Source organism: Canis lupus, chromosome 13, assembly GCF_003254725.2.
Source record: "Canis lupus dingo isolate Sandy chromosome 13, ASM325472v2, whole genome shotgun sequence".
Classification (NCBI taxonomy): domain Eukaryota; kingdom Metazoa; phylum Chordata; class Mammalia; order Carnivora; family Canidae; genus Canis; species Canis lupus.
In genome coordinates, this window is record NC_064255.1 from 14,142,101 (window position 1) to 14,214,189 (window position 72,089).

At 33.3% G+C, this 72,089-nt stretch overlaps 1 long non-coding RNA gene across 2 annotated transcripts; it reads right to left on the reverse strand.

Moving 5' to 3' along the window:
- Positions 1-36,954: 36,954 nt before the first annotated feature.
- LOC112662030 (uncharacterized) lies at positions 36,955-54,768 on the reverse strand. Of its 2 annotated transcripts, none has more exons than XR_004814942.2 (4): positions 54,698-54,768; positions 54,009-54,198; positions 40,769-40,901; positions 36,955-37,071 (listed from the first exon to the last, which is right to left on the reverse strand). It is a non-coding gene; the product is annotated as an uncharacterized LOC112662030 (long non-coding RNA). The 2 variants fall into 2 exon arrangements; XR_003138178.3 differs by lacking the exon at positions 36,955-37,071 and adding an exon at positions 39,010-39,174.
- Between the last annotated feature and the right edge of the window lie 17,321 nt (positions 54,769-72,089).

The window sequence follows — 72,089 nt, forward strand, 5'->3', positions numbered from 1 at the left end:
ACAGAAGCCTCTCTTTTTTTCTTTTTTGAATCATGAACAATTATGATCTTTGATACATTTTTACTAAAAAAAAAAGTAAAAAAAGTGTGTTTCTTTTTGGAAGTAAATTAATTTACTGTGAAAATAAAGGAGTAAATAGGACTTGATTATCACTTACAGGACAGAAAGTCAGAGTAAATTCAGCTTTAACTAGTTGCTGTTTGTATATTTAAAGAAATTTTAAGCACAATTGACTGGGGAAAAAAAGAAAACTATTACCTAGTGAAGCAAACCTACAATTAAGCCTACTAAAGTATTTAAAGTGAAATGAAATAGAAAATTACATATAAATTCATAGTGTGGTAGTTGTACTGATGCACTTTTTATGCAAAATATGGGAGTTTATAAAACTACTTATTAGCATTACAACATTGTTTTGTTGTACACATCAGATTTTTTCCTACTACTAAAGAAATAAACTATTTACTTTAGATTCCATTCCATCTTGGTGACTATATTTTAGTTTTGAAAAGAATAAGAATATGTATCCCTTGGTATCCATCCAAAATAGCTTTATTTTTCATATATTCACATTTTTTATCTTTCTTTCTATATCTTTCAACCAAGGCATTTATTCACTTCTAGTAGTAATTTTAGTTAAGGAGAAAATATCCATAAGGTATTTTTTTAAAACCATTTGCCTTTAGCTTCTATGATTCTTGTTAATATTTCTACAATACAGAAGGTTCATATTAATATCTGTAGTTGCTTTTACATTGCATATACGTAACTAAAACATGTATACCAACTAAATTAAAACTATATATAGATGTATCTACATCTACACACAGCATTAAATATTTTATTTAAATAAGAGTAAGTTTTGAAAAAAAAAGAGTAAGTTCTGTGATCTGACACAGTACAAAATTCTCTCAAGAGGCTCTTCACTGTTCTTGGCTTTGTCTCAGAAAATGTATCTTGAGAATAATAGTAAAATGGCAAAAAGCTAGACCTTTCCCTGCCCCATCCCCCCCCAAAATAAATCAGAGTGGTACAGAGCTAGAGATAAAAATGCATTTTTTATTTTGATTTTTTATTTGAATATAGTTGACACACAATATTAGATTAGTTTCAAGCATACATCATGCTTCACTGTCTATACATGTTACGCTATGCTCACCACAAGTGTACCTACCATCTGTCACTATACAGTGATATTACAATATTTTTAATTTTATAAATAATGCCCTCTAAAGTAGTGCATGAATCTCCATCGAATGAGTTTTTTTTAAAATGAAAATTCATATTTCCTAGAATTTTTGAAAGACCTTATACTGAAATTTCTCTTATTACGGAATGGTGGTCCCACGTAAAAAGTTTATATGAAATGCCATAAGAAAATGCTAAACACTTGTTCTTTATACAGAAAATGAGAACCAGGTAAACTTAAGAGTGCAAAACACTACTTGTCATTACATGATTTCACCTAGTAATAGAACAGACTACAGGAAGTAGCCTTCCAATGGCTATGCAGACTCAGAGAAAAGTAGTATTGCCCTGGAATTCCTATATCTGCCCATGCTTGTACTTATTGATTCACTCTTTCACTCAGTACACTTTAAATATTTGTGTATACTGGGCATTGTTTTGGTTGCTTTAAAAATGTAGATGTTTGTCCTGCTTCTGATATCTGAGAAACTATTGGGGCTTTGACTGTTTGCCATTTATAAACACATATGGAAAGATATCTAAGAGTAAAAGAAATCTTGGGAATGATGTTGACAAAATTCTGAAAGGCAAATAAGAGTTTACTGGAGCCAGTTATGCCTAAAACAAATGGCAAGAGACAGTGCATAGAAATCAGATTCACAGAAAGGAAAAGGAAAGATCCAGATCATAGGGTTTTGCAACCTCAGCACATTGACATTTGAGCCAATTATTTCTTTGGTGTGTGGGTCTTCTCATATATCCCCAGACATTGATAAATGGCCCCTGGGGGTGGAATTGCCAGATTTAGCAAACAAAGATAAATACTGGAGCAAATAAATATGAGACACCAGCTAAATTTGCATTTTGGACAAAAGATATATGTATATATTTTATATTTATATATGTATATTTAATATATATATATTTTAGTTTAAATATGTCCCATATTATGTATTGTTTATCTGAAATTCAAATTTAATTGGGCATCCTGTATTTTATTTGGCAACCTTAACTGCCTTAAATTGCCAGTGGTTGAAAATCTGAGTTAAACGATAGCATGATCAAATTTTAGATTTTATCCATCATTTGTGGGAGTTCATCAATTGTGTATGTGAGACAATGAGTTAGCTAGGCTTCTGTGTAACTTTTTAAATAGATGTGGATGTCCTCTGTGCCTTGGACTGTTCTAGGTAGTGGGAATAGGGTACAGATAGAAAATCAAAAAAGAAAACTCTTTGTATGATGAAGTTTATGTCATGGTGAGAAGACACCTAGTAAATATATAGCTGAGAAAAAGATAAGATCCATCAGTCAGGAGAGACTAGGCTTTGCTGCTGTGGTATCAGCCAACCCCCAAAATCTCTGTAACTAAAAATGGTAAAACTTTTTTTTCCCTGTGTTTTTTCCCTGTGTCTGTCACAGTTGGCTTCAGCTGTGCTTCAAATGACCTTTCCTCTATCACCCAAACTAATGGAGATGCCTCTATCCGCAACATTTCTGCTTTCCTACTTGAGGGAATTGAGAGTGTGGCAAAACATATGCTGACTCTGAAGATTTTTTTAACCAAAGAAACCACAGTTTTCTAAGTTAAGTAGGGTGGGAATGTATAAAACTCTTACTGGTATGTTGTAAAAGCTATAAAACTTTAAAGAAGCCAGTAGAAAATTGAAGATCATGATATCTCAGGTTGGTTTCCTGTAAAAATGGAACCTGAGATGAGGACTTGTTTACAGGCGATTCATGTAGAGTATTACTCTAGAAAGCTAGAACAAAGCAGAGGAGAGACTGAGTCAGGGAAGGAGGAAAAGCTGAGGTGAAAGTGTCCCTTAGAGGATTCTGCTCTGGGCTATAGGGATTTGCAATGCTTCTGCTGGCATATCTGAGAAGCACCAGAATATCTATTGGAGTTATTTATTTGGAAGAACAAGATGCTAGAGCATAGTTTTACTGGCTCCTTTTGGTGGTAAGCGACATCAAACACAGGCAAACATTAATACATTCTACTATATGGGTGACATCAGGCATAAAAAAAGGAAAGGGAAGAAAAAGAAAAGGAAAGCAGGAGAATACATAAGTAATGAAGCAAGTAAAAAGTCAATTTTTATAATATTGGTAAGATGGCTAGGAAAGGGGACATTTGAACAAAGGTCTAAAGGCAACAGGAGATATCTTCATGAATATCCAGTTAAAAAAAAAGAGGTCCAGCCAGAGGAATAATAACTACAAAACATCTGTCATAGCATACCTAGTGCATTCAGGGAGCTGGGGCTGCAATGATGCCAGTGAAGACAGTTGTAAAATATAAAGTGAGCAATGTAATAGAGATCAAAAGATAATGCAGATCCACGTAGGCCATTGTAAAGATTTAGGATTTACTCCCAAGTGAATTTGGGAGTCATTGGAGAATATAATGCAGAGGGTTGATATTATCTGATTAAATGCTTTAACAGATTACTCTTATTGCCATATTAAATAGACTATCAGGGGTCAAAATTAGAAAGACTGAGTTAAGGCTATTTCCATAAGAGAAGTGAGTAAATACAAACATCTACACAAGACGGTAGTAATAGATATAGTGAGAAGTGTTGAAAATCTTGATATACTATGAGAGTGTAACATTTGGTTTGGCTAATGAATCAATTTGTGACATAAGAGAAAGAAAATAATCAACCTGGGATGGCTGGATGGCTCAGTTGTCTGCCTGTTGATTTCAGCTCAGGTCATGATCTCAGGGCCATGAGATTGAGCCCCATTTTGGACTCCACACTCTATACCCACACTGGGCATAGAACTTGCTTCAGATTTCTCTCTGTCTCTCTCTGTCTCTGTCTGTGTGTGTGTGTGTCTCTCTCTTTCAAAAAGAAGAAAAAAGAAAGGAAAGAAGGCAAAGGAAAAATATAATTAACTAAGCATCTATAAGATGGAGTTACCATTAACTGAGTTTGATATGATGACAGTTTAGGGGTTGAGAAGAGTTACTTTCATGGTTGTGCTAGGTTTGAGACATTTAATAGGTGTATAAATGCAGCCATTCAATAAGCAGTTGGAAATAGAGATTCAGGCATGGAATATAAAATGAGAATTATTGGTGTATACATTAGGGTTTAAATTACTAGTTTCAATGTAGTGGTAAAGGAATTAAGATAAACAAAGTTTAAATAATTAATTCTCTTTTTATTTACTAGGAGAATCAAACATCAAAATCCAGAATGAGGGATAAAACCTAAAGATCCACTTTATCTTTGCTATTATATGTTCTAAAAAAGACTAAAAGAACTGTTTCTATAAATATAAAAAAATTGATCAGTGCTTAAACTACCACATTTTTTTTGTCATAGTCATTGCTTCAGAGGAGGATAAGAAAAGTTAACCTGTGTGAATTATATCAAAGATGAGAAGTTTATTCACAGAAATCACAATTGGTGGTAAAAATTGTTCATTTAGCTCAAATCTAGAATCCCAGTTTATACTGAGGGGTGACAGTTTTCCATAGATTCTTGAAATTTTTTCACATTTTTTGACCAAAGCATCTTTGTTTTAGTCTATCTTTTTGAGTATGGGTATATAGCAAATCTTGGAATGTAGATATACTACCTCCTTCCTGAGTAAGGGGCAGACATGCTCACTGCCCATTATAAAAGATTCAGGTTCTCTAAGCTCCGAGCTCCTCTGCTACAATGCAGTCTACTCTAGCAGGTTACCTAGGGCTCCTTTTGCATTGCTCTGTATAATTTAGGGCTCAGAAACCTGTTAAAAGAAAATGCTAATACATTGACCATTGCTGTTGCTGAGTAATGAGGTTCTTTGATCCAGAATACTTGTATTTTTTTGGTAGCATTCATGAAACTAGCAAAATATATAAGTGTATGAAATGCAGGAGGAACAAATACCATGTGATGACAGAGGCAGAGATTGCAAAAATGACTCTACAATTCAAGGAAACCTAGGAATTCCTGGTCACCACCAGAAGCCAGGAGAGACAGGGAACAGATTTCCCCTCAGATCTCCTGAGAGATACCAGGTGAGAGAACCCTGTTGATACCTTGAGTTCAAAGCTTTGGCCTCCTGAACTATGGAGAGAATATACATCCTTATTTTAAGCCACTCAGTTTTTAGTACTTTGTTTGAACAGCCCTAGAAAATGAATTCTCAACTTAGAATTGGCATTTTGGGGAAAAAATAATTCTAGTTGACACATTGACACACATTCTAATTAGTAAGCATTCTACACAAAAATTTGGGTTTTCAAATCTAGGTAGAATCCTATACAATTGTATTTTTTATTAGTTAAATGTTGATCATTAAGGAAGAGTCAGTTCTCTTTGAGTTTCCCATTCACTTTTCTTTGTCATCATTATCACTGTCATCACTGTTAGCATTGTCATTATATCCATTATCATCATCTTCAGCAACACTATAAACAAATATCAAACTATTTAAGCACTTAATTTAGCTTAGCATAATTTTAGATGTATCATCCCTGACATAAAGGACATAAAGAACAACCAAATAATGAACAAGCACATAAATAATTAAGAGTGCACTTCCTTCCCTTAAACCCATTTGTAGCAAACATCATTACAAAGAAATGTTCTTTTTAACCAAGTTATTTTGACCATGGGCGGATGGCCAATCCTGAGTGAACTGCAATAATGTGATTGAATTGAACCCTCTATGATTAATCATATTATACTGGATGATTCCTATGGTCTCTAACTAACTCACCAACAGCCATTTTCAAAACCAAAATAAGTGCAATTTGCATTACCAGAATGAGTCAGGTGGGTCCAAGCTCAGAAAAGTTGAGACAAAAGAAGTTGAAGCAAATACTTCATTAAATCTTTCTTAATCCTCCATGAATTTATATACAGCTGAATGTCACATATTTCCATTTATTTCCCCAAACATAAAGAGCATTCACACTTAATGTTCAGGATCTTACCAAAAGACAAAGGGAGAGAAAGCAATAAGAGAAGAGCAGGGGAATTAAGACAAGATGGAAAGGGAATTAGAGGGAACCTGTGGCAGAAAGAGAATTCTCTTTCCAGTGCACTGCATAGAGATGACAAGAACCTTTTCCCTTTTTCCTCTGCTGAGTTCAAAGCTGTTTTTCCATTTTAATGAATTAGAGAAACTGGGCATCAATTCAAATTTTACTCTAATTCTGCTGACTGGAAATTTGATATCAAATAAAAGATTCATTATAAGATAAGCCTATAACAACAAAACAGTGTCGAAGTACTACATTTCATCATAATGGAATTTTGCCTCTATAAGCTTTCTCAACATATTAATGAACTGTAGAATAGAAGTTCAAGTATTTGAAATTCTGAGAGAACTTTTGTTTAAAAATTATGAGCAATAATTACATATTCGGATCAGACTGTGGGCACTAGTTTTATTCATTAAATAAATAAACAACGTTACCATTATATATAATGCAATTTCCATAAATTATTTTTTAATGTGAAACATACATTCAGTAGTCTAATGTGAGATAATTAATGCCATTAGTGTTTGAAGCAATGGTCATAACTTTCTTTCAAGATAGGAAATTAGAAATGTTTAGAAAACCTGCAGTTTGAAAAACCATTTAAAAGATAACTTTCCCTGACTTTTACACTAAATAATATTGTACAAAATTTATATATTTTTTTATTTATTTATGATAGTCACAGAGAGTGAGAGAGAGAGAGAGAGAGAGAGAGAGAGAGGCAGAGACACAGGCAGAGGGAGAAGCAGGCTCCATGCACCGGGAGCCCGACGTGGGATTCGACCCGAGTCTCCAGGATCAAGCCCTGGGCCAAAGGCAGGCGCCAAACCACTGCGCCATCCAAGGATCCCACAAAATTTATATTTTATCAGGATTTTCAAAATTCTTTTTTTTTAAAGATTTATTTATTTATTTATTTATTTATTTATTTATTTATTATAGACACAGAGAGAGAGGCAGAGACACAGGAGGAGGGAGAAACAGGCTCATGCTGGGAGCCCGATGTGGGACTCCATCCCGGGTCTCCAGGATCGTGCCCTGGGCCAAAGGCAGGCGCTAAACCGCTGAACCACCCAGGGATCCCCAGGATTTTCAAAATTCTTGAGTTCTTTTTTTCCCTCTATAGGTATCTGAGCAGGTCTAAATCACTCACATATTTTCAGATCTAGAGTTTTCCTGATACCTTGATACTTCTTGCAGAAGGGAAGGGAATTTTAGACTTCCTATAAACTCTGCTAAAGCAGGGGTGATGAGAAATTAGGTCCAATTACAGTTCTGTCTCATATTATGTGGGTTAATTAGTATAATCTTTTCTGTTATTGTCAGACAAAGAGAGGCCTTTCATAGGCACTTTGAAAAATTTTACTTGTCCTGTTTCTTACAAAAAATGTATAGTTCATTTTCCTGAAAGTGATGTCCAAGGATCTTGATATAACTCATGAAAATAACAATAAAAATTCATGATTTATTATTTATTTGTTTATCTGAAAAAAGGGGGCATACATAATACAAATGAGAGGAAGGTTCAGACCTAAAAAGAAAAATTTGATCGTGTTTACTATACCATTTAGAACACTCTACCTTAGCCCTGACCTAAGAAGACGCAGTAGTAATAAAAACTAAAAAATAATAATAATAACAAAAATAACAATAATCTTTAATTATGTGCTTTAGAGTTTACAATGACTTTTCAAATCTATTATTTTGTTTCATAAGTATAGCACCAGTATTGAAGTAGGTATTGTAATCCATATTCTACTTGTGAGAAAATTAGCTCAAGGTCTGGTATAAAAGTAAATAGTTCATTGCTTGGATTTAGGAATTCTCAGTCAAAAAAAAAAAAAAAAGGAATTCTCAATCCAATTCTCAGTTCCGTATAAAAATATTAAACGTAGAAAAGCTTACAGCACTAATATGAACCATCTGTCCTACTCCAGAGCCTGAGAAGGCCACTTTAAATATTGAACGTTAAAAAATGGCCTGACACAGCACAGGAAATATAGTCAGTGATATTGTTAATAGCATTGTATGTTGACAGATGGTGGCTATATTTATGGTGAGTATAATGTAACATAGAGAAGCTGGATGTTATGCTGTGCACCTGAAACTAATGTAGCATTGTTTGTCAACTATACCTCCATTGCAATGGGATTTTAAAGAAAAAAATTTTTATAGATTTTTATTCTTCCTCCAAATTGGGGGAAAAAAACAAAAAGAAAACAAAAACAAAAACAAACAAACAAAAACCCAACCACTAATCTTGCAATTGCTTGGAGATTTAGAAGCCATGCCATTAATGTGAAACCTTGCGTTTATATAAAGTTTTTTTGGACAAACCTTTCCTCAGAATTTTATTTCCTCTCCTTTCATTCCCTAGTACATATTACCTTTGCCAATCAGATGAACCCTGATTATAGAGTCTATTTTATTATTCTTAAATATTTACATTAATACATAGATTGACAAAACTGTTTAAGAAATCCCCTGTGAACAGTATGGGGACTTTTTCCAAGGAATTGTTCCCTCTTTGTCATAATCTGCTCAGGCTGCTCTAACAAAATACTATAGACTGGATCATTTCAACAATGGTCATTGATTTTCTCACAGTTCTGGAAGCTGGGAAGTCTAGATCCAGGTATTAGCTGATTTTGTTCCCAATGAGGCCACTCTTTATGCCTTGCAGATTTTTATTTTTTTTCTGCGTCTTCACATTGCAGATATATAGAGGAAGCTCTGGTCTTTCTTCCTCTTCTTATAAGGGAACTAATACCATCACAGAGGCCTCATCCTTATGAACTCTTCTAAATCTAATTACTTCCCAAAGACCCTACCACTAAGCATCATCACCTTGGCAATTAAGAATTCAAAACATAAATTTTCACAAACATTCATTCTGTAATGCCATTTTATCTGTGTCCCATGTTTGGAGCAATAAAACATAATAATTTTATGCACAAAATTTTGGTAATGGCTTCTTGGACAATGACCAGGGATTCCTAAGATTAAATCTCTATCTGGTATAGAATAGTCATTGACAATGAAGAAAGGGATTTTTTTTCTTTTCTTTTCTTTTTTTTTTACTGAGCACTTCCAGAAATGTGATAAACATGTCACAGTTTTTCATCTTGTTTAATCCTCATGGCAATTCTGTAAAGTATATTTTCTTACCTTGATTATGTATATGAGGGTATCAGTGTTCATTAAGTTTCAGTAGATCTTTGAAATTGCCTTTTAAGTAGCAGAAACCACACAAGAAACCTTTTTTTTTTTACTTGCAATAACTGCTTTTACTTATTGTAATATAGTATTTAAAGTGGACCTCAATCTATGGGTTTCTGGCTTCCATGTGTATACAGTTTTGGGGTCATATCAATTTCTTTAAAGTGGCCATTTCTCTGTAGCAAGGAATTTGCACAAGGATGGGACAGATATGGAATTGATGAGTTACCAGAGAAGGCTCTCTAAAGAAGGCTGACTCTGAAATGACAATTAAGGTAAGAGTGATTCCATGGAGTAAACAATAGTGGGACCTTTGATCCAGATGGAGGGAATACTGTGTGTAAAGGCACAGAACTTTCAAGTGTGCAGAGTAACAAAGCAAAACAATACAAACAAATTTTTCATTGTAGTGGTGGTGATGTTTCAAAAATAAACAAAAAAACAAACAAAAAACAAACAAAGAAACCCCAACCATTTCAGAAAATCACTAAGGTCCAGTGAGTACACTTCTGTTGCAAAAGGGAGAATGTATATCCCAAGAGGAGATGAGGAAAAAAACCTTTATATAAAGACACGAAGCAAAGCCTGGAGATACAGCCATGCACTGGTGTGAGGCTAGTGACTTAGAAGTGATGTAACTGGAAGATGCAATAATCAAGGAAAGGTGTTTTTACATTTTTTTTAAGTAAAAGGAATATATTATTAACATTTAAAATGATTACCTACTAAGAGTTACTAGAGGTTTTAGAAATATTTCTCTGAATTTTGTAAATTTAAATACAAGTTTAACAACCACACAGAAATAGATTTTTGCTCTTTGTAATTTAGAAACAAAGGTTTAAAACACATAAAGGTATAGAAAATATACTCAGTTGGTCATCTTAGATTCCTTTTTTTAATAAAGGAAAAAATATGACAGAGAAACTCATTGTTATTTTCTTCTATCTTCCATATGATTTCTCCTCAGTCCTGAGAGATAGCTCTCAAACTAGTATGTATGGGATTTTTTAGTCTTTCTTTTTCTTTCTTTCTTTCTTTCTTTCTTTCTTTCTTTCTTTCTTTCTTTCTTTCTTTCTTTCTTTCTTTCTTTTCTTTCCTTCTTTCTTTCTTCTTTCTTTCTTTCTTTCTTTCTTTCTTTCTTTCTTTCTTTCTTCTTTCTTTTCTTCATAATCTTACTACATGCATGCATTAATAAAAGTATATATTATTGCTAAAAATCTATTACTGCTGATAAACACTGGAAACTTACTTTCTGTCCCTTCCATCTATCATTTTTCCTATCCAAAACCCTAAGACCATAACCTATCCTTTGACTCATTTTTGGAATAAGAGGAGAAAATGAAAGTCAAGGAGATTTTCTAGCAGCAATGAAACTTAGCAACCTACCTTAGTGAAGGACCAGGAACAAAATATTTCAGAATGACATTGTTGAAGGAAAAGAATCTTGTATTTTAATGACTTGGTCAAAAATATTCGGATGACCAACCAACCATATGTAAGTAAGGTAAAGACCAAATGATAAGAAACTCAAGATGAGGTAGGGTGAAGCTGAAGAATAATGAATAGAGCAAGGCCAAAATGAGAAAACTCTTTTAAAAGTCTAATCAGGAAATAAATTTATTCAAGTATATTAACAAGCACTTTATGAACACCCAAGTCACAATGTTTTGAATTTAGAAAAAGCTCATATTTTAGTGAAGTGGCACACGCTACAGTTAATAAGAGGCTATAAAATTGAGAAACGTCTTTATAACCTGTCTGGGACCTTCTCAAGGAGAATATTCCCTTGTTGAAAACAAGGCATTTAATTTCTTTGTTGCTCCATCAAAATAGTTCTATATGGTTGTATCAACCCCACAGTAAATAACAGTTTGAGAAGAATTAAAAGGGTACATAAAATTTTCGGTGCTTTCGATAGCTGAGTTAGCAAGTCAGAGATGCAATTCGGTAAATTTTGTGTAGATACACATTTGTCTTGACATAATTGAAACAGCAACATTAATTAATTAATTAATTAATTAATTAAATTTTCAATTAACAAAGAATTATTGATGAACAACCATGAAGTGTAGCTTATGGTATGTTTTTTTAGGGCTAATATCTATGGAATTAATTTACATCACCAATATTTATTGAGTGTTGCCCTGAATATTGGACACCACTCAAGGCATCAGTGATACCACAGAAAGTAATAAAGGTAACAAAACAATGATAATATATATTTTGATCCTTGTAGAGTTCAAATATTGCATCATATATTTTCAATCTCAAACATTCCTTCTTTCCATAACAATTAATGCATTTATTTGAATTTTACCTAACCAACATATGATGTTGAATGATTGGAAGAGCAGTATATCCACCATGTGTACAGAACTAAGAGGTATATAAATATAAGGATAAATTATTGTCATTAAGATATCATTAAAATATAATAAATTGTATTATAGTATTTCCCATTATGTTTTTTTTTTCTGAAATGCTATTTTTGTTAAATGCTTCTCCAAAAATTTTTCTCAAGAAAATACTGCTCACAATGTCACTCTTCAGGAAGGTTATAAATGCAAAATAGCAGATTAAGTCCTTATAGGCATCATGCTGCAAAGATGTATATTATATTTTTTACGTTAATATTTCCCAAATATTTTACCATGAGATCCTTTACCCATGTGTCAGCAATTAATTTTCCACGAAACCACTACCCAACAATATTTTCAGTGTTCTTTCTCCAACTAAACCAAACTATAGGATCACTATAGCTGTAATGAAAATTAGTATTCTCATGGATACTACTAATGTCAACAGTATCTATTCTGTCATCTTAAAAAAAAAAAAAAGACCCCTAGTTTTGCCTAGAAGCTTGAATACTCAGGCACTAAGTACATTTCTCAGGGTCCCTTGCAGCATTTTATGTCCACATGATAAACCTGGGCCACAAAAATAAGGTTGGGTCAATGACATTTATAGAAAATTAATGGGTAGTTTTATGTCATATGTTTAAAGACACTTTGCTCCTCATAGACTTTCTTCTTTATTCTTTGTGATGTGGTAACAAGAATAGCCACCTTAGGTCCAGAGAAGGTGATGGAATTGTCTAACTAGACTGAATCCAATGATAATTTTGTGGAAGAGCTTGCTTTTGATGAACTGTTAAAGTGAGACGTAAACATCAATTGTTATGTGAACTCATATATTGTATTAAGAGGAAGACTAGAACAATGCTTACTTCAAGATTATTCAGGCAAAGAGTCACATGACACAAAAAACTAGTATTATTTATTTCCTAATTTTGCCAATTCTTTTGAAGTTATATGATTGCATGGAGGATAAAGATAATGCTTTACTTCCTATTAGATACATTTTTTTTAGCAGCATCAAATGTTTCAAATTCCAGTAAAACAATCTATGACCAACAGACTGGCAATCACTAGTATACTGGATCTTCCTAAATCTCCTAACTGGTTACTAAGTCTACGCATGGTCCCTTTGAGTAGAAGTCTGTAAGAGGGCGGCAAGAAGCATTGTACACAGCAGCCCTTCATTATAATGTTCAGATGTTCAGAGGTATCACTCTTTGCAATCACTTTCAATCACCAACTCCTTTTTTTATACTTCTATTCTCCCCAGTGTCAATTTTGTATCGTTTTAGGGAAAAAGATAACTAAATCTTCCTCAAAGTTTAGTTAGAGCTTTTCTATCACACTGAAGTTGTCCTGTTCAATAGGAAGTGGGTTGCTCTGCAAAATGGTATGTGCTTGTTTTGAGGATTAAATTAGAAAATCCCATGAAGCATCTACCAAATGTTAAACTAAATATTCCTGTGAGGGCAGCCCGGGTGGCTCAGCGGTTTAGCTCCGCCTTCAGCCCAGGGTGTGATCCTGGAGATCCGGGATGAGTCCCACCTCCGGCTCCCTGCATGGAGCCTGCTTCTCCCTCTGCCTGTGTCTCTGTGTCTCTCTCTCTCCTCTCTGTGTATTATCATGAATAAATAAATAAAATAAAATAAATATTCCTGTGCGTGTGAGTTAATACTGTCATCATGATTATCGTCACTTATAACTAACTTTTGAGATCATGGTCCTCACTTTTAGTCCAGCCCTTCACAACTTTCCCCTGCTCTCTTCCTATGTAATCCTACAACTTTTGCAAGTACAGGACAAATACTGTGTTTTCTAACATTGCGCCAGTAAGTTTTTTCCTTCTTTTGTCCTTTTGTGGAACTAATGTAACAGGTATTACCAGGATGACTACTTTTTACTCTTCTTTGCATTGTTGATGCATCTTCTTTTTGCTGCATCATTTTATTTATTTTTTAAAGATTTTATTTATTTATTCATGAGAGGAAGAGAGAGAGACAGAGAGAGGCAGAGACACAGGCAGAGGGAGAAGCAGGCTCCACGCAGGGAGCCCGACATGGGACTCAATCCCGGGTCTCCACGATCACGCACTGGACTGATGGCGGCGCTAAACCGCTGGGCCACCGGGGCTGCCCTGCTGCATCACTTTAATTAGATAAACATTTTTAAAAATTGGGGGGGGGAATCTCACACACACATAGATAAATGAATTAAGTATATTCATCTTAAGTATATTGCTTGATGAATGTTTATCTAGTGTACTCCAAAAAAGGCACCATTCACATCAAGATGTAAATCATTTCCAGGCACATAGAAGGTTTGCTTGTATACCTTCCTAGTCTATCTCACTCCCACTCCCCCTTTCATAGGAACATCCGGTTTTCCGACTTGTGTAAACATAGGTAAGTTTTGCCTGCCCTTGGAGTACTGCATGGAATCTTACTGTTCTGGTATTTTTTAAATGCTTATCTTGAAATAATGATAGATTCACAAGAAGTTGCATAGAAATGTACAGGGAGATCCTGTGCATCACTGACCTAGCCTTCTCTAATTTTCACGTCTTGCATAAGTATAAAGTAGTCTCATAACCAGGAAATAGGCACTGATATTTTGCCTGTTATACATACACTCAAATGTGTATGTGTGTGTGTTTCTCTGCAATAAAATTACACTTCTATATTTAAGGAACTAAAGTACAACAAGCCACAGAACTATGTACCATTACCCCAGACTCTCTAGTACTGCTCCTTTATAGCTACACCCATGTACCATTACAACACCCATCTACCTTCCATCTTTAAACCTTAGCAAACACCAATCTGTTCTTCATCTCTTAAGTTTGTCATTCTAAAAATATTGTATATGTGGAATTAATAGTGTGTATCCTTTGGAGATTGTTTTTTTTTTCATGTAGTGTAATTCTCTTGATATTCACTCAAGTTGTGTGCATTTTGTTTGTTACTTTTTATTGTTGAGTAGTATTTCATGGCATGAGTATACAACAGCTTGTTTAATCATTCACTTATTGAAAAACATTTGGGCAGTTCCCAGTTTGGGGCTGCTGCAAAAAAAGCTCCTAGAAACATCAACATACAAATATGTGAACGTAAGTTTTCATTTTCCTGGGATAAATGCCCAATATTTCAATTACTGGATCATATGGTAAGTTTGTTTTTAGATTAAAAGAAACCCACTAAACTCTTTTCCAGTGTGTTGCAATATTTTACATTCCCATCAGCAATGTATGAGTAAATTTCTCTTCATCCTTGCCATTCGTGGAGTTACCACTATTTTTTTTTTAATTAGCTACTCTGCTATATGTGTTTTAATTTGTATTGAATTGAGGTTTTTATTAGCATTTTCATAATGACTAACAGTATTGAACATCTTTTCAGATACTTGTTTGTCATGTGTGTATTCTTTGTAATGGAAGGTATGTTCATATATTTTTCTACTTTTTAATTGGATTGCTGTTTTTATTGAATTTTGGGTTTGAGGAGTTCTTAAATATTCCAGACACAAATCAAGATAGTGTGGTAGTTACAGAATGATAGATAAATATATAGAACAGAATAGAGAACTCAGAAATTGACTCACAAAATTTGCCTAATTGACAAAGATCCAAAAGGAACTTAATAGAGAAGAGATGGACTTCTCAACAAATTGTGCTGGAGCAATTGGATACCTTTAGGTAAAAAAATAAACCTCAACCTAAGTTTCATAGAGGCTGAAGACAAGAGAGAGACTGGGAAAATTTTTTTCTAAATTATTTTAATATGCTTAAGAGCAGGAATTATATTTGTGTTTCTTCCTCACATTTCTCTACAAAAAGTTTCTAGTTATAAATAGTACACAGTAAGTTTGAGATAAAACCTGAATGTTGGCTGACAGAGACATTCTCTTTCTACTTTGGTATCAAGGCAAATTATTCTAGAATATGAAGAAGAGAAAGATCCTATTTGGTAGTGTATAATTCATGAAAGAAAATGCAAAACTTTTGAGAGCTTCAATATTCTGTGGGCCCTTTTTCACAGGTTTCTGAGAGAATGATGTGCATTGTTGACCATGCATGAGTCATACTCTAATGATCTTGTTGACAAGTATAATTGATTGCAAGGAAACTACACTTGACAAGGCTCAGTCTGCTTGCTTTGCAGAATTTGAGTGTCCTACCACACAGTGTTGCTTCAGGACAACAGGAAAAAAGTTCCATTCTCCCTGAAAAGTCCTTTTAGATATATCCTGGCTATCAAATGTCAATACAGCTGACAAAGTGGCCAGCAAACTGCAAGAACTAGATATCACATGGTGATTATAAAAATTTACAGCTGTCAGCTAAAATGAGAATATCTCCCATGGGTGTGGATGTAAAATGTGAGGATTAGCTGATGAAGCATTCTGCTCTGGCTTTTTCTTTCATGAACTAAGATCACAGAGATGTGAGAATGTCATCCACAAGGTTCAACAAAAAGTTCTCCAAAATTTAAAGCATGATACTGAATTTGTTTAAAATCTCTCTTTTTAAAAAATCTTATTTATTTATTTCAGACAGAGAGATAGAGATAGCAACAGAGACAAGGAGTAGGGAGGAGAGGGAGAAGCAGGCTCCCCATGGGGCAAGGAGCCCTATGCAGAGTTCAGCCAACTGAGCCACCCAGGTGCCCCTAAAATATCTTTCTTATATAAGACAGAATTTTTAAACTACTTTGAAAGGCACGGTGAAGTTGTTATTTGGCAAGATAAACTCAGAAATGATTAAAATACACTTTAATTAGTATCATGCATTTTAAACATTGTATCATATTGCTAAGTAATCATTACTTGTGGCATAGGTATTGCTGTCATGTTAAGGGTGTTGCTCATTTAAAGATAAAAGCAGGGTCATCAGTTTTTTCAATCATGTCCAGAGAGGTCTAGGGTTTGGGGGAAAAGTAGAGCTGTGCCTAAATTTGATTCAGTATTTTCCCTTCTCTAAAGAGGAATTTCTTATGATTCAATGCATTTATATAATTGTTTTGAAACATGCCTTTATCAAGAAATGTGGATGAACTCAGTACTTTGTTATTAGAATTTTGTCTGGATATGGATGGAGTCCTGTTTAATACAGGAAAGTGGCTAATTCAGCATTGTGTATAGATAAGTGGAAAGTACAGAAACTTCCTAGAGGTGAAGCAGAAACAGGTAAGAATGAACAACAACAATAACAAAGGAATTAACAAAAGGCACATAAAGTTTATTTCCTATAGCTCACCTATTACTCTCCCAAGCCATCTAATTGCCAAATTCATGAGATTAATCTACCTTCTTAGTACATAATTCTCTGTCAAATCACTTCCTTTCCAACTCAAAACTTTATTATCTCTCTTGGATATGTGCTATCTGGATTTCTCTATCTTCAGTTTCTTTCCATAAGATCTACATTATTAGGTTACTTTTCTAAAGCACAATTCTGATCACAATATTTATATACTCACAAATGTTACTACTCAGTAAAGCCATAACAAATTAGTATGACATTAAAGTCATCCATTTTTTGGCCTCCATTTATTATTGCCGAGGTACTTTCCACTCTTTCCCTTCAGTTATGCAAGTAAATTAGATATGCCATGCATGATACCCACTTTTAATATGGCCTTTCTTCACTCGAATTTCCCTGCTAGCATATATGATTTTATCTTCAGTATTAATCTTGGAACCAGTGTAAAATATTGGAGAAGCCACTTTTTACAATGCACTCAGAAAACATGCAATATACTGGGCTTGTATGTAATAACTTTATGGAGAAAGTGTTTCTGGTAAAAATAAATTTCTTTCTAACAATTTAAATGGGAAAATATCAATTGGATGAGTTAATAAGCAGTGGATATTGATAATACATGCACGTATGATCTTGAAGCATCTGAGGCCACAAGTAGTGAACGTGAGCTAAAGTTACAAAGAGGTAGAATATATAAATAATTAGAAGCAGTAAGAGAGCATCCTTGTACAACCTGAGAAAAGACTGTAAGAGGAATTCCAGCAGGCATGAGCACAGGATGTTAACTCCTGTTCAGAAGGCAAACTATATAATAATTCCACAACATGAAGATGACTCTACAAGATAGGAGTTACCACAACATTGTCAGTAAGAGGAAGTCGTCCCTGACAGCACGTCTCATAATATCCATCCAGCTGTTAATGATACCACCTAATTGGGGTATGGATTTCAAATTTTGTGATTTTTTTTGAGAAATAACCCTTTCTATTTCTGTAGAATTTTAAAGTCCTTTTTTTTTTAAGATTTTACTTATTTATTCACGAGACACACACACATACACACACACACACACACACAGAGAGAGAGAGAGAGAGAGAGAGAGGCAGAGACACAGGCAGAGGGAGAAGCAGGCTCCATGCAGGGAGCCCGACATGGGACTCGATCCCGGGGCCTCCAGGATCACACCCTGGACTGAAGGCAGCGCTAAACCTCTGAGCCACCCGGGCTGCCCTTAAAGTCTATCTTGACCCTAATGGTTCAAGAGACTGCACCATTAAATGCACATAAGAGGTAAGACCCTAGAGAATGCCTAAGTGCTTATTTGGAGACTGGTCCATTTTCAAGGTCACTATAACACTTGCAATCAAGGAAGTTAGGGCATTCTAAGTCTATTCCTAAAATGATAGTTTGCTTAGTTTCCATTTAGCAAGTTCAAAGCACGTTCTATTTAGTAGGGTTTAGCTGTTTATTCTTTCAAAAATAACTTACAAATCAGGCACAACCTGAGTCTTATGAAATGTGTGGGAAATATCAGAAAGGGAGACAGAACGTAAAGACTGCTAACTCTGGGAAACGAAGTAGGGGTGGTAGAAGGGGAGGAGGGCGGGGGGTGGGAGTGAATGGGTGACGGGCACTGGGTGTTATTCTGTATGTTAGTAAATTGAACACCAATAAAAAATAAATTAAAAAAAAACAATTACTTTTTGAATTACTTAATAAAGAAAATGTAGTATATTAAGTAAAGCAAAGGCTGTATATTATTTTTCCCTTTTTGAGCCTTGGTTCAAGAATCTTGGGATGACTCCAAGATGCATAAATCTTAATGATACCCCTCATTAGCATCATATCAGCATTGATATTCTACCTAGAAAAACAAAATTCTTTGTAAAAGAATAATAAAGACTAACAAGCATATGGAACTAATAGAAAATAGCAGTGAAAAAGACAACATACACAAGTTCAAACATTTGATGTTTTTTAAGATTCTCCTCTTATGTGTGTTTTTCTTTATTTTCATGCACTGGCTGCAAAGTGTTTTTTTTTTTTAATTTATAGATTTTTAAATCCATTGAATAGATAAGATGTTAATATCTCAGTATTACACCACTTTGAATTTCAGAAGTTAATTGGAAAAAACAGAAAAGTATAACTAAATCAATGACAGGAATCATCATAGATTTTTAAGCCGTAATACATGCTTTTCAACTGGGATATTTTCTGTGTACATTTTCAAAATATTTTATGGGATTCTATAAGCACCAAGGCTCAAAATTTGAGTTCCAAGTGAGATTGTGACAAGTTCTATTTGCACATTTTATCCCTCTTACATTTTAGATAGTGCTTCCCTATACTTTTAGAATTAACATCAAGTTATGCCATATCCATTTTCACAAGTTTTGTTCCACCATAAAATAAATAATTTAGCAAGTGATAGCTATAAAATGTTTGAGTATAACTCTTAGGATCGATTAAGGTAAGAAGCAGATTCTTTGAATTTTCTCATTGAGATTGGAGTTCAGGGAGTAAAATCACCCTCCCCAGGCTCAGAAACTATAGTTTCAAATCTGTATACATTTATTTATTCCTTAAGGCTTAGATGTGTTACATTGGAAGAACCAAGCTGGACAATCACATGTCTCTCAATTAATTCAGTGGCTTTAGCTCATGAAGAAAGAAAAGATAATCTCCATTAAAAAAATAATAACTGTTCCAGAGAATCTTCACAGTTGCAAGGATCATGGTATGGTGGTAATATAGATATATTTGGGGTGAAGAAATCAACAGTAGCATTCAAAGGGCACATGCTACTTTTTAAGAAAGGGATAAAAAGAATCCATGTGTATGAAAATGATTTTTCATTTTACTACAAAATTACAACTTGGGGTTTTCTTCTCTGATCTTCAGATTCTATTTACACACACAGTGATAGAGGTGTGATTGCTATCAGATACTTCAAGAACCTTGTTTGTAATATTTACCCTCTTAGTTCTATGAGACTAGGGATTGGAACAGAATATAGCCTCTAGACTACAGACCATGCCTCCTGTGTTACTTTGCTTATATGTGGGTGCCTTTTTCTGGATCTGTGTAAATATGTCAACACTCAAGCATAAATTCCAATAAATATTTTGGACAGCCCTGTGAACATAGCTTGATCCCTCACACTCCCCCACCTTTTAAAATAAAGTGATCAATAATTATAAGACAACAAAAAGCTTAACCCAGTGATGAATTGAGGTGCAGAATGTTACTATCTGTCTGCCTAGAGCATTAGAGAATTTATCTTAGATGAAATGTACATGAAATGTGAGAAGGGGATATTTAAAGCTGACAACATATTATTCCTTCAACTAAAAGATGAGTGTACCTCAGCAATAAATAGAAGATACATTTGCAACATGCCATTAATACTTCTAACACCAGAAGCCAGTGTAATAGAGGACTCGTTTGATGAAAAAGCTGTGCCTCAAGCAGAATCTTCCTGAAGAGATAGTCACCAAGATGGCCAAAGGTATCTCTGGATACAGTTATCTTAAGCTTTAAATGGAGAAGACCCTCATTATTGCTCATTTGAACCATAGTGTCTGGCGTAATATAGATGCTCCAAAAATACCTAGTGACTGTTTTTATTGAATAAAATCTATTTAAATCTGTATGCCAAAATAGATTGAATCACATATTGTGGAATATTTTTTTTTAACATTTTAAGAGGAGAATGTAAACTAGATATATAATCATAATTTAAAAGAAAAGAGTGTGGTTAGGAAAAATTCCAAAGTATTAAATAAAAAGCAGGATTTTGTTTTAAACAGTGAAATAAACAACTTCCACAAACCAAAACCATAAAAATTTGATAGGAAATGTCTCTAAAAATCTCATGGTAAATTAGAAAGTACTGCAATCATCCACCATCTGGTGATTGTTTATAAAAAGAATTGTACAGGGATCTAGACATTTCTATTGGGATTTAATGAGTTCGTTAGAAGGAACCAGAATGCACAAAATATTCTCTACAAGTGTTCTAATTAGATGGTGTTCCACTTTCATGCAATAAAGGTACTGGTATGTGGATATACAGTTCTCCCTTCAACTTTATAATATGTGTGACTGCTACCTCATTCATGTTTTAGATCCAATGTCTTTACAGAAGTTTGTGTGTATGTGAGATTTGAGGGTAGAACATTCAAGGAAATATTTAAGGACTTTGAGATTCCATCTTGAATAATTGTGGTCAAGATTAAATGATAATCCTGCTCTAAAATTAAATAAAATCATTTTGACAGAATGATAAAGATGAGTTTTCAATGTTCAAAAATTCTGTTGATACAATAACCACTTAAGCAAACATTAATTTACTGAAATTTATATTTTATTTATTTTTTCTTTTCATTGGTAGAAAACAATTCTCCGTTTTCTCTAATTGAATCTTTAACAAGACAGCATTGAATTTGACTGCTTCTTTGAATAACTTGTGTCTCTTTAATTTTTTCTCAAATATTGTTAGAATCAGAAAATCTGTTTGCCTAAAGGACATCTGGAAAAGTTAACACTGCTCTTTTTTACTACCATTGTGAGTTTATCAGTGATTATAGAGTGGGAAAAAAATGAATACATGAACTTTTTAGGAAATACATCAAGCCATTAACTGACATAAGATGTATTGAATTTTCTCTCCAATTAATCAGTCAAATCATGTCACCTTCAGTACTATTTATTAATTTTTCTGAACTATCAAAAATAACCTAAAATGTGGTCATATTTAAGGCAAAAATTGTTCCTTTTAAAAAAGTTTCTATTGCAAATTAGCTAAGTTTACAGGCTACTCAGTTTAGTAGAACAATGTGGAAACATGCAAAAAGGTCACAAGAGGAAATACTTATTAAAATAGTAGATAACAGTGGAATCAAGATTTATATAGAGATAAATAATAAATCTATTACAAACTAATTGCAATGTGAAAATATTAAATATCACTATTAAATATTAAATGTCACTATATGTGTATATGTTATATTACTGTCTACTTATGTGCATTTATTAATTAAATTTTAATATAGGGCATATGGAGTGTTCCTTCTTCTTAGTAATTTCTTCCATTTGAGTGGATCTGAATTACAGTGGAATTGTATGTGTATCATTGAGGCAAAACATTGCATTGTCGTGAATTGTGGGTCCCGATTAAAGGTCTGAGTTGGGACCAAAAGAATTAAATTCTAGGACTATTTGTCTGATAATAGATAACTGAATTTCATTACCTTCGATTTTTTCTGGTCCAATTAAAAGTATTTAGTAGAGAATTTTTCTCTCTACTATTTTATAAGCCATTGTTGCTTCCTAAGTCCATTTTCAAGGATGTTGATAATGACATCATTTATATTTTATTATGACTAACAACTTCTATTGTTTTATATTTAACAGGGAGAAAGCTGCTTTCAATCTGTCCCATTTTGGGGTTACATTGGGATGAAATATCCACTTTTTATTTTAGATAAATCATAAGCCTTACTAAACATCAATATTTCCAGTAAGCTACACATGGGCAAAACAAACAGACCCATGTGCACGGTTACACTTGTCTGATTTTAGAATTAAAGATAAACAGAGTCAGCCTAAGGCAAATTTGTGGTGAAAGAGATGTAAGCGTACATCAACTCATCTACTCCATCTGTTTGCTTCGAGAACGAAACATCTTTTTCTAAGCTTTGACAACCCTCTTCCTCCTTCCTTCCATGCTCCCTATCATGATATAGAATGACATAATTATTATATATCTGCTGGTTTAATATTTGAATTGAAAGAGCGTAAATGGAAAAATTAATATAGAACCCCTGTTGCTTTATTTTGTAGTCAAGTTTGTATGCTAAGTATGCAATTAATAAAACTAAGAAATACTATGTCAAAATCTGTCTTGAAAATGGAAAGGCATGAGAGTGAGCCCATGGAGCTCTATATTGTTCTAAAGTTTGCATGTGTGTGTAACAGAAATAGATATAAGAACATCATACACCTGATTTTTTCTTTCTCCAAGCCTCTTAAAATTAACTTACCTTATGAAGTTCAGTAACACTAAATTTTATGGCTGTTAATATAAAAAATCCCTGTTATACATCATTCTTTACTAAAGAGTTTCTAAAGGTGTGGTCTACCTATGACTTGTAGGTACTCTAAGAGACTCTTGTCAAGATGTTCGCAAGCTCAAAACAATTTTTATAAAACCAAGAGATTATTTATCTTTTCTACTATGTTGACATAAGTACTGATGCTGTAAAACCAATGGTGTATAAAAATGATGCTTCTTTAGTACAAATCAAAGTAGTATTCTCAAAAGGTACTAATTGTCATTGCATTCTTCGTTGTTAGGAAATTATCTTAAAAAAAAAGAAAAAAAAACGATCCATTTAAGATTGTCCTTCATGGAACAGAAAAACTAATGATTGTACTTACTGTCAACCCGAAGTAAATGTGTTTTTCGATATTCTGTGTGACATAAGGGCAAGTAGACTAAAAGCACTTCTGATGCATATATGAAGATGATCGTTGTATTGAAGAAAAGTGCTTGTGTGATTGTGAGATTTGTGAGCCCAGTTGGCCATTTTTTATTGGAATCCCATTTGTATTTGGGAAAACAACTGGCAGACAAACTTTGATTATTTCAGACTTGGACATTAGACTAATGTTTTCTGAAAAAAAATAAAGAAATGTCTGTTTGAAAAACAAATTATAATATTGCCAACCCTAAGATTCAAGCTTTTAAGGGAAAATTAGATTTTGGGAAAACTTGTGTCACTTAAGATTGACAGATTATAGACTGAATACTTAAATTTCTCTCTCTCTTTTTTTTCAAAGATTTTACTTATTTGTTCATGAGAAACACAGAGACAGGCAAAGACACAGGCAAAGAGAGAAGCAGGCTCCCTCCAGGGTGCCTGATGCAGAACTCAATTCCAGGACTCTGGGATCATGCCCGGAGCCAAATGCAGACCGAAGCCACCGAAGCCACTAAGCCACCGAAGTCTCTTTTTGATGAAAGTAGTGATAATAATGATTGTGATTATTTTGGATACTATGTAATGACGTGTCAAAATATGAAAGATCTGCCTAACTCAGCAACCAATATTTTCCAAATACCAACTCTTGATGTTGCATTGGATGAAGTTAAAAAAGATGGAATAGCAATGCAAAATGTTACAAAATTATGCCTGAGTAAAGTGTAAGGTAGAATGTAGGAAAATACAAATTTTCCATGGTATTTATGACTTGGTATTACACATGGCAATAAACCTTTAAGAAATTCTGACTCATTAAGTGTTATTTAGTAACAAAGAGAATATTGATGATTATTTTAATAGACGTTAAAATGTCGTTCCTCTTTCTTACCACTATGTCTATATGAAGCCAGATTTTGTTCTTATATTTTAACCAAAAATTACAAAACCATATATTGAAATGCAGACCACAGGTATTAGAAACCAGCTAATTTCTATTAAGCCAAATATTTTAAAAATTGCAAAAACTGCAAACAATGTTTTTTACATATTGCTCGTAATTTAGAAAATACTTATTTTTCACAAAAATTGGTAATAGTTAATATGTAATGAGCTTATTGTTATATTTAATAACATAAATCAATATTTTAAAATAATCATATGTTTATTAATATAGTAAATATTGATAGACCTAAGCCATCTAACCACTCTGCATTCCTCAAAAATTTTCAAGGTTATAAATGTTTCCCAAGAAAAAAAATTGTGAGAACATCTACTTTTTTACATTTTTACCTTCATAGAACCTATAAATGTCATTATATTAGACCTATAGCTGAGCTAGTTTGTACAAAAATTCTCAATAAGATATGATGGTTATCATTCTCAAGGATGTGCGAATTTTATACTACTAAAAATGGAATTTTGAAAGGAGGAAAATCTTTATGTCATAATCTTATGATTTCAGTGGATACTAAACTTTGATATTTGAATATTTACACAACTTTGATCAAGTTTAGTAAGGATTCTTTTTTCAACTTTGGTAAATCACTTAAGCTTGTTATAATTCAGTTTCCCATTATAAAAACTACCTCCATTATTCTTATTAATTATCCTGTGTCAAATAATTAACACATACTTGTCAAATCTGTTTTCATGTGCAGATTCCAAAGATATCCTAAGATAATGACAAAATTCTTTACAAGTGATACATATGGGAATGGATAATGGATATATTAAGGCGATATGGAAAAGCAAAGAAAACATTAAAATTTAAAATGTTTACTATTGTTTAGTTAATTTAAGGATTAGGTGAAATATGATCATGTTCAAAAGGGTTTAATGTAATAAAATTATTATAGAAAAAAGGTGCTGGAGAGATATGACTTTGGGTATAAAATTAAATAATAAAATAATATTGCACATAAAATTTTCCAGTTTGCAAGTGTCATGGTATTTAAAATACTTTTCTTTTTTTTAAGATTTTATCTATTCATGAGAGACACAGAGCGAGGAGCAGAGACATAGACAGGGTTCCCTGTGAGAAGCGTGATGCAGGACTCAATCCCAGGATCCTGTGAGGAGCATGATGCAGGACTCAATCCCAGAATCCTGTGATCACAAACTGAGCCAAAGGCAAAAATGCTCAACCACTGAGCCACCCAGGTGCCCCTTAAAATGCTTTTTTTAAAAAAGAAAAAGTAGCAGTAAGCCTCATTGCATAAACAATAAGAATTAAGTCATCTATAAAAGTATCAGAACATTTAGAAATTTCCTTAATGTATATTGTAAACCTTTAAAAATTTCCATAACTACAATCTACATTATAATTGAATATAGCATAGTTTATCTTGAGTATTCTAATTTAATATTATATTTAATACTATATAAAATTATATTATATATAGTAATACAATTATAGTAATAATTATATATAATATATAATAATATATTATTATATGTTTTCTTCAACTAGTCAGTTAGATCTTGAGAGTAAAGCTAATGATGGTAATGCTACCTAACTTTTCTTGAAAGTCTAGTATACATAGACATGGTGGAAGGAATTGTCTGTTGTCTGTAAACTTAAGACTACACTATGCTATAGAGATTGACATAACTAACTGGAATACATTCTCCTTGACAATCATGGTCCCTGGCATAAAGAATATGAGGATACAATAGAAAGACACTTTTCATCTGGAAGATTAACTGTATTGTGTTCAAATCAACAATATAGGAGTCAAACATGTGTTGTTCCTGGACAGATTCAGATAATTTTATATAATTTATATCATTTATAAATCATAAAAATTTAACCACTTATCTGTCAACAGTTGCATCCCTATTTGAAAACAGCCTCTAAACTACCCACAGGCAGATGAAAGGATGAGACAGAAAACACCTTATCAGACCATTTAGCTGGCTGCTGCATTTTAAAATTCTAATTGGTTTGATGTTATCTACTAATACCTGAAATATTTCATACTGTCCTTCCTCCTATCCAATGTAAAAATAAATGAATAAGTAAATAAAATAATAATTTCTGAATTTTGCATAACACATAATGGAAAATGTGCATTCTTAACCCTTTACCTTCATTTACCTAAATTTAGATGCAAAGGCGAGGTTATATAAAGGAGACTAAGTAACCCAATTAAGTGAAGAATGAAAACATTACAAAGTTAGATACAAATTATGGTAATTTGAAATAAGGAGATCTTTTACAACACAGGAAAAATGAGGAAGTTAGATTTTATATTACATTATTTTCTCTTTGAGTTCATTTCTAATTAACTCACAAGTTTGGGCTTCTAGTGTGCCCAAGAGCAATGCTTTCAGCAATTCGTATTGGGTCCCTTTTGATTACATCACACAGCCTCCTGTAAATTGTCCTTTCAGGGTGTTTGTTTGTTTTGGCTGATGAGATTTTCTCAACAACAATTTAAGAAATTAAAAAGGACTATGTCTTCTTTACCTCATGCCACTAAATTGAGAGTAGGTAGGAAAATTCACAAGGCTTGATACAGAATGTGGTTTTCAAGTAAATCGTAGAATTTTGCATACTCTTTCATTTAGTAATAAACAACAACAAAATAAAGCTTAAACCTTAATATGCTATAAAGAATTTAAGAGGAACATATTTTTGAAATTTTAAAGACAATGGTCAACATATGGGGGGGAAACAAACTTGTTTTTACTTTTCTTTGCCATTAATTAGTAAATTTAAATATAATTACACTTGAAAATATATATGTAAAATATAGTTAAATATATAAATAAAATAAATATATTTATTATTTTAAATGTACAAAATTAAATTTAAAAATTATATTTATTAAGCTGTGAACTGTGCTAGATGTTGGAAATGCAAAAGTAAAAAAATAAAATTACAGTGCATAGGGAATGCAAGTATGCCAATAAGTAAAATTAAGCTACTTGCATTGCTTGAGGTACAGTCCCATAGGGAAAGAAGTATTTGTGTCTTTTTTAGAAACCAAATTCAAAGGTATTATGTGTTTTTGTGTGTGTGTGCATGCTTATATATTTATGTATGTCTATATATTTTTTGCCATTCCGAAGCTAACTTAAAAGACTTACTTTGTAAACATGTCCTTCTGCAATCTACCTGAAATAGTCTTACTAAAACACATCAGGGGACTTTGTTGTGGTCATGTTTTTTGGTATTTTTCTATTCAAAATGTACAAAAGATGAACTTTTTATACACTTCAGTATTTTTTTAAAGATTTTATTTATTTATTCATGAGAGACAGAGAGAGAGAGAGAGGCAGAGACACAGGCAGAGGGAGAAGCAGGCTCTATGCAGGGAGCCCGACATGTGACTCGATCCAGGGTCCCCAGGATCATGCCCCGGGCTGAAGGCAGTGCTGAACCGCTGAGCCACCCAGGCTGCCCTCAGTATTTTTAAAAAAGATTTTATATATTAGAGAGAGCAAGCATGAGCGAGGGGAGGTGGGGTAGAGGGAAAGGGAGAAGCAGACTCCCTGCTGAGCAGGGACCTAGGATCCTGGGACCAAGGATCCTAGGACCCCAGGATCATGACCTGAGCCCACAGAGATTGCTTCACCAAGTAGGTCACCCAGGAGCTGCTGGATTTATTTTTAAGTATAAATGCCATTTGGACAATAATCAAAATTGAAGAAAAATAGAGGATTCACTTCATTCTGTTATTGATTTATGAATTTTAGAAATGGATTTGTGTATATGCAAATGGTGAGGAAATAGAACTGAGTTGTAAGAATCATCAATTGCATGATCAACAAATAGATGTCACAAGTTTTCCCAAGACAAGTGTTGGTTCTCTTGGTTTCCCAAGACGACTCACCCCGTCCAGGATAATTTTATCCATGACAGTGTGCTTTATCTTCCAATCATCATTGTTGTTTCATTACATGTTTTCTAATTAAATCACACCAAATAGACTGGGAATAACTAGGTACTTGGGACAGTAATGCTGGTGTGCAAACTATCCTTAGGAAGTGGGAAAGCCTAAAGTCAATTTAACAAGTTAAAATATAGAGGTAGAGCATATGAGATCATTCCCTTAGGGAAGAAATGTATCATCTAAAAATAAGTCAGTATTATCTATAGTAGGATTTACTGTGATTTTCTTATTTTAAGTGCCCATATTTTATGTTGCAACAACCTGAAGAAAAGCCAACCCAGTCTCACTTTTATTTGTGTTTTCTTTCACTGAATAAAAAGCAAATTTATTAAAGGGCTTCTTTTTTATTTTATTTTATTTTTTGTCAAATCAGAAGTAGAAAAGATTTCGTATACAAGGCTTAAAATATTTGGAAAGAGGAGACATAAATGCATATTTCAGAGGAAATTTGACTTTTATAACACAAAATTATAAATCCAATTATTAAAAAATCTTGCAGCAAAGAGGAGCACAGAGGAATTGTATGAATTCTTGTCATTGCACATTTCTGCATGAGATACTTTTGCATAGTTAAGCTTTCCTGTGAATAGAGATACAGATACATAGATACATCTATAGATATGTGTATCTATTGACCTGTATCTCTAGATCTATCTATATTTATCTATGCATCTATATCTATTGCATTTAAAGATTTATTCTATTGAAAGACTTGTGGTCAGATTGTGTTTCTGTTACTTATTAGCAGAGAAGTTAGACTTCTAACTTCTCTTGAAGCAGGATCCGATGAAATATTAAATGTGACTTAGTTTTCTGAACTTTGACCACAAATAACAGGTTCAAGACCATTTGCATAAGACAAGCCAAGAAGTTATGAAACCTACTCCGTGACTCTTAGTTCATCCCTCTTCTAAATTTTATAAGAAAAGTCAAGGAGGCTGATCAGGAATGACAGAAGTGGGGATTTCATAGAGAGAATTGACAGTATACAGTCCACATCAATGCATAGCTCTGTGGGGGGAGGAAATGAACGTATTCACTCATGTTCTGCAATAACGAAGATAAGCTTCAGAGAAATTTAAAGCAGCTTGACATTGGTTTCCTTGGATCTGGGTTTGTCATGTGAACTGGTTTCTACTCATACTCTAGGCTGGCTAGACCTATCCCTGATTTCAAATAGAAGCGGAAAGGCAAGAATGGAAGTAAAGCCATCATCTAATGGCTTGACAAAGATTTCTACTTCCTATTGGTTGCAGATGGATACTGAGAATGAATATTCCATCAACTTAGTTGAAAAGAGCTTTCATTAAAAAATATAAAGGAGGTGGAAGTGATATTAAAAAGAAAATTTATGTGGAGTGGTTGGCCAAATACCTGGGGAGGGGGGTAGTGAGTAAGTAGTCAACAGTGAAAATAACTGCATGACCAAGAAAGAGACTAAGTTCCATAATAATCCACACAAGTTTTTTGGGATGAGGAAAAAGACTGTATACAGATAGCTACTATATCTGAAGGTGACTGCCAAGAAAGAACCACTGACTGATATGTTGTAACAGGAATATTTTTTTTCCTCTTTCCCCCTCTTGCAAATGTGCCCATTCTTTGAAAGCTCAGGGAATCGGGGTATATGGGCAAGCCAAAGAAATAAAATGAACAAAAGCACACCCATTTTTTGTCTATCTGTTATGGACTTTGGACCCTGATTTAAGCCTGAACTTGAAGGATGAAAGTATTTACAATAGGTAAGAGATAGATATTAGGTTCTACTAGACTTTTAGAACTGAAAAAAAAAGTTAGTATCTTGAAATTATTGTAAAATCTTGCTTAGGTTTAACTATCAGCAGTGACAAGACAGATTTTTATTGCTTTCTATGGTATACATAATAAATAGTACAATGTTTCTCCCACACACACTCTATGAAAGATTTAGTCAGTTGGTTTTGATAAAAAATAACAAAATGTTTAATGTTTTCTCTTGCCTACTCACGTAAATGCTTTATTGTACATATATTGATCTCTTAATAATCATAAGTGGTAGAAATGATTAATATGCCATTTGACAGAAGTACAGACAGACAAAGTGATTAAGTAATACTTCTTAAGGCATACAGCCAATAATAGAGAATGCTTGCATTTTGACCAAGGTCAATCTGACTCCAAAGTATTGACTATGCTCTATTAGGCCATTTCTCCGTTTCCTTTAATATACTTTCTCCAAATATATTATTGGCCAAACTTTACAACCAGAATAATTTATACTCTTCTGACCTAACTCTAGGGTAAAATAACAAAGAGGCAATATCTTCTTGGTACCACTTTTAGGTGTGCCTTTCCCCAGGGTTGTTTTATAAGCTCATTATATGGAAGAGATACAGGGTGGGACACATAAATGTCAGCTGAGCACCTCCATATCAACATAAAAGTTCTACTGACTTGTCTTAAAAACTCAGCCAAGAGGACAAATATGTAAATATTTATGTTAATGAAGCAAGATTTAGTAAAAAAAAAAAAAAATCAACCCAAGTGTCATGTTTAAAAAATTGTATTAGAGTCTGTATTTCCACTTGATCCAATATAGCTCTAAATAAAATCTCAGACTTTATCACTGAAACAAGTAAATGATAATTAGATTTTAAAGCAGTTTTTCTGCTTATTCTTTTGAGGTTGGTAATTGCCAACACTGATATAAAATTAATATGGTGCAGTATTTTACCTTTCTAATGCACTTATGCCAAAGAGGACTTCAGATGGAACTAAGTTTTCATCTCAATATTAAAGGGACTATTTTAATTGAAGTGATCAGTCTTTCCCTAATTGGCATAGCAGGTATCCATCAGTGTATTATACAATCAAGACATATTGTTACAGAATAAATTGCTAAAAAAAATTATCCAAAATCCAATTTATAAAACCTGCATGATAAAGTTTCTTTTTAAGGACTACAGGTGCACAGAATTGGCTTAATTAAAATCCTTTCTGAAGTATATCCTCATTTTCCGTGAATGATATTATTTTATTTTTATTGTGTTTTATTTTACTTGATTCTCTCACAGTAGAATGAACACCTATGTACACCAAACCAGAGAATATATATACAATATATAACATATACAATAATTTGTATATACTTGTGTGCTCACTTTTGCTCTTTACTCATAGTAAACATTCTAATTTTTGCCTTTATTATTTTCTCAACTTGTGTATTATGCTACAAAGTTTGTTGCTATTGTGTGTAGTTTAATATTACTGATTTTCATGGCTGTGTAATGGTTCATTATATATGTATGAAGATTTTGTAATCAAATCTTCAATCTCCCAATGAGCGCCTAATTTGTATTTTTTCTGGATTTATTTTTTTAACCTTGCATAAGAGATGATAAGAATGCTAGGGGCACCTGGGTGGTCTGACTCTTGATTTTGGTTCAGGTCATGATCTTGGGGCGTAGGTTGAGCCCCATGCCAGGCACTCTGTGCTTGCTGTGAAGCCTGCTTAAAATTTCTCTCTCTCTCTCTCTCTAACCCCCCTCCCCCCCACACAAACTCTCTCTCTCTCTATATATATATGTATATATAGAGAGAGATATGCCTAAAAATGGAGATACTAGTATGTATGGTAGGCAATGTTCGATATTACTCAAATTGTTTTCCAAAGGTTATACCAATTTTTACCCTACAGTAGAAGCCTGTAAAATATTCAATCAGTCATTGGCCTCTGAAATATTTGATATATTCGATGTATTGATCCTGGATATTTTACCAACTGACTAAATGTAAAATATTATTGCAATCTCGATTTGCATTTCCCTGATCACTATGAAGACTAAACCTTTGTATATTAACTGTTTGGATTGAAGTACTTCTAAAAACAACTAAATATAAAATAGGCTTAAATAAAATAAAGGAAAATTACTTTGCTTTTCAGCTACTCCCTGGACCAATAAGGTATCCCCATTATGTTCTATAAACATACTTGTTATTTAAAAGAATATATATCATCATTATAAACTTAGTTAATAATAATCCAAATGTAGATATATGAATTAACAGAATAGAATACTAAGCCTAGCAATAAATTATATTCTATTGTATGATAATATTTCATTTCAGATAAAGAAAGCATTGCATTTTATTATATAATAAGATTTTGTTTTGGATAAAGAAAGACGATAGTTAAGTAAAGACATTATTAGTAGAGGGTGTTGAGAGGTCTTGCTTGAAATCTGAAAAAATAAATTAGATGACCCATATTTCAGACATAATGCTGATATTAATTTAAAGAGATTATTCAAAAAAATTGTCAAAAAAGGGAAACTAACATATATTTGTAAAAGAATGAAATAATCAAATAACTTTATATATGACAGATATGACCTTAGATATGATATGATTGTTTTAAAACCTGGGGTTATGAAAAATCACAATGAATCATTATACAACTTATTAATAGTTATATGTATTTAATAAAAATATATATTTTTAAAGCACATAAGTGCCTAGTAGGTGACCGGGCAAAGAAGATGACAGGCAGTTTGCAAAGAGAAAAACAAAATTAAACTAAACTAACAAAGAAGAGGTGAATGGTTAATGTTCATAGTCATCAAATAAAGTGTAGATTAAACATAGTATAATTTTATACTTCTTTAGAAAAGTGGATCCTAATACTAACTATGGGCAGGGATTAGTCAAATAGGTACACTATATGTGGTTTTTACTGGTTCCTATGTGTACAACACTGGAGGGAAAGCAGGTTATGAAAATGAATTAGAAACCATAAATGTTTCATAACCTTGACATAGGAACTGGTTTCCAGGAAACTATCTTAAGAAAATAATTTAAAGAAAGAAAAGAAAACCTGTAGGGGAAAACTTCTCATGGTATTAATTTAATTAGGACAACTATTAATAGCTTAGACATCAAATATATATGTGAAATTAAGTTAAATTACCCCTTTAGGCAGAAATTCCTTCTCTTTATTCTCCAACTGTATATTTCAGTCATCTAGCTGTAGCATCATTTAATTCAGGAATGGTTTTCTGAAACCTTCAACCTGTCCCTACCCTTTGATTCAGTCCTGACTTATATGTCTTTTCTACATGGCTTCAGAGTATCCTGTGAATGACTTAACCTTCATTAGAGCTTTCATTTAGACATATTATTGCCTCAGTTCCTCTATTTGGAAATGCAAAGCTATTTTCAAGATTTATGGGGAAGCATACATTTTCATGTTTAGCTCTGGGCTACTGCTCCATGATAGCTATCTTTGTCCAGACAAAAATGAGGGGAAAATCCTTTATTCCACAAATGTCCACTAACCATCTGGTATCTTTTACAGTGGTTTTGAGTTTACACTTCAGGAAAGTGAATATTTCAAATTGTTTACAGAAACTCTTACTCTGCCTTTCTACCATTCCAAGGAATTTCCATCACTCCTTCCTTCACTCAGCATAGTTGTCTGACATGTAATCTATGTAGCATTTTCTTCACATACCAACTGTCCTTTCCTTCTTGTGATCAGAGTCCAATTTTTCTCACTGTTTAATTTTCTCAGGCCAACTCATTCTGCTTCTCCCTTCTTAGCTCACATAGCCATATATCCATGTCATTGTGGTGTCATTTTTTTGCCTCAATTATTTTATAAAGTTATTTTTCTAAGCAGAAAATTATAAAATAACATATTTACCATCTATGTGTTTTTACATTTATTAATTGTACATATGTGTTTACCTGTCACTTCTCTTATTCATTATGAATTCAGTAGAATCAGATACCACTCTTTTGTTACTCATAGCATCTCAAAAAATGCTTTTTATAGGTGTTCAATAAGTATTTTTTTAGGTGCTCAATAAGTACTCATAAATGATAAATAAATGAGCAATATTCTGGGCGATTTTTTTCCATTTTTATTTGTTTTCATTTTATTAATTTCATTTTTGTTTTATTGATCTCCAGGCAGATGTCATGTGTTCTTTGTTATATAAAAGAAATTAATAAAAACATATAATGATTAAAAATACATAGTATATGTAGAAAATGCTGTGGAGAATTCACCAAGAAGTTTCAGATAAAACTACCGTCTTCTGATCAATGACACAGCACAGAGTAATGATTCACTACTCTGTTTAGAAAAACATGATCTCATAAACTTTAAATAGAAAGTGGTATTATTGACATAAATACATACTAAATTCAAATGGAAAGCTACCTAGATTTTGAAACTTAAACCCATTTTTGTTGTGATTCAGCATACACCTAAAATTTGCTAAGAAAGTTGATTGTAAGTGTTCTCACCACATACACACACACACAATTATAACTACATGAGGTGATGGATGTGTTGATTAACTTGATTACAATAGTCATTTCACAATGCACAGTAAATCATAATGTTGTACACCTTAAAAATCATGTTATGCAATGTAAATATATATAATTTTTTATGTGTGAATCGTGCCTCAATAAAGCTGTGGGAGAAAGGAGCAAAGAGGACAGGAGAGGAGAGGAGATAAAAAGGAAAAGAAAAGAAAAATAAGAGGATCCTGTTCCCCAAATCAACACTCAACTGCCATGGACGAAGAGGGCGTAGTTGTGGGATTTCAACTTGTTATATATCACTTTTATGTTGTTGTTTTTTTTTTTTTAAGCAGTGAATTTATAAAATTGATAAATTGGCCTTTTGAAATTTTTATTTATCATAAAATAATAGATATAAATTTGGGATTGCTATTTTAGGTTTCATTCTAACTAAAAGAAAATTTCAGTGATACTGAATAAAACCAGGGATTTTCATTTCCAGGTTATGTTCTGACACTAAATAATTTACTTCAATCAATAAATTAAACCTTTTGGGCCTAAGTCTCTTCATCTTAAAATGAAAATCTTGGGAAAAGAATAAATGTCAGATTTATCATTTTAGTGTGCTTTTTAAGGTCTCTCATAATGCTTAGAAAGTTATGCTTAATATATATATATATATGTATATATACAACTTTCTCTCTTTTTCTCTCCTTAAGTAAAACTTTGAAAAATTATATTTGGTATTTATTTGCCTAGTGAATAAGATTTTGTAGAATTAACAATAAAAATAATATTTTTATTATTAAATTATTAGTGCTTTATATAGATAGGATTATCTATATGCAAAGGATTTTTTTTTGCAAAGGATATTTTAAATTGAGAATTCTAGCTATAGGGATGCCTGGGTGGCTCAGTGGTTGAGCATCTGGCTTCAGCTCGGGGCATGATCCCAGGGTCCAGGATTGAGCCTGAGGAGCCATTGGGCTCCTTGTGGGGAGCCTGCTTCTCCCTCTGCCTGTGTCTCTGCCTCTGTGTGTGTGTGTGTGTATCTTGTGAATAAATAAATAAAATCTTTTTAAAAGAGAAAGAAAGAGAAAGAGAGAATTCTACCTACAGTTGCATCATCTTTTTAAAGATTTTTTATGTATTTGAAAGAGAGAGCACAAGAGGGAAGAATGGCAGGGAGAGGAAGAGCCAATTCAGTGCTGAGCACAGAGCTCCACATAGGGCTTGATCTCATGACCCTGGGATCACAACTTGAGCTGAAACAAAGAGTCTAATAGACTTCACCACCCAGGTGCCCCATAGCTGAATCATATTTTTATTTTATTTTTCTATTGAATTTGATCTAATTTAGTTATATGAAGTCTATAGTATCTTATATACTTGTGCATTGTATTTTGAAGAAACTCTAGCACATATTCTACACAAAGGTTTTTTTGTTAGCTTTCTATTTTTTCCTATATCCGAACGTTTAAAGACATTACTCATATAAAAAAATATATAGGGGATCTTGAGTGATGTAATGGACAGTATTCTCAGCAACAGTTATAAAATAAGAGTTGAAACTTGTTCCCATAGGGCTATTTCTTGTACAACCCTTAATAAATGCAGAGTGTCTAACATTACAACTCAATAAAGGTGATTCCGTTATGGAAGAAAATAGCATTTATCGAATGGCCATAATGTGCCAGACATTCTACATTTATTACCTCAATAATTTTGCTATCATTGAGAGATGGATAGGACATCCCAAAAGAGAAGTGGAGAAAATGCCAAGGTAATGGATCTAATATTGGACAGCTTGGGACCTGAATTATGATTCCAAAGTCTGACTTTCCACATAATCAAAGCATCTCCTGCTTGGTCTGAGCCAGTGTTCTCCTTCTGGTATCCTGATTGGTTAATGATTGTACTTAGCAGTCCAGGAAGGGTGGATCACCTTATTTATTGATATCAAATTTTAGACTCCATCAGGGCTTGTTGAGATTGCTAGGCTTTACTGCCAGAGATTCTGATTCAGCAAGTCTGTGGTGGGGTTCTTGAATTTTCATTTTTAACAAGTCACGAGGTATTGGAACTGCTGTGGTTATGGGCACCATGTTTTTAAAACAACTAGTTTATATGAATGCACACCAGTATATAGAAGATGGTTCCAAAAAGGGAACTTAGGATGCTTAAAAGAATTGATAAGCTACCATGGAGATAGAAAACTCATATCAATAATGATAATAACAATAATAATGATAGTATATAGCAAGGGAATTATTGTGTACTTTATTGTGACATATAGAGCAAGGATTAGTTACTGTTGAGTGCCTACTAGGTAACAGGTATTCAGGTAAATGCTTGACGTGGAAGGTAGTCTTCAAGATACCTACAAAGTAAATAAGCATAGGAAAAGTGACAGAGCATGAGTATAAGTTTTTGAAGGGTGGAGTTTGTTAGTCAACAGTCCATTTGCACAAAGAACCCGGGCAGCGCTCTGTGGAAGAACCAGAAGTACAGACAGCATCCATTGCCTTGCTGTTGAGGCTTCTTTTAATAAACCTCTGACTGCAATTATTCTGGTTTGTCTTCTTGCCTACTATTAGTTTCATTTAGTTGCCTTTAATTTTGTTCAGTTTAGTTTTAGTCTTCCCAGAGAAAGAAGTGAAAAAGTTTTTAAGTAGCTGCTCTGCCTAAAATATATATTTTTTCCTTGCACGTCCATATCACTCTCCTCTAGCTCACCTTTTATTCTTAAAAGCTTTCCTTTTCTCTTGTCTTTCTCAACCTTAAATTAGTGTTCTCTAGAGTTTTATGTTCAACCCCTATTTTCTCTATAAACCCCTCACATTTCTAACAGTTCTAAAATATAACCCTTTCATGATTGGTCATGTATTTATGCTTTTGAACTTTCTGATTAATTTTCCTGGGCCATCCTTTATCTTTCTATCCATCCAGAATATTAGTCTTCAGCTCAATTGTCACCCCTATAATGTGACCCCAGTTTCCTTTAAAAATTTCCCTGTGATTTCAAATATTTGCAAAGATCTTGAATATTGTCTGCATCAATTTGTACATTTATCTGTCTATGTATTTATGTTTCTAGTCTCTCAAATGACCTTGAGGAGCAGCTCTCATGTCTTCTTAATTTTTGTGCCCTTCCCTTCATGACTTCAAAGAATATCTGCTCCATCTGAAAAATGTAATGAATAAATGGTTGATATCACGAGTCACAAATAATAAATATGTTCTCAGTACTGCACAGGAAAAGCCCTAAATAGGAATAACTAGCATAATGGAAGTGGTCACTTACTTCACCATCTATATTATCTAGATCTAGACTGCTATCTAGAATATTCCCCTACATTGCTCTAAACCTTTGGATTTTGAGGCTGTTTTGTTTTCTGTTTCACTGTCAAATTCATTCCGTTGCTACAAAAGCCCTGAGAATAAATCTATTTGTGGTGAGTAGACATTCACCTTTTTTTTTAAAGATTTGATTTACTTATTCATGAGAGACACACAGAGAGAGGCAGAGACATCGACAGAGGAAGAAGCAGGCTCCACGCAGGGAGCCGGATGTGGGACTTGATCCCAGTACTCCAGGATCACACCCTGGGCAGAAGGCAGATGCTCAACTGCTGAGACACCCAGGCGTCCCTGTAATGTCCATTATCTAAAGGATTACTCAAAGAAGTAGATAGAGTCAAGATTGAGTCATAAGGAGATACAGAAATATAGGAAAACTATTAATGAAAATCCAGCAGGAATAATGTAGAACCAAGTTCATGAATGTGCAACAAATATATATTAATACAAAGATGACTTAGAAGCAATGGTATAATAATGGGTGACAGAGTCTCAGACATGGTGATAGGGATTTAGAACCAGCTATTCTACAACAAGTTTAAGAGTATAGACTCTTGGGTACAGGTACTAAGACAGTGTGATCAAATGTAGGCTTGTCTTGTTTTGTGGCTCACAAGTGAATCTTCCCTATCTAATATTAGCATATTAGCATGTATCTCTAGATTCGTGTGCAGAAGGTGAATGAGATAAAACTCCTAGGTAATGATTAGAGGGGAGAAATGTCAAAGAACTCAGGTATATCTTGTCATCTTTTCTTTCGTTGTTATGCGCATAGCACATGGGTTTAAGGTAGAAAGATCTAGATCTTATTCACTTTTATGGTCATGTATGTAGCAAATGGAAGATTCTCAACAAATCTATTAAAAAATAAGTAAATGAATATTTTTTTTCAAGTGGCTTCTCACCAAAATACATTCAACTCAGTTTTCTTAATCAAAGGGCCAGCAGTTCTCTCAATTCAACATTTTATTTGTTTGTTTGTTTTCATTTGGGCACTTTTAAGCTTGCAGTAGTTTCTTAGGAAGCTGTTGCACAATTTTCTGGTGAATTATAGGCTTGGGATGACTTTGAGAGTTCCTTGGATCCATTATTTTGCCTCAAGGCAGTATTGGGACTAAATAAACTGAAAGAAAGTATGGAAAAATTCACAGTTTTCCCTAAGAAGTTAGTTGTTTTACATCACAAAATAGCATACTTCATGGTTGTCTTTCCTTTTTGATTGGTATTAAAGTATTTTACATGGTTACTTTTAATTGTGTATGTTAACTGGGTTAAACCATGTCATTATAAAATAATTGTCATTTTTTTCTGACTTCAGACATTTTCTCATGGCTAAATTTCAGGTAGTATTAAATTCACCATCACCCAGAGATGTAATTTCACTTCTTGAAGACACACAATATCAATGTTCCAAAATAGCATTGTAAAATAATTGTTTCTGATTGGCATTGATTACTCTAAATAATTGTTTCTTCTCTATGGGTTCTGAAATCACTATATGACATGCTCAACTGTGTAAGAACAAGCTAAAACTGCAAAAAGAAATGTTGGCAAAAATTTTAGAAATAATTAAGAATTATGTAAATAAATGTGTCTTCTGATCAGTTTATTATTTCATGAAAAATAATATATTTTATGTATATTATGGAGATACATATATGCAATATTGTATAAACATCAGACCCAAGGACTTTACTTGTGATATGTATTAATTATACATTAAAATATCAATTGCAGCTGTTGTACCCAAACTATTTAAACATTTCAAAAGAATATAGTTTATTTCTGGTACTAAATTTTTCTTGACCCTAGGTATACAAATGCAAGTAAAGCCAAATTAGTGGTCATAACCTTTACTGTGGAAATACACAAATAGTTAACTTTAGCATTATTTTGTGAATAAGTAGAGATGTATGTATGGATGGATTCCTAAGCCAGCACAGGAATTCTTAAATTGTCCTGGGTTGGGGTAGGTTGGTAGAAAAGGATCACAGTAGATTTTAAGGAAAATGATAATCTTTAGCTGAATGTTGAATAAGCAAGAATTAGCCCAAAAAGTTCATCTATCCATTTTTCCACATTTCTATGTCTACTGCCACTGTCTAGCCAATATCCTCATGTACTTATATTATTTAAAAAGCCTTTTAGTCTCTTGTGTCTCCACAAATTATTATTTCTAAGGCTGCCAAAAAGATTACATCGTTAAAATGTATATAAGACAATGCCTGTACCTAAATGTTTTCAAATGGCTAAAACATGAAATAGAATCCCAATGCTTTATGGCCTACATAATGACTAAAAATATTCTTTAAAAATATGGCCTCTGCGTACTACATCTTTTTTTTTACTGTACTCAGGCAATCTGACTTTTTTTCTCCTTCTCAAAAACTTAAAATTTGTTTCCTATTTATAGATTTTAGATTTATTTCTTCCTCTGCATTAATTTATAAGTTTCTCATGGCTGACTTTAGGAGGTTTTAAATCCTTCCCTCTCCCCTTTTTTTTGGCATTCCTACTATAGATAGGTTTCTGGCTTGGCCTCCTGAATCAGGGGGCTGGTTTGACAAATGAGTGTACCAGTAGTGATGCTGTGTGACATCTGAGGTCTTTTTGGCTGGATCATTCATACTTTGGTGTTAAGCTGTTGTGGAAGAAATCCAGGTTTTGTGAAAATGCATTATTTTGAGGAAGCAAAAACACATGGAGAGTCCACTTACATTGTAATCAGCAGTAAAGGTCTTTAAGTCATCCCAGCCCAGGTACCATAAATGTGATGTATCTTTAAATCACTGCAGTTCTCAACCATTCAGCCATCCCAAGCTTTGAGCCCTCCAAGTTGATGTCAGAGATCTGAAACAGAGAGCAAATCATCCCATTGTGTCATGTCTGAATTTTCCACAAAGTTCATTTGTATAAAAATCAGTTGTTTAAGCTATCACATTTTGAGATAATTTGTTATGCAACAGTAACAGGTATATCATATAAATCTTGTTGCAATAATACCTCCTCAGATGGACTCCATCACCAAATTTCATTAAACATAATATTCATATCCATACTATTTATTATAGCCAAAGGCTGAAAATAGCTCAAATGTTCATCTATAATTGAATTAAATGTTGGTATATTTACACTGTGGAGTATTATACAGTAATTAGAATGGAAAACGTATACTTACATGCAAAATATCAACAAATTATCAAAAAATGTTGAACAAAGTAATTGATGCAAAAGAATACATTTTATGTGAATCCTTTTATTTAAAATAAAAAAAACAGTAAATTACTTCTTGTATAACTATTTATTGTAAAAATGACAAAAGGGCAGCTTCTGGCGTACTGGTAGTATTGCTATTTGGGTCTGGTTACAATTTGTACACTCTATGCATAGTATACAACAAGTTTAAATAGCTTTCAGCTATTTCTTATTTTTATAATATATTCTTTTTTTCTTTATAATATAACTTATTGAGAATTATCTGGTATTATTCAATTAATTTCATTTATGATTCCTTGTTACCCTCCTAGAATGCATTGACGGTAAGAATTATTCTGTCCTATTTATTTTTTTTATGTCTTTGTCAGTTGAATTGAATTAGTGTCAAACTATAAAATATTAATATTGTGTAATCTTTTGTAAATTATTTTTTAAGAATCTATTATATTATTTTATATCAATTTAGAAACATTTAAAAGGAAGAGCTAATTGGAGAGAATCATGGTAGATTCTGTAATTGAACTCAAGAGTATTTAACCTTTAAAATCATAAAAACGTATTGTTAAAACTACCGTGTCACATCCCAATTAACAGAATTAAATCATTGTTTTATGCTAAAATTGCAAGTTTTAAATGTAATATCACAAATTGGAACATCTTCAGAGTAAAATAACTAGGAAACGAAAACAACTCCAAAACATATGTTGTGCAAAAGTACTGAAGGTTACCAACTCTCACTTATTATAACTCTATCTCCTGTTTTGTGCCTCTGTGGATTCTACTTTATTTAAACAGCATGACAGAGCTTTCTGTTCTCCTAAACAGAAAACTCATAGTGATTTATTAATTCAACCATTCATTAAAGACAAAATCTTCACCCAGGCACTTAGCACCTGAACTTTGATCTCTGTCTCCTCATGTCATGGAGTATCTTGGAGAGAATGCTGGATTCTGATTGGTTTCCTTCTGCCCTATATTCTTGAGGATTGCATTAGGCTATAATTTGGGACAAAATTAGGATTTACTTTGCTCATTTCCCTTTACTCAGCAATTAAAATTCTGTGATGTCTTTCCAAAAGTTTTTTAGTTGTTTGAAATACAGTAAGTCAGGTGCCCATTATTATTTTACAGTTGGATGCAGAATTATCACCGTAGTGTTAAAGGTGTAATTTTTGCATTTATATAATGTCTGTCTCTATCCTTAGACTGCAATAACCAGAATAGAGCCCTACCATTTTTAAAAAATAAAAACAAACAAACCAATAAAAACACTTGTTAACCCGCATCTTGCACACTGCCTGATATGTGGAAAGTAAATATATGTTGAATGAATGCTTTAAAATAAATGGCTTTATGTATCCAAAAGATTGCACTATTTCACACCATTATTCATTGAGTTATCACAGGCAAATATACTTAAAGAGGATGAGTAGTGTACCTAGTTACTCCATATATTTATTAGGTACTAAGTCTCACCTTGCTACAAAGCAAATGAAAGTAATATATTTCTTGCCACATTTATATTTGTATTTAATTTCACAATAACCCTATGTAAAATTATTATACTGATAAGTGAGAGTCATAGAATTTGCCATTTGTCAAAATTTGTACAATTGATGAGTGTCAAGATCTTAATATTAAATTATTTCTTTTTGCTTCAGCACACTACCGAAATTATCTCCAACTACATTGGCATGATTTGGATCAAATATACCATTCATTGCTTGGTACTCTTCTTGTAAAAAAAAAAGTTATTTTTTTCACGTTCATGATTTCTTCAGACTAGTGTATTTTATGAATGTAAATGTATTAATTATATGAAATTATAATTATTTTTCCAACCATATTGCAACTCTTTGAATGGCAAGAATCAATCCATAATGCCCACATCCTTATATATGTGTGAAATATAAGTAGTTGCTATATTAACTGATTATATAACATTAGATTAGAATTGTTATACCATTCATTGTTGCTATATATATTTATGCAATAAAGGTATATCTTTGTATCTCATGTTTACCCACAACTAATAAAATTCCATCTGCCCCTTCAAAAAAAAAAAAAAAAGAAACGAAGGAAGAGAAAGGAAACAGAAAAGAAAAAAGAAAAGAAAAAAGTCTGATATGCTTAAAACCAGGGAGATTTATAGGTATGCCATATATAAATACAATTCACATTCTTTTGGATCTTTTTAAGTTTTTACTTAAATTCCAGTTAGTTAACATACAGTGTCATATTAGTTTTAAATGTCCAATATAGTGATCTAATACTTTCATACATTTGGTGTTTATCACAAGTCTACTCCTTAATTTCCATAACCTATTTCACCCATTCCCCCCACCACCTTTTTTGGTTCTGATTATAGCATCTGTGCCATTTTCTTCTTCTGATCTAGACAGCTTTCATATTGTATCTGCAGAAAGCTCGTCTACTAGTGGGAACACTTTGCACCCTAGTGACTACTGTAATTGTATACCGGGAGGTTATTAATGTCTAAGGTAAGAAGACCTATCTCCAATGCTCCAAATAATACTTCTTTGCCTTCCTTCTTTGGCATTTATTATTACTGATGAAAATTCATGCTGAGCCAAGGTATGTGTGAGATTTTCTCTTCCCATATGATTGCTTGCTTATAAACTGGCCTTGCTACTATTGAATCAGACTTGTGGGAATTACAAAGATATACAATTTGGACTTAAACTAGGAATATAAATGCCTTCCATATAAACAGAAAGATAAGTGTCAATGTGCCATTCTGAACTATTCTTTTGTATATATTCAATTTCTTGGAGTAGTTTTTCTGACATAATCAAAAAATAGAGCAACATGAAAATTTAAAACTGATAAAGATAGGTGAGTGGGACTTATTATGAATTTCTTCTCTCATTCAAATATTTCCTTATCTACAAAGCAAAGTTGGAAATATCATCCATCAGATTATCTCAAATTTTCCATATGATTTAATTAGTCTGTTAATGTAAACTTCTAAATGTGCATACTTCTATTTTTACAGGAAAGGCTTATATAAAAAAGAAGGTCTCTGTTTAAATTAACTAAAGTCTTTCATCAATCTCTGCCCAAATGTGCACAGGAGAACACTAAAACAAATAGCCTTTATGTGATAGTACCATGAATTCTGGGGAGAATCAATAAATATTCATTGCAATATTAATTGAGTCATTTGAAGTGAATACACATAGGGCACTTCCTGGGTGTCAGTTGCTTAAACTATTCATTTATTGTCAACCTAAGATAAAAAAAAATAGGCTTACAAGACAACTGCGAAACAGAAGCACAGTACAAGATGTAAATACTTGGACGTTCTTCAAGGCAAAATAAGTGTAACGTTTTGTAGATTCTTAAGCATGTGGGACTGACTTCAAGAAATCTATGTACTCTCTAAAACTGCATGTAAATATTTAGGTATAAGTAACAGCTGCATTTCTCCGAAAAGAGGTCCACTGCTTTTAAAAAGCCCTCAAATAAGGTCATATGTCATTATTCTATTTTATTAATTGTATAATGATCCCATAAAGGTCTATTTCATCAGCTTATATGTATGTCCCACATACAATAATGGATCAAAAAATAGGATACTTGCATTGTTATTTCTCATCTAGAATAGGTGAATGGAGAAAGTCCTATTGTTTCCAAATCCATGTTTTCTAGTTATTGGAAAAACCTCATGTTGATTTAGTGTGCATACCATGAAAAATCGGATAGGTTATATACTTTGCAACATATGGAACTTGGGTAATACTGGGGAGAGTAAATAAAAAAAAAGAACACCAAAGCACTCTTGAAGTAAATAAATAAATATAGAAAATGAAAATCATCAGAAACATTATGGACAGGCTTAAAAGTATAATAAAACAAATACATAAAAGTGGCTTTTGGCAAGATGACATTTATTGAAAACAGATTTCATGTAAAGAAGGTATCATTTAACTTTAATTGGTTACAATAAAGAAAAGAGTTGAATAAGTGGAACTGAAAACTATATAAACATGTAATAACAGTATGAATAAACTCCTGAATTACTGCCTATGAGGAAGGAAAGGAACTCAGCAGCACCTCATTCAGAGGAATGAGGCAGTGTGAGATCTCTGATGCAGTGTTCTGCCTTGGGTAAAAAAGAGGAACTTCTACAGAGCTTCAGCAGAGGTTCAGCTAATATCAGGCAGAGCTGATGAAAAATGGTTTTAGGAAGAGGAAAAATTGTTCTTTTGATTATGAGCAATTGATTCCACAATTTGATCGTGTTTAGAGATTTGGGGCAGATTAGTTGTAAGAGTTACGGTCATGGGCGAGAGGGGTAGAAAGGAGCAGCTTCAGAGGCTAAGGGAATGTGAAAGCCACAGGGAATATCTCTTCTGGTTAATAGAGATTATGTGTCATCCCTCAACCGCCCCAACGTTTGTTCAGATCTGCTGCTGACGGCAATCTATAACTCAGTGAGAACTGTCATCATGTCTTCTGGTGATTTTTGTCTTTGCAGCTGCATTTCGATCATATCAGTGAGTGGCTAGAAACATTCAAGTCTCTGGAGGAAAACTAATAATGGACAATAGAGAAAACAAGTGTTGACTTGATAATTACCAGAAAGTCCTGGACAAGACCTGTTAGCCAAGGTTCTGTTACTATTGGTATTTGATAAGAGAATAGTTCTTACCTCTACCCTGAGTCGGTAGAAGGGGAACTTAGATATCTATACATTTGCAAAAACTTCTTCATCCTCTTGATTTACCCAGAGAATCAAGATTAGAAGAAAAACTTCAAAATCTCATTTTAACAATAAAAATTCTTAAGGCAACATAATGGGATAATCATATCCTTAAAAATCAAGTCAAAAAAGACAAAAAAAAGTATAGAATTAGTGATTTCTGTCTTTTGGGGGTTTTATCCAAATGTCGGAGCTATAATACCACAGTCTGCTGCTTGGTCTAACGTTTGATCTAATCATCGGACTGACTCATGTAGATATTGCTGATTTAATGCTCATACAATGACTACTACGATGGGCTATATATTTTGTAATATATGGAACCCCAGCAATACTAGGGAAAGGAAATGAAGAAAATGCTGACCTGATGCTGACGACTTCTAGAGAAACTTGAGGTATGTTCAGTTTTAGATCTCCTATTGGTATAGAAATCCAGGAAGTGGTTGTATGGTATCTTTTTAACTGGAAAACATGAATGCCAAGATGGGTTTCCTGGAGTTCCACTGAACTGTGTGGTAAATAGTACATGATAAGTATTTTTCAGTGAGGCTCAAGATTGGTCTTACATTGCTGTTATGGTCAGTAAACCAGGACTCTGGGCCAAAGGTCATGCCTTGATTCCTGTGATTTATCCTAGGGAGAAGCCACTGGAACTTTCTGATGATATGTTTGGGGATACTATATTAAATGTCTACTGATTTATCCATATTTAGTTATATTTGAAATTGCAGAATGAAAGACAGAGGATGAGATCTCCAGTTGTGTGGTGTCTTCACATGGGGATAATCTGTGATGTTACTGTTGATCGGAAGGTTTTGAGAGCTGGAGAAAGGCAACTGAAGTTCCCTATTTAGTCTTGTAAGTTTCAGCTTCAGTGGTTAATGCACTCACTCAGTTTTCTCTGAGGACTTAGGTAAGAGACAGAGATATTTCTTGGTTAAAGGCAGAGCCTCATAGAATTTCTTTATTATTATTTCAAAAAAATGGATTTCTTTCTCAACATATTTCTCAATATTTCTATTGTCAGAACAGTTGCTTTAGGCAGGGAACACCTTTTGCCAACCAGAAAATAAGTAAACCGATAATGAATTTGAAAAACATAGGGAAGATTGTATCTGAATAAACCCATTTTAGATATTCAAAAGGCCTACAGGTTTTAACTCCTGTCCATGTCTAGCCTGTATAGTTTTCCCAGAACTTGAAAAATGAGAACTGCCCCAGGATCATTCTTTTCACTCTTACTGAAATTTCCCCATTAATGCTCATTTATGATGGTTCTCAATTGTTTTCTTTCCACAGTGGAAAGGAAGTAACATTGCAAGACATTGTCTTAGCATTTTAGGGTAGACCAAGTATTTGTCTTGTTGCCACCAAAGACCATCTGGTTGGAACAAACAATGTGATCTTTTCCTGTGTGGTATTAGAGAATCAAGTGCTTGAGATTAGAGTTGACTCAAGTCTCAATTGACTCTACTCAATGCCAGTAGTCAAGAGTTACTTTGCGCCTTGATTTTTGAACTTTGTGGCTAGCATAAAGCTTGTATAGCATAGTAACCATCTAAAGAAATGCCTTTTGTTTCTTGAATTTGCTTTATTTGCTTTACAGTATGTGCCTCCCACTTATGATGGCCAATGCCTTTGGAGGAAACATCTAGGAGGGCTTTTACATGATTATGATATTTAATAGAGGTAGCACCTGCAATTAAGAGGCTGTGTTGCTTTTTTTTTAAGATTTTATTTATTTATGAGAAACACAGAGAGGAGAGAGAGAGAGAGAGAGAGAGAGGCAGAGGCACAGGCAGAGGGAGAAGCAGGCTCCATGCAGGGAGCCCAATGCGGGACTCGATCCTGAGTCTCCAGGATCAGGCCCTGGGCTGAAGGTGGTGCTAAACCGCCGAGCCACTGGGCTGCCTGGCTATGTTGCTTCTAAAGCAGTATAAAATCATTAGCTACTTGAAGAGATTATCTGATGTCTGTATAGACATTTCCTGTCTACTCTCTAGATAACTGATCATTTTAGTAAAAGCTACAATCTGACAAACCAGTGCAGATTTGGCCCCCAGAACCTGGATTTAAGCAATTTGAGTTGTTGTGCTTGCAAATTCAGATTAAAAACCTCTATATTCTGGATGCCTGGGTGGCTCAGAGGTTGAGTGTCTGCCTTTGGCTCAGGGTCTGATCCCGGAGTCCTGGGATCGAGTCCCACATCGGGCTCCTTGCAGGGAGCCTGCTTCTCCCTCTGCCTGTGTCTCTGACTCTTTCTCTGTGTGTCTCTTATGAATAAATAAAATCTTTTAAAAAATTAAAAATAAAATGAAAAAAATAAAAACTTCCATATTCAACCTTCAGGTAGAAGCAATCCAAAAGGAATTCTAAATCTGAGTTGTCTAAGTAGATTTCAAGCAGGTTTGAAGCCAAAAAATTCCCAGTGAGTGCATGAATATCCCAAGGTATACCATCCACTGCAAGAAGAAAATAATCTGTAGGGTTTAGAATCTTACAGCAATGGATATGAATATGTATAAAGATAAGAAGGATTTTGTAAGAGTTCAGTCTAGTAGAAGGAAATGTCTGCATGGTATGAGGGACAAAGAGGTTGTGTGGGGATGTTAAGAATTTACTTGTTAGAAGTCTTAGTTAACTTGGATGTTGCCACAATTATGCCTGAATAAGAGGATAGGCTTTTGCTGCAGGATCCAAAAACAATGGGTCTCTGATTTTTATTGTTCTGTTGAGATAGAACACAGAATCTCACCATGGTCTTTCATGTACCAATAGAAAGAAAGGTTCATGGCAATGTGGAAGCTCAAGAGTAAGGGAGTTTTAAAAGGGAGTGTTCTTTATTACAGAATGCAGCCTTTAATAAGTCTGTCCAGGGGCAAGACATAGTTTGTGAGAGTTTTTGTCAGGTCATGTATTGGGCTAGCTAATTCAAAAAAGTTAGGAATCCAATATCGGCAGCATCCAATGACCAGTATTCAAACAGTATTCTACAGAAGAATTATCCAAGGGGCTTTTGGTAATTAGCCAGAAAATTCAAGAATAACATTTAACCTTTGAAAAAGAAACACTCCAATACACATGGCAGGGGAGACAGACAGTGTCCGGTGGCAGTCCTTCAATAGTCTTGTTTTTTTTTTTTTGGTTTTTGTTTTTAAGATTTTATTTATTTATTCATGAGAGACAGAGAGAGAGAGAGAGAGAGAGAGAGAGAGGCAGAGATGCAGGCAGAGGGAGAAGCAGGCTCCATGCAGGGAGCCTGATGTGGGACTCAATCCAGAGTCTCCAGGATCAGGCCCTGGGCCAAAGGCAGAGCTAAACCGCTGAGCCACCCAGGCTGCCCCAATAGTCTTGTTTTTAAACAGCTGAGATCCTTAACAGTTCATGGTCTCTTGTATCTTGTTTCTTGGGCTCGGATGCTATCTTGTCAGATTTAAATTCTGAGACATTGGTAGGAAAGACATCAGATAGAAAATGATCAGTTTGAGACATTATTAAATTACAGTCTGGGGATAATTTTTCTGAATGTTCCAGAAAGAGGCTTTCTAGTCCATATTTAATAGTACTCTGCTGTATGCAAAATCAATCTATGCTGGGACGCCTGGGTGGCTCAGCAGTTGAACATCTGCCTTAGGCTCAAGATATGATCCTGGAGTTCTGGGATCAAGTCCCACATCGAGCTCCCTGCTAGGAGCCTGCTACTCTCTCTGCCTGTGTCTCTGCCTCTCTCCGTGTCTCTCATGAATAAATAAATAAGATCTTTTTAAAAAAATCAATCTATGCTAAAAACATTCAGCAAACAGAAAAGCATATCACTAGTGAAAAAGCCCAGAGGCAGGAAGTGGCTGAGACAAATGCTGAGTCCAAGGATCATTTGAGATTCTTACTTGTAAAATCTGTTCGCTACTCCAAGGACAAATGATGGAAAACCAATGACTCTTATGGTAGAAAGGCTAGACACAGTATCAAATAGAAACAGAACATTTTGTATTTGCAGTTGTGTTAAAATGTTTCCCTTTTTTTACTAAGGGAAATTGTAGGCTGACCAGGGCAACTAATACCTCATAGAGATGTTATTCTATCAAAGTTTGTCCTTTGTCTGCTTAGGGTCTGTCTTCCAAGTGAAGGCAGAATAATTGTTCTTTCAGTGACCGTTGCCTTTACGAAAACTATAGGCATATTTGTCTTTCCTGATTTAGACATGGACATGCGTTCATGCAAATGCCTGATCAGAGGAGCTATTAATTTATGTCTAACGTTTCTTTCCTTCTATATCAAACTATGTTCAAAGTGCACAATAATCTCTTGATGTTTCAGGATTAAGACCATCCACAAAGAAGGTGAGTAGGCCAGTTGTAATATTTTCTCCTGAATGAGAGTGCCATAGTCTCTGAAGGTAGAAGTGAAATAGCCTTTAAAGTCTGAGCTTTGGGCAGCCCGGGTGGCTCAGTGGTTGAATGTCTGCCTTTGGCCCAGGGTGTGATTCTGGGGTCCCTGGATCGAGTCCCACATTGGGTTCCCTGTGTGGACCCTCTTCTCCCTCTGCCTGTGTCTCTGCCTCTCTGTGTCTCTCATGAATAAATAAATAAAATTTGTATTAAATAAATAAATAAATAAATAAATAAATAAATAAATAAATAAAATCTGGGCTTTTACATTCTTCCCCTTTATAGAATTGGATATTGATCAATTAATACCAACAGCAAAAATCTCAGCATCAGATACTAAAGGGTAGTCTTCTCTTTTATACTCTTTTTCTATTCATCCTTGGTCAAACTTTGATACATATATTTGATGTCACTTGGGTTTCAATCCATCCTGTCTTCCTTAACCAGCTTTTTCTCATAAATCTTGTGTCTTTAAGATGATGGATTCAAGACTTGTTATAAGCTGCTAGAAAAATCCTATACTCTATGAACTTTCATTCTTCCTCATGAGGGTTTGAAAAGTTGTCAATTAAATTATACAAATCTATTTTTAAGCAGGCTTTAATGTCATAAGACAAGCAAGGTAGGTCTCATGTCTGACAATAGTATAAGAGATCAAGAAGAGATACTTCCCAATGAAAGGGTGTGGTAGAGGAAGGGGGAGAGGGTCCATGAAAGTCCTGATACAAAGTGATGGTGTGGGAGGCAGACTTCTAGATGGTCCACATGACCTCTTGATGTGATTTCTGTGATTATTTTACATCACAAAAGGGATTTTGCAGATGTAGAGGTTGCTGATCACTTAACTTTAATATAGGGAGAGTATTAGGGTGGACCTAACCTAACTATATGAGCCCTTGAAAATAGATATGTTCTTAGACTAGTGACAGAAGAGACAATCAGAGACAATTGAAGCTTGAAAGAAAATTAATGTACTGCTGCTGGGTTGGAAATGGAAGGTATTTTAAGAAATGAATGTAGGTGGATCTTGGAAGTTGAGAACAGCTGATAGCCAGCAAGGAAATGGGGACTTCATTCCTCTAACCATAAGTAACAAATTCTACCTATCACTGAATAAGCTTGGGAGTGGCCTCTTCCCTTGAGCTTCCAAATTAAAGTGCAGCCTGGCAAATAACTTGACTTTGGCCTTGTGAGGTCATAAACAGAGGACCCAATGGAGCCCACATGGAATTCTTACTTACAGATAAATGATGTAATAAATGGATGTTGTATTAAGTTGATAAGTGTGTGTTATTTTGTTATGCAGTAATAGAAAATTAATATGAATAGAGAAGAAGTCAAGGCATAAAGGCCCTGATGTATGGCCAACCTAGAGTTGACTCACAAGAAGAAAAGGAGAATTTGAGTTCTGATTTTAGATTCTTCATATTTTTATTAGCTTTTTATAAGGAGGCTTTCAAGAAAGCAATTTTAGAATTTCTCTGTCATTTAGAAGCCTCTTGATATAAAAAACTAACTATGTTGCTCATGGAATAATTGTAGTCGTCGAACCCTTTAAATCTAAGATGTGACATGGGTGAATTACTTTAATCTCAAGGTCCTGAAGTGCCACTGAGATTCTAAATTGTTGTTGATAAAATTCTATAATAGCTTCAATAGTTAGTGCATGACACCGTAACATTTATACATGTAAGATGCTGGAGATTGGGAGTTTCATTTACTGACTGTTGATCATCTATACTAAAATAAAAAGAACAAAAAAGATATATAAGAAGGTTCCATTAATTTCAGTTCAACATCTCACTTCATAACAAGTGCTGATTAGTGAAAATAATTTAAATCAAGAGGCCTATTCCAAGAACTCTAAAGAGAAAGAGTCAAATTTAGGCGGTGTTCAACAGAAGAATGTAGAGCATTGGTTAGAAGCAAGATCTGAGAAAGAAAGATAACAAAGGTATAGGTCCTGTGTATTTTAGCTTTGAAGAAATGACTTTGGCTTAGAAGCAGCAGATCCAGCCACCTCCACGCCACACCAAAAGCTGTAGAAGCAACATTAACTGGAGAGCTTCTAGGCAAGCTTCTAGGCATCAGCTTTAGTTCCAAATATCATGGCTTGACCATAACCTTGGGAAATAAAGGTAGATTGTAGCCAGAGGGAGCAGCTGAAGCTCAGCCAGTTTCCATAATAGTTGTTGTAGGACTGTTTTCATAGAGGGGATGGACTATTTCTATAACTGGATAGATGTTGTTTTAGCCATTTGGGTTTAGCAAAATGGTGGAAGGTGGGGTGGAATAGTTGTGGGGCCCAAGGTTACCAAGACTCATCATGGAAATGTTAAAATCTGTTAGGATCTTTCATAAACAAAAAGTTTATACGCAGTCCAGTGAGAAAATTTTGTGAATAATTTACAAAAAATATATATCACAAGCACACTGACCAATACCAAACCTATCTGTTTCTTTCTGTCCCTTTCGACTATGTGAATAGACTAATATCTGGAATAAAGTTCATGAAATATTGAGGTTAGTTATTTTGACTTAAGTTAACATGAGACCAATTTGTCATTTTCCCCACTTAGTTTATATGTTATTTATTACTAAGCATTGATCATTATTACCAGTAATATTAAAATTATATTGATTATAATTATATTGAAGACTTAATATTTTATAAAATGATTCAGTCAGTAAATGATGCCTAATTATGTTATTTTGATTTTAGTTGTTCTTGTTAACTTTATCAGTTTTATGCATTTTAAAATATTTTTTCATTTACATTTTTTTGGCCTTTATTTCTACATTCTTTTAATGAAATCATTTTCATCAATGCTTTTGACAATAATGGAAAGTGAGAATTTTAGTTTTTCATAAGTAGAGGTTGCATAGAAATATGCAGAGCTTCTAAAATTGGTATACATCTTACATATATTCTAAAAGCACACATAACAGTATAATTCCATAATCCATTTCTGGGGGAAAATAGCAATATAGTCATAGGCTTCCCTTGATTACAATGGAACTCTTCTCTGATGTCCATAGGCATGAGGAATTAAAATGTCTAAAAAGAAACATAATTTTTACCCTTAAAGATAGATTTCCTCTAATGAATACTTATCCAATCTGAAGAATATATCTGTGTGTTGAATGCCTATTTAATGACAGTAAATGAGAAATGAATGATTATTTATAAAATATATTTAAAAAGCTATATATCAATGTTATCAATAGTTTTTGGTAGACTAAAATTATCAACTTTCAAAAATCTCCTTGTTAACTGAATTTTATAATTTTATATTATAAAAGTCATTGTTTTCATAAAAATAGTAAAATAAACAATAGATAAAATGAAAATAAGAGGGATTTGACTATTTGTAAATAGTTTACTTTCTGAATACATGAAAAGCCAAATGTACCTTCTCACCACTTTTGTTGAAAGTTAGTTTGCTTTATATCATTTTCTTTGTTGAACATTCATAATTCATAGATTTTTTTTTAACTCAGAGTTTTCAGAATCTTTAAGATAACAAAGGAGTGAAAATAAATGTTTGGCTGAAAATGAATTAAAAACAAAGGAAATAAAAATAGTGTGAAATATACAAAATTCTTAAAAAATGGCATGGTACTTACAAGATGAATTGAGAGAGGATTGCCTGGGTGGCACACTGGGTTGAGTTTCTGCCTTTTGGTTTCAGCTCAGGTCTGATCCCAGAATCCTGAGATTTGGCCCCAAATTGGGCTCCAAGCTCAGTGTGGAGTTTGTGTTTCTCTCCTTCTCCCTCTGTCTTCCCCCACTCTTCTCATTTTCTCTCTCCCCTCTCTAAAATATATAAAATAAATTTTTAAAAATAGACGAAGAGTTACAAGATCATGCTATGCTAAACACACGCACACATTATACACACAAAATTAAAGAAAAAGTCATATTTTTTATAAAATTGTTCTATTTATGAAGTTGGTATTTTTACTCGAATTTAAAAATTAAAAAATGGTAAGCCTATTTCTTAAACCAAAGTGTAGACTAATGAAATTTTTAACATATTAATTATTTCTAGTAGTGTTAATTTCCTTCCAAGCACTTAATATTTGTTTAACCAGCCATCTTAGTATCTACATGAATAATTTAACATTAATTCAATATCAGTACGCTCAAAACGGACTAAATAATATATTAGCAACATTTCATGCTATCATTCCTACAACAGGATACTACAGATAAAATTAAGGCAAGAAACACACTGCGAGGGAAAATTCATAATAAAGAAGTTTTAAAATTTATTTTAAAATATTTTATTTATTTATTTGAGAGAGCCACATACCAGCTGGGTGAGGGGCAGAGGGACAAGCAGACTTCTAGCTGAGCATAGAACCCATCTCAGCTAGATCCCAGAATCCCAAGATTGTGACCTAAGTAGAAATCAAGAGCCAATTGCTTAACCAACTGAGCCACCCAGGTGCCCCAAGAAGTATTTGGATTTTGCTTTGATTTTAATGCTCTCTAATTTTCAGTAAACTACCCGAACTACTTGTTCTCATAGAGTGGGTAAATTGTATTTGACACACATGATGAATCTTTGACTCATAAAACAGGACACTTTCAGAATTCTCTATTTATGTCATTCAGATTATTAAAGGTGTTTTGGAAGTTATCTCTCCTAGCTTTCTTTTTGACTTAAAAACTTTCATTTTAGGGGATCCCTGGGTGGCGCAGCGGTTTAGCACCTGCCTTTGGCCCAGGGCGCGATCCTGGAGACCCGGGATCGAATTCCATGTCGGGCTCCCGGTGCATGGAGCCTGCTTCTCCCTCTGCCTATGTCAAAAAAAACCTTTCATTTTAGTAAGCTATTCTTTAATGTCAAAATAAGAAAGTTTTCTTTTTGAGATTTTATTTATTTATGAGAGACACGCAGAGAGAGAGACAGAGACAGAGACAGAGACACAGGCAGAGGGAGAAGCAGGCTCCATGCAGGAAGCCCGATGTGGGACTCGACCCCAGGTCTCCAGGATCAGGCCCTGGGCTGAAGGCCACGCTAAACCGCTGAGCCACCTGGGCTGCCCAAAATAAGAAAGGTTTTAATGAATGATTATATAACTTTTTGGAAGAAAGGAAATAGTGAGATACTGGGTCATTTTTGTCCCATTACAAAAGAGCCCTTATCATTGCTGATAGGTGGGACAGAGACTACCTTGGATAATCAAAATCTTACTTAATAAGAAATCAATAGGCTGCCCGTCCTCTAGAGAGCTGGAAATATATGATGACAATTGGTATCAGGGATACTTCAGAGAATATTGTAGTTTAAGGGGCTACTTACATGTTATCAAAACTAAAGGAAGAATATCAGAAGTGGGATGTCTCACATATAACTTGTCTTTGTTGGTAGCGACTTTCAAAAATGTGAATGATCCAAAAACTTGTTCAGACTAACTATTTCTAGCATATTTTCATCATTCACTGACTTTTATGCACACATAGTCATTAATGGAGCTTCACATATTTTCACATAGTTTTTTTTTTTAATCATCACAAGCATTTAGTTCTGATATGAACATAGATGTTCCCTATCGTAAAGCTGGGGACATGAACCAGAGAGACAAATTGCTGCAATGTCACTCCACCTACAACAAACAAACAAAAAGCTTGACTTCTAAAGCAGGCTTTTGCTTCTAGGCCTAATAGATTTAAACTGAATTAATATGACTCTTAGTATTCCTTTAATTGTCTGAAAATGAGCCAGATCTCTTCATTTCTTTTAATCTGGTGCTAAGTCATACTGTGGCTGGCATCATCAGCAGCAGCAAGGGATTGCAGAGCTTTTTGTTTTTTTGGGATTTTTTTCCCCTACTTTTTCAAAGTGCTGCTCATTAGCCACTTAGCCATACTCAAAGATCTTAATTATAGTTTTTTAAAATGTAAAACAACTTATGCAAGTATACACAACCAAACAAGGCATTCAAAAGCATTCCCATGAGCAAACTGATATGCCACTCACACAAGATTTTGTATTATTTTTTGGAAAACTAAAATCTCTGTAGGGGTATTTCTAATGTTTGTTGTAATGTTTCTGCCTAGGCAGTAAAAATATAAACTATGGATAGTTTATTTGCAGCTGAAGATATGCACCCACCCACCAATCCTTGCCACTCCAGAAAAAAAAAAACTTAATTACTTACTTGCCATGCCAGATTCTTCTTAAAAAATGATTTTCTTTTCTAAAAAAAGTGTTTTAAAAGTGGTCTTTGATTCTCTTAAGACAAGTACAGTAGTACCAAGGAGACTTCTTTGGGGTGGAACATTGAACAAAGTTCTGGGACACTTTTTCTTCAGTAGAGCATTTTCACTTAGTTCTATTTAAATTATATGATGTTATTGGGAGGAAAGAAAGAATTCTATTGCTAAAATAAAGTTTGGAAAATTGTGTGATTGGCAAATGGTAAGTACTCAAAAATTCCAGTTGAATGAATGTGTGTTATTTTTAGATATAAAACATTAATGGCAAATTAGAAGATTGGAATAGAAAGTAGATACAAGAAGGCTATTTGTAGGAGCTTACTGCAGTTGTCTAGGGAGAAATTATATCTGGTATAAGAAAATGGCAAAGGGAAGAAAAAAGGAATTTGAGAGTATTTTCCAGATGCAATGCCTACCATGGGTAGGAAGTTATTGACTATGAGTTTAGTGAAGCTTGACTCTAAGTTGGATTTCAAACAAAAGAACCAAAAGAGTTATCTATTAGATGAAGAAGAAGCCAGAGGAGGAAAATTTGAATGCACTATGGGGAAAATAAGGATATGGAGGAAATGAAATCTAGGTAAAAGCAAGATATATATATCACCTGCTAACTCATTCGCTCTCTTTTGTTGTTGAATGTAAATAGAACTCTCCAGAATCTAATGAACACTGGTATTTTACATATAGGGAAATAATTTCCAAGACGTTTTGTGCTTTTAATTGTGCACGTGGTTTAGAGACAGTATTATTTTTCTTGTATCAACCATGTCTTTTTCTAATTTAAATCTGTAATAAGATACATTGCATTTTTAAAAACCATGTCCAACATTGGACATAACAGAGATATTATATAATAATGATATATAAAGTAAGATGGTACTAAGGAACAGAAATTGGTTTTCAAAACACTTTAAAGTGTATTAATTTTTTTTTAATTTCAAAATAGTTTTTATTACTGTAACACTGAAAAAGAGAGGAGATAAAATGAGATATAAACCAAATCAGGGGGATCCCTGGGTGGCTCAGTGGTTTAGCACCTGCCTTCCGCCCAGGGCATGACCCTGGAGTCCCGGGACGAATCCCAGGTTGGGCTTCCTGCATGGAGCCTGCTTCTCCCTCTGCCTGTGTCTCTGCCTCTCTCCTTCTCTCTCCCTCTCTCTGTGTCTCTCATGATTAAATAACAAAATAAAATCTTAAAAAAAAAAAGCCTTCCTTTAAAAAACAAACAAAACAAATCAGGATGAAATAGAAGAAATAGCATAAGAAATGTGGTGCTAAAATAAGAGAAAGGTTAGAAGTGCTAAAAAGAAGCATATTACCCATCAATTGTGGTATGAATATTAGAGATGCTTCCATTTTATTTTTTGCAGTTTCCATTTTATTTTTAATTTTTTTAAAGATTTATTTATTTATTCATTCAGAGAGAGTGAGAGAGGCAGAGACACAGGCAGAGGGAGAAGCAGGCTCCATGCAGGAAACCCAACGTGGGACTCGATCCAGGGTCTCCAGGATCACACCCCCGGGCTGCAGGCGGTGCTAAACCGCTGCGCCACCGGGGCTGCCCTTTTTTTAATTTTGAACTATAAAGAGTGAGAGGTATAAGATCAATATTTACAAGAGACAAATAGAATGAGTAATTTTTTTTTTTTACGAGTAAAAATTTTAAGGGTAAATTTTGAGAGTAAAAATGACATAAAACAATTTTTAAATTCAGATCCCCAGATGCGGTTCTATTATTGCCTGTATCTCCCTCTCTTTTTTTGTTATTGTGTTGTTAATACAGTTTTTTGGGTTTGCTTTTATCTTATTTGAAAATATTATTAAACTATGAGTAAGATTGAAATGGTTTTGAACAATGAAAACTGACATTTAACTCTTCTGCTGAGTTTCCAATCAGTTCAATCATTTAATTTAAAGGTACAGCCTGGATAAGATCAGAATACAAGAAAATGTCGTGCTCTTGTGCAAGTTGAAGAAATGATTACTTAACACATCCTCTTATCCTCTCACTTTCTTCATCTCTTCAATTTCTCCCACTGGTTCTTTTAAAAATTTTACTTGTCCAGAATAAACAATAAATAAGTTATCATGCTTTCTCTGTATTCACTCTATTTGAATTATTCTGCTTTACAGTACCATTGTTTCTGTTATATCTTAATAATTGGTTAGACCCTTTTTTCCTACATAATCCAAATATTCCTCATTATATTTGATGACTTTATAGGAGAAAAATACAGGGTATTATGACAGACTCTTGTCCATTGGTGTCCATCAAAATAACATCTAGAAATAATTATCTGATCATTTTAAATAGGAGCAGTCCAGTGGGACTAAGTATGGCACTTTGCCATCTAGAATCATATGGTTCTCTGAGAACACTGCCATCTTGTGGTTAGTCTCTTAAAACGATTAGTGCATGTCTGTGTAGGCTGCAAAACTCTTAGGTCATTACCAGTAAGCACCAACTTTCATTTAAATGGCCAAAAGCTTTAGAATTTTTGAGTAAATTACTTATTACTCATCAGAAATTTTAAAATTCCAGTGCTAAAGAGAGTAACAAAGACAGACAAAAGACATTTTCTTCAGGACACAGCTAGTTATTTAAATGCAGTCTAAATGAGTAGAATATAGCTAGAATACATATGTACCTAAACATGAAGATAGTAGATTTCTACCACCTGTGCAATAATAATAATAGCGAATATCTACTTGGTGCTTTAAAAAATTCTAAGTTCTGATATAAACTTAGAAGGTGAGCATGCTCATTCTCTCTCCCTCTCATGCACATACAAATATATTCACAATATATGCTATATGTTAATGTAGCATTATATATGTTATATATAATATTCTATGGATATAGTGTCATTAGAAGATATGATTAGAGTATTTCTTTGAAATTCTCATACATATATTTAATTGGAGGTTAATATACAAAATATATGAAGAATTTATACAATTTAAGATTTAAAAAAGAATAATCCGATTAAAATTTGACAGAGGATTTGAATAGACATTTTTTTCAAAGAAGACATTCAAATAACCAACAGACACATGAAAAGAATTTTCAACATCACTAATCATAGGGAAATACAAACCAAAACAAGGAGATATCACCCTACATCTGTCAGAATGGCTAAAATCAAAACCACAAGAAATAACAAGTGTTGATGAGCATGTAGAGAAAAAGGAACATGCACACACTGCTGAGAATGCAAAGTGGTGCAGTCATTGTGGGAAACAGTACAGAGGTTCCTCAAAAAATTAAAAATGAAATATGATTCAGTAATTCCACTACTGGGCATTTACTAAAGAAAATGAAAATACTAAATTAAAAAGATATATGCACTCCTATGTTTATTGCATCATTATTTACAATAGCCAAGATATGAATGCAACCAAAGCATCTACACGTAAATGAAAGGATAAGAAAGATGTGTATATATACAAAAGAATATTACTCAGCCGTCAAAAAGAATGAAATCTTGTCATTTGTAACAGTATAGGTAGACCTAGAGGGCATTATGCTAAGTGAAATTAGGCAATATGAGAAAGACAAATACCATGTGATCGCACTCATATGTGGAGCTTAAGAAACAAAACAAATGAATAAACAAAAAAAAGACATGAACAAAAGCACACACTCTTAAAAACAGAGAACAAACAGGTAGTTCCAGAGGAGAAGTGGCTAAGGGATGGCTGAAATATATTTTAAAGTTACTTATGCACACATATATGAAAATAACGGGATATTTGCACTTATCTGGAATAACTTAAATAATATAAGGATAATGGTTCTCCTACTCTTGCTTTTCAGTTTACCTTCTCAAAAATGACAACTTTTATAATGTCATGGTATACTTCTAAAGTAATATATAACCATATATGTGCATGTGTCTATATATAATATGTATGTATGTGTGTGTAGGTTCATGCATGTGAATATTATATAGGAACACACACACATATTTACTTTTTTTATATATATACTGACTTTCACCTTCTAGCTTCATGATCTTGGGCTATATACGTAATATTTCCATGCCTCCGCTTCCTTTTTTGGCAAGAAGATACTAGTACTGATACCTACCTCATGGGACTATTGGAATAGTTAAGTAATAAAATTTATTTTTAGTTCTTATCTTATTTCCTGGCATTCAATGTTCTTAAATTGGTAGATTCACTTTTGCTGCTATTATTATCATTATTATCATTGAATTTATTATTACTTTACTTACAATTATAATAGAAAAGGAAGTTTTTCAAGTAATTTTCTCACATTCATTCCAGTATAGGAAACATATCAGAGAACTATCTATTTTATTAAAAAGACTTTTCCATGTATATATATATTAGCACATTAATTCTAGAAAGTGAGGCACACCAATGTTTGAAAAATCTTATAAATATTTTCTTAATTATGGAGAACTGAAAACATTTATTATTTGTCAATGATATTTCAAAGATATTTTTTCAAATATTGTGTTTTAGATCATAAAACAATATTGATTTTAACTGATCATTACTTTAAATAGTATCATTTATTTCTGCTTATGACTATATCTTTTTAACGTTTACCTTTAACAAAGATAGTAAAAGATTTGGAAGTTACTATAATGCTCATCTCTTTATAAAATGTAATATGTTGATGGTAATCAGTGATTATACAAAACCTTGAAATAATTTTCTGACAGTGCTTTCTTTCTTTTACTTTAGTGTTAACTATCTCTAATTTTATGAGATGTTTTTATTTCTGATGTCAGCAAATGTGTCATTGCAAATCTCACTAGGGATGCCAGAGCTTGCCAAGAGGACACATTAATTTCTGGGAATCAAATCAAGGTCTTCCTAAGGTTATCAGAAATTGCTAACAACCAGAAAATGGTGCAGTGTCTATATGTATGTCCGCACTTCTGATTTTAAATAGGTTTTAATTAAATCTTGTTTCAGTGAATCTTACTTAAACTCCATGACCAAACTCTTGTATAATTGGCCAATCAGAAACAAGCTTTCAATTCCATAATCTAGCATTTTCCCAGTGCACAAGTTTCTAAGTGTGTAGTTATCTTGCTATTTGGGCATAATAACCTAGGATACTCAAAGCATGAAATTTCAACATAAATTTGAATAGTTAATATTCAATGTTTAATAATATGCCTTGAAATAGAAGAACATTTTAAAAAGCAGAGTTTATTCTTTTCATATAATTCAAAATTAAACATAGAATTGATTCTATGAGCTTTCCCATTAACGCCCTGTGTAGTGACGTCACCTTAAACAAGTATCAAAGGTGATCCCAAAAAATAAAATGCAAGATTTTCTTTAACTTATAAAAGCAAATTATAATTTTCAAATTTAGTTTACATATGTATTATTTTTACCATTCCAAAAGGCAGCGACCTTTATGGTCACAAATATTTGTATTTTCAGGGAAAACTGTTTTAAGGAGAGTTAATACTCAAGCTTTTAATTCCAGTTCTGAAAATTGTCAAACTACTATGAAAATTAATCTTGATGGCATACTTCCCCATCTTATCCATTTCTTGGTGTTTTAAATATAAAATTAATATAAAATAGTGTTTTCCAATTCAAACTGATATATATTCATATTTATTATTTGGTGCTATTTTAACAAACTTTATATTAATCTGGAAGTGGATTGCTCCTCACACATGTTATAAAGATAATGAATGACCATGCACAAAACAAACATCACATCTAGTTCACACAATCTCATTGCAATGATTCAGCAGCCATATTAGAATATTACCTCTTGAGTGGCCCTGGCTGATTGTCAGGATTTTCCACTGAACCTTCTGCAGAGTGGAAGCCTTTCATTAATTCTCATAGAATTCAAGGTGAAAAACAAAAAATAAGGTGTATCTGCTCTTTCACTGAGGAAGTTCTGATATATGGAAAGAAAACAAGTCAAACCAACATGTGGAAAACAGCTAAATAGAACAGAAACATTTGTGGTCTTGTGTACATAATCTTTTCTCATCTGATTCCCAGTTACATGGGAATATTTTATAGCCACTTAATTATCTTTCAAGTGATTGAAAATTATGAATACTAAAACAAAAATAATTTTCCTCAAACTATTAGATGACTTTGGAAATAGCCTTAAACTATTTCTGATGAATGTTTCAGATAGTAAAGTTGCTTATGAAAGGATCTATAAACAGGTAGCATACTTAGGGATAAATATTTGGCATCCTAATTCTATTAATCATCTGATCTATCCACTCAACAAGATCTATCCAAGATTATTTCTTCTACAGGAAACTTGACAACAAAAATTAATGACATAAATTTAAGTTATTAGAAAGAAGGTCCTTTTTCATCACCTGTCTATAAATGCAGGTTATATAACTAAGCCATTTGAATACCATCTGTGTTCTATATCTATCTGAAGGGGTTTGCCTTTTGATGACATTAGCGAATGAGTTGCTGAACAGACAAAAGAGGAAAAAGAGAAAAGGAGGAAAAATTGCAGGAAATATCTCAAAGTCAAGATCCAAGTAATCTACTCCAAATCATGTCCTTTAATACACTGCCTTGTCTCTTAAGCCTTTAACTGTGACATTCCAATCAAAATGAGAATATCATATTTCTTAGGATAAAGTCCTATATACCTTGTGAAACAGTAATCTGATTCTCACTTCTTCAGTAGAAAAAGAGGTCTGAAATATATAATCGTGAGAGTGCATATGTTTTACTTCAAAGGCAAGCAAGATTAAACATCAAAACTATTTTTAAAGAATTGTCAAATATTCTAAGACCCTTTTGTCTTCATTGCCTCTTCCTTTTCTCCTGTACCCCTTATTTCCTATATGCCCATCCAAAAATGACTGCATTCATACATAAGTATGATGTATGCTTATCATCATACAAGGAAAATTAACTGCCAGAAGTACATTCTTAAAATTTATATGGTGCCTTAATTATCAGAGAATAATTGGTCAAGAATATGAAGTCTAAGGAAGCCTGGGTGGTGCAGCCTGTTGAGCTTCAGACTTGTAGTTTCCTCTCAAGTTATGATCTCAAGGTGTTGAAATGGAGCCTTGCCTCAGGCTCTGAGTTCAGTGGGTAGAGTCTACTTGAGATTCTCTTTCCTTCTGCCTCTCCTGTTCCTGCTTTCTTACAAAATGTACCAGCTTTACCACATACCTGCAAGAAGCAGGATCCTGAAAGGCATTGCTAGTTGGGCAATGTTGTTACATTGTTATGTAACATTGGACAGTTTGTGGGCAGCAGGATTTTTTTTTTAAGTATAAAAAGGAAAGGATCCTGTTGATTCACCTCAAAGCAAATAACTCAGATAAATCCTAACAAAGAATAGGTTTCAGACTAAAATCCTCAAATACACACAATTTCAAATAATGGAACATTTCATCAATCTATGGCTCACATTACAAGCAGAATTTTTTATTTTTAGTGAATTCATTTTCTCTTTATTATCAGTGTCTAATACTATGCTTTTCTGAGACAATTTTATCAAGTAACATCAAATATTATTTTTTTTATTTTATATTTAGTTTAGGATATCTTTTTATGTCTTTGCCATCATTTAACAACTGGCCTCTTTGGTGAAAAGACAATAATAGTGCTCATTTCTAGAAATAAATTTATCCATGATTCTTTCTTTGGCAAAACTCCCAACTACTTACAATTGGTATCTGGGAGTCATCAATCTGTTTGTATTATATCATCTCAAACAGAAATGGTCATTTGAATGTGAACCCAGTTCAGGAGCATACCTACCCTTTGTCCATAAATATTAATACATATATGGATATATATTATGTGCTTAAGTATATAGTGACAAATGAGATAAAGTCTGTGTTTAAAGGGCTCACAATACCCTGGAAGAGGACAGCCATGTATAAATTAAACAATATGGGCTCTAGAAGAGCTGTGTGATCGATGTATGGAAGCAAGAAGAAGGATAGCCTAAAGTTCTCTTGGTAGGAGGAATGTAAAAGGTTTGGGGATAGTATCTTCAATTGGTCATAAAGTATTAATATAAGTGCATTGCATTCAAGGAAGTGGGCTGTTTTTAGAGGCCACCCCATGTTCAAAGACAAATAGATGTAAAGGAGTATTGTAGGTTTAGGGAAGAGCAAGACATTTTGTTTGACAGAGCACAATGAGCTTTACAGTTCATTTCAAATTGTTTAAGCTCTCTCAGCCTTAGTTTCTGCAATTACATTAATTAGAATAATTCCTGAACTCATATCTTATTTTTGACAAGTACAAATGACATATGTACCACAGCATACAACCTGTCTTAATAAATGACAGCTATGTATATTACCATTATATAAGTACAAAGTAACAATTTTCTCTGATGAGGAAAATGTAAAAGGAAGTGTAATCTTTATATTTAATCATCTTAACAATCTGTCCTAGTCATGTTGATCACTTTTACATTTACATAGATTGAAACAAAAGTTGTGGTATAAGTTGATGAAGATGGCCTAATGACGTGCACAGCCTGACTAAAGTTCAGTCAAGTTTCTTCCTGACTTTAAGCCATGACTTCTCTTTTCTAGGAGCATGTACTTTAGAGATCATTTAATTGTAAATATTTCCTCTGCTTCTTTGGGATGTAACCCTTTTGAAAATCTTGCCTGTTTTCTAACCCACTAAAGCCTTACCCAAGGACCTAGGAACCATCTCTTATATATAACCATCAATGAAGATGACACTCCTGTCTTCCAGTTTCTGTGAGAAGATAGGAGCCTAACTTCTGCAGATTCCTGGCTCCAAACTGTGAAACTACCTCTCTCTTGCAAAAATAGGAGAGGCTTACTTTTCATTGGATAAAGCCAGTTAGTAAACACAGATAGCCTAGAAACCCCACTTCAGCTCAGAAGAACTCTCCAATGCATTCTTTCAGGGAAGCTGAATTCAGACCAAGCTCTGGTAACTCTGTCCTATTTCAATAACCTTGAAAAAAGTCACCCTTGCCTGTTTAACTTTGGGCCAATTTTGCCTTTGACAAAGTGAATGAGGTCTCATCACTTACAGTAGAAATCAACAAATAATTTATAAAATTAGAAAAAAAAAGATGGAAATGTGTTATTGGTTGTATAGAAATACGTGTTGGGAGAAACTGAAGTTGGGTAAGTAATTGTCATTAGGGAAACAGAATAAGAAAGTGGGGAAATCTGGAGCAGAACACAGGAAGTTTTTTTTTTATAAGCCTTGTAGTACCATTTTTATTTATAAATTATGAACATATATTACATGTTGAATTCTTTTAAAATTAAATTTTAAAGACACCAAAGCAAAAATTTCAGTTAATTAAGCACACAGGAAATTAAATTAAAATAACCTCATAAAATTTAACATATATGATCGTTAAATTTGCAGCAATACTTTTTTGCTTATGCATGCTGCTCTATACATACTTTCTAGTTTATTTCTTTAAAACAAAACTCCCAATAATAACAATGACATCAATTATAATATTGTGCATTTTATAGTACTTTTTATTTTTTAATGTACTTTCCATGTAAAATTTCATTATAATTGTATTGGTTATCTCCTTCACTAAGATACACATGACCTTAATGATGTAATTTTGTAATAACTCTTGCCATCTTGAATCTCCAACTCTATTTAAGATTATCTTATTAATCTTGCCTTTTTTTTGTTACAATGTGTAACTTTAGATTTAATTAGTCAGTTAAAAAAAATCTGAGACTGTATTTGGGATTATGCTTAATCAGTCTGAGACAATTAGCATCTTTAAAATACTGAGTCTCCCAATCCATGATTGTTATGCTTTTCTGTTTACTTATTGTATCTTTAATTTGTTTCAGTGTTTGATAGTTGATTTTAACTATAAAGGAGTGAAGTAAGTCAGTCGGAGAAGGACAAACAATATATGTTCTCATTCATTTGGGGAATATAAATAATAGTGAAAGGGAATATAAGGGAAGGGAGAAGAAATGTGTGGGAAATATCAGAAAGGGAGACAGAACGTAAAGACTGCTAACTCTGGGAAACGAACTAGGGGTGGTAGAAGGGGAGGAAGGCGGGGGGTGGGAGTGAATGGGTGACGGGCACTGGGTGTTATTCTGTATGTTAGTAAATTGAACACCAATAAAAAATAAATTAAAAAAAAACTATAAAGGAAATATCATAAATTTTATAAATTTACTAGTTTTGCAAATGATGTAAATTTTTGAAGAAAATCTGCTTCTAGCATTATATTAACTCTTTCAAAGATTTTTAGCCACTAACTGCTTAAACCCTCCTAGCATTTTCCTCTGTGTCTTTGTTTTTTGGTATGCTCAAAAACAGTTGGTAGGGTCCTCACAGTCTCAGAGAAAGTCTGCCTTTGTTTTCTGCCACACAATTATAACTCAGCTATGGAGGTCTCAAATGAATGATGATTGTTGTTTGATCTTCTTCCACTTGCCCAACAAAATAAATAAAAAGCAAATCAATGTGTTGTTCTTGTAGAGTAAAGGGAGAGTAAATTACAGCACATGTACAAATTAGGTAATTAGTTTATTATTAGAAAAACACTTGGAATAATTTGATGTTTCTCTTTCAGATAGTAAACCACAAAGATAAATGTCTTGTATATATAATATAGCAAATGTTATGACTGAGTGGTGAGTACATGTTCTGTATGGACCTGACCATTGATGTCACATTTCCCCAAACTTCAATTTCCCTATATCTTACTCCAACACTAAGAAAACAATTTATGACTGCCACTCATTGGATTTTCTCAACGCTATACGCCATTAAGTAAAATCTATTCTTGCCCTTCTCTCCTCATTAGGAATGTAATAAAAAAATAAGTGTCTTACAGGGGATATTTTGAAATTCAACTATGTCTTAAATAGATATTTTTAACCTTCCAATTACAAAAATTTTATTGTACTGTTGAGTAGGCTCTTTCAATGAAACTCATGTTAGTGTACCTCAACTTAATACTGCTGTGGAGAAAAAAATATGAAAAATGATAAATGTGAGCATAATAAATATAGCCCTTGGAAGAAATAAAAGTAAACTTAGGTCTTTGTCTTTTAAACCAGAGAAATTAATCCATTTAATTATTAGCTTAGAATAGTTACAAGTGGCTTCCACAGTTTTTTTTTAATTTACCAAAACTACCAATAACTTACCAATAAAAATGGACCTCACCAGTGTGTAGTAATATGTCCAAGTTTGAATAGTTAATTAGTTCACAAAACTAAAACTGGAATATATTTTTCTTGACTTACACTTATTCTCTGATACTAGTTGAATATCACAGTGCAATCTGAAAAGCCGAAGTAGTGCAGTAATTGTTCTTTTTCCTCAATAAACCAACCACAGAATTTAGAAAGCTCATAGACCATCTATAATAGCATAGACTCCCACTTTGAAATCCACTCATAATAAACATTATGAAAGTCTGAGATAGACAATGTGTTTATAGCTGTCATTCACCCAGCAAGTAGTTACTAGAACTGGAGGCTGTATCTCCATGTATAATACATGAACTCTTAGGCTGTCGAACCTATGCATGTCAGAAATGCAGTTATACCAAGTTTTATGCTTTCAGAATATACTGCATAACTCACCTTCACCTTCAGGCATCCTTTAGATGAATTCACAAAACTGGAAGAGAAATTTGTTCATTCTAATAGCCATCCCACAAATAATGTGCATCAGCAGATGAAGTTAAGTAGAAAGAGCTTATTCTCCTTTAGGCATATAACAGAATTGCTTTTTCCTGATTTCAACCACTGTTAAAGAGGCTTAGAGATGATGGCATAAGCTATGTTGTAAACAGTCATAGACAATGTAATAGGCATGCCACTTTGTCACAATATGAAGAACAAATAAAAGTTCTCAAAACAAGACAGTTGATGCTTACTTGCTACCTAATAACAATACAGATTTTAGAGTTTGCCAAAACACTTACTGTTTAGTTTAGCAAGATGGTTACATACATAGTCTCTGGAGCCACAGTGCCTAGTTCTGATCTTGCTTCTGCAACTTAAAATTTCATTTTAAATTCATTTAAAATGAATGAATTTTAATTCATTCAAATTAATTCATTTAAAATTTCATTTTAAATTTAAAATTTCATTTTAAATTTCATTTTGGTTAAGTTTCTTAAAAACTACTATATCATTCAGTTTTTTCTCTTCAGAAATTGGGACTGATAGCATCTTTCTTATTAGGTTGTTTTCAGTATTGAGTTGTAACCTTTACAATACTTGAACATGCCATACATATATAGTAAATGTTGAGAAAATTTTAACTTTTCTTAGGAATACTTACTGAATCTTTAAAACTCAAAATTTTAAAGTATTGCAAACTAACCCATAGTATTTATGCTCGAGGCAGAGCTGTCATTTTCCGTGTTAGTACATTGTCTGCTCAAAACCAAAACAATGTCAGAAGAAATTTAAAAAAAAGAAAATCAAAGAGACATTCATATGCTCAAAAGCAGCACAAATATCTCCATTGGCCAGAAATAAAACAGAAACTAAAAGAAGTGAGAGTCTAAAACCACTGCTCTGCAGACTCTGAGCAAGAGACGTGCAGGAAGGGCCAGTAGATTATGCAGAAGAGACTCTATGTGAGTACATGAGATGCTGGAGCCAGACTCACTGCTTTAGGCAAATGGCAGTAGATGGCTTCACGGATGGTGATGAAAAAGAATATGACCACCAACATAAGGCTTTGATTTATCAGAAGCTGTGGATACAGGGTAATCTAAGACAAGCGGGGAAAGGTACAAACACAGCCTTTGAAGAATGTAGCCAACTCCTACTACCTTCATGACGATCTGCATTAACTGCAAATATGTAAGACTTCTTTCTAGATGGGGATTGACCAGAAAGAAGAATGCAAGGTGACTCTCAGAATGAAAAGAGAGAGAGAGAGAGAGAAAAGAAATAATAATAACAGGAAAAGCAAAACAGAAAAAAACACTTCAAAATGAGTCTGTAAACAAGAATTACAAAACATATGAAGGAATAAAGTACTGCAAATATAACCTATAAAAACCAGTACTTGAAACATGAATTCACTTAAGATGAATTTAATTTGTAGGAAGCAATCTGACAAAAATTTAAAATACACATACTTAGAAGCTGAAATTGATAAAGGAAACCATTAAAAATAAATGGTGATGGGTTACTGAAGTGTTGGATCACTATATTGTACATCTGAAACTAATGTTACACTCTTTGTTAGCTAAATGGAATTTAAATAAAAACTTTAGAAAAAAATAGTGAAACTAATAAAGGTAGGTATGGAAAATAACAGATAGGAATGAAAAATATAAACAATGAAATCAATATGTAGTAGAAAATCATTTTTATTCTGGTTGCCTGTGAAAAGGTGATTAGTGAATTTAAGTATATTATTTAGTAATTAACTCAAAATTTATCACAGAGATAAAGATATCAAATGTATTAAAGAAAGGTATGAGAAACAGAGAGACTGATATGTACCTAGATTTTTCAAATAACTTTCAGAGAATGTAGGAAATGTCAGTTGAAATGATTAAAGAGATAATTATCAAGAGTTTAGCTGAATTAAGAAAACAAACAAGAATATTAACTGCAAGGTAAATATAAATTCAAACCAACACACATAGAAATGTTGAAGAAAAACACATATAAAAGAAGAAAAATTAAAAAAAAATAACTTGAGAGAAAAACAGATTATTTGCAAAGGAAGTTCAAGTAGAAAGTAGCAGATGTATTAACAGCAATAGGTTTCATTACCTAATCAAATATTTATCAAGTTCCTACTGTTTGTCTGATACTAGTGTTCATGCCCTGGAGAGAGATTTGAACAAGAGACAGAAATCCCTGCCCTCATGGAACATATTACATTCTAGTTTGAGAAAAATAAAAGAATATATAAAAGTTCTAGGGCAAGAAGTTGTGAATCTAGTATGTGAAAAATAAGCAATTATAAAATGATGAAGAAAAGTAAAAGTATTTTCATGTATTTGAAATGAAGGGAGTTTATAAAAACATTTATTATCAAGTAAAGTATAACTCTAGTATAAGAAAACCACAACACAGGAATGATTCTACATTTATAAAATCTGTTGATGACAATATTCAGAGATAAAGAAAAGATATTTGATCATTTCAGCAAATGCGGAAAAAAACTTTAAATCACAATGCTTTTCCATGATTTTTCTTAAAAAGGTAATTGCATGGAATCAGTAATCGTGATGGAAGAGGCAGAGAAGCTATTCAGAAAACTAAATTTTTTAGTTGTCTAAAAGGCTGTCTAAAATTTTAAAAAGCAAGAAGCCATGATCATCCCTAGAAATGAGTGTCAAATGGAGAAAATTGAATTAACGGAGCAGAGGGTCTGATATCAACTAGCAGAAGTGAAATTTTCTGGACTTGACAGAAACCGGTCCTCTGAAAGAAATAAAGCCAGAGGCATCTTCCAAGCATAGGAAGAAGGGAATGTATTGATCCTCTTCCTTCCAGTCTTCTATCCAGCTAGAAATAGACTGTCTTTAGGACTCACAGGAGTCAACTCCCCTTTCATACAGGAATGAGAACAAGGAGAGGTAAGAAATGTTGTGGAGCAAGCAATGTCAACACAGAAAAAAGAATCCTTAATTTAAGGTACAAGTCTAGTTGCTAAAACCCAAATGTGAGTAGTAAAACTTCTAAAATATTAGATAAAACATTATTATTACAATATTTTCTGAGACAGTTTTTAAAAAAATATATAGAACACAACCATGAAATTACAAATAAAATATGGAATCATTTTGCTACATTACAATTAAAATTTACTTTTCAATGTGACAATTAAAAAGAAAACATTAATTAGAAGAAAACTTCCAATGAATCTAATTTCTTATGACTCATTCTCTAGGATATATAAAATGCTCAAAATTAATATAAAAAGACAAATAGCCTAATATATAACTGAGGAAAAGATATGATAGGAATCTTATTGGATAGATCCAACAAGATACAAAAATGTATTCATACTGTAGTGCAGTCATTTCACACTTATCAGATTGGTATATATTTTAAAACATGAAAACATAAATATTGGTAAAAATCCAGAGCAAAGGAAATGTCATGAGCTGCTATGAGAAAGTCAGTTGGAATAACTATTAGTAACAATTTGTTGGTAGTGAATAATGTATTGAACTGAGGCTTAGCAAGATCACGTCAGTCAGTAAGTGGGGAACCTGGATTTGAATTCCATATGCGATCTTAAAATCTACAGCCATACTCTTAGAATTATAATAAATAATTTAAGAATATTTATTATAAAGGACAGTAAGTTCCAATATAATCAATGTTTGACTTGTTCAATAAATTAGTTTACCAAAAGAGATTGTGTAAAAATAGGTAAAATTATTTTTAACAAAATTTGCAGGCAGCTCTGTTAAGCAGAGGAAACTCTGGTCTATCTGACATGGGCATGTTTTCTTTTCTTAGTAACATTCTGTTTAATGGAGT